A 64,110-nucleotide genomic window follows, 5' to 3' on the forward strand; every position below is an offset into this window, starting at 1 on the left:
ACAACAAACATAGTGGACCTACAACCAACATACTGGACGTACAACCAACATACTGGACATGCAACCAGTATACTGGACTTACAACCAACATACTGGTCCTACAACCAACATACTGGACATGCAACCAGCATACTGGACTTACAACCAACATACTGGACCTACAACCTGCATACTGTACTTACAACCAACATACTGGACCTACAACCAACATACTGGACTTACAACCAACATACTGGACTTACAACAAATGTACTGGACATTCAACCAACATACTGGACCTACAACAAACATACTGGACTTACAACCACACTGGACTTACAACCAACATACTGGACATACAACCAACATACTGGACCTACAACCAACATACGGGACCTACAACCAACATACTGGACATACAACCAACATACTGAACCTACAACCAACATACTGGACCTACAACCAACATACTGGATCTACAGCCAACATACTGGACCTACAACCAACATACTGGACATACAACCAACATACTGGACCTACAACCAACATACTGGACCTACAACCAACATACTGGTCCTACAACCAACATACTGGACTTACAACCAACATACTGGACCTACAAGCAACATAATGGACCTACAACCATCTTACTGGACCTAATATGCTGCGACATCAAAAAGTGAATCTCTAAGATTGTGGTCTCCAAGATTCACCCATAGCCATCAGTGCACGTGCAAATCAACAACAATATCTATTTACAGTGTATGTGACGTGGATTCCGTGCTTGACAAACACTACTTCGCATCGCAGTAAAAAAAACCAAGATCTTCAATATAATTTTTATTTCAGTTTACAATCATAATTCTTCACATCCGTTCAACAATAGCAAGTAAATAAAATTTGATTGAGTGCTGTGCGAAGATCAAAAGGAATGGTGCGGACACTGTGGTTTATTATTGCTTTCTGAAGCTTTACATTGCAAGAGGCAGGAGATAATTGTGAGAGTAAGTGGTAAATTGAGGACTTTCCTTTTTTTTAGCCAGCTATTCACTAGTTTATGACAATATTTATTGGGACGCATAGCTTTTCTATTCTTCGATCTGATCAATATTCAGTCATTCGAAATACCTTTCACGGCCCGTGGATGGTCAGGCGTGACTGCCCTAAACCCTGGGAACAAAAGCTGATCGATAATAATCAGTAAACGTGGATTTTGCTCCCAGCTTGAACACTCGAGTCAAAGTTTTATTGACATTATGATAAATCTACAAAATACAATTACCGATCAAATGCGTGTGGGGAAGGTAATTTATAAGCATGTAGGACAAGAGAAATGACGTCGGCCTTTTGTTTACGGAGGACTCAAAAATATGCCATCCAGTCTGCTTATATTTCTTTGCAATTTTTCACATCAAGTAACTTCTGAACATAAAGGAGTTCATAACACAATTTCAGTATAGATCACATATTCTATGCACATCAAGGTAAATTAAATTGTATTGCTTGCTTTGCAAAATTTGTTTAATTAATTACCAGATCTAAATTGCGCCATTCGTTTAATCGTATTTAGTCAACCTAAGATTTGAAGTTTTGATTCACAATAAGGTTTTCGTTTCTTAAGCAGCAAAATTTTAAATAGTTTTATAATATTAAAAATGTAGTAAAAATAGGACAATTCTTAGAATAGAAGAGCTGTCAGTATCAGAAAACAGCGTTTACAAATACTGATTTACAAATCTAGTTGTATTTTAATTCGTACTTTTAATCAAGAGTATCAAAACTTTGATCGATACACAACCGAATCTAAAATATTTTCAATACTCATTATCCATTTGCTACATAATTACCATTGAAATATAGTTGACATAAAACATGGTCCATTATCATTGACAGCTTTCCTTTACCCGTGATTCCCTGACCGAGCTATAGATTTGCCTATTACTAAATGAATAAAGGAAACATCCATAAAAGCTAACTGATACCTATATATCCGACTTTGTACTGGGTACAAAAGAAGGCATAAGATTAAACCATTCATAAAGGGTTTCCAACTGTGAAATATAAAAGTTAAGTAGAACTAGAACGTACCTGTTTAAAAGACAAATTGACGTGGGATTTTAAGACTACGGCAAATACCCAAGGGAGTGACCACATGGAAAGAACAGTGAAACTGAATAGTTTTGCAACAAATCTCTACCACTGTATATCATCCGCCTTTGAAACTGGAGCACAGCTACAAATATTTTGAAATGAATATTTACAAAAGATTGTTTGAAAAACGTGCGTTTAATACGAATTGCGAATTAGTGCACTTCAAACAGTTAAACACAACCATCGAACCACCGCTCAGGTGGCCTAGCTGTTAGAGCGTCCACCTAGGATGCGGGAAGTCGTGGGTTCGATCCCCTGCCGAGTCATACCAAAGACTTTAAAAAATGGTACTAACAGCTGCCTCGCTTGGCGCTCAGCATTAAGAGGTTAGTGTTAGGACTAGTCGGCCTGGTGTCAGGATAATGTGACTGGGTGGGACATCATGCTACATGTCTGCGGCATGATGCCCCCAGTGCTAGACATCACTATAAACTATCACACTGAAGACATCGTAGCGATATGACTGAAAAATTGTTAAAGCTACGTTAAAAATCCAAATCGCACACAAATCACGCGCGCGCAACCATCGACCTATTCATTCCATGTATCCTTTCAATGCGTGGAGAGGTGCATTTCCGATTTGAGGTCATGCACCCTGATCACCACGCAAATACTTTCCCATTCACATTCTGTAACTCAAACAATAAGTATCAGCAATATCAACGTTATATTTACACAGTCTGTACGAAACATAGGTGTCGCTCTTTACAGTGCACTCTCATTACAACAACATGTAATGAACCTATGCAAGGCTGCATAACTGGAGTTGAGACGCATCAGCTCCATTCGCAGTTTTCTTTCAGCTGATGCCACTGAAACACTTGTGTGTTCCTTAGTACTTTCAAGATTGGGATATTGTAATTCATTTCTGTCTGGTTCGTCTTAGTATATACTACAGAAACTTCCAAAAGTTCAAAACACAGCTGCTCGGATCATGAGTACACCTTTTCACTGCTCTTCCCTGGCTTCCCGATTGGTTCAGAATCAAACACAAAATCTGTTCCCTATGCTATATTTCGTTGACTAGCTCCAGTTCAATATACCTTTTTGACCTTACACAGGTATATACCCTTTTCAAAACATGCACTCCTCTTCCGACACTCGTATTCTCCTTGTTCCCACTGTTAAAACTTGGTCATACGGATAGCGTTCTTTTGTTTTCCAAGGACCAGTTACGTGGAACGAATTGCCCATTGATCTTAGACACAAGGACACTGTGATCTCGTTGAAGACACAATGACACTGATCTCCTTCAAGACACAATGACACTGTGATCTCATTCAAGACACAAGGACACTGGGACCTCATTCAAGAATGCTCTTAAAACTCGCCTATTTCGTTTACAAAAACAGACTTAAAGGTTTAATAACGTTTAGTTCCTTAATTATTGTCAAAATATTTATTTTTGTAATTTCATAGCGTTTTGTTTTATACTCTTGTCATTGTATATGTTTCTATGTGTCATCTAATATTGTAAAGCGTTTAAAGCTTCTAATGATTAGGCGCTGAATATGCCCAATTAATAATAATAATAATAATAATAATAACTATTATTATTATTTGCCTGTTTGAACAAAGAATGTGTTGATGACGTAATAAACAATTAACATACGACTACTGAAAATGATGAAAATGATGACGTCACGAAAATCAGCGCAATTAAACATTAGAACTGAAAAAAATTGCCGATTCACAGACAATGATTAAAAGCAATGGTCTTGAAATTGATCCAGCGATGAACATGCTCACCACAATAAGACTGATACAAATGAAAATATGGAACACACACACACACACACACACACACACACACACACACACTATAACATTCTCTCACGTATCGTATTAATAACAATAAACTGAATCATAGAATGTGTCGAAATGTTTGCTGAGAAGTTAAACGATAACTCAAGTAATGCAAATGATAAACTCGCCTCTTCTCTCCCGTCAGATGACACGCCATAAGTATGTATCGTCTAAAATGTTCAGAAATTTAGAACATTATACAGTCCATGAAAGCAGATACGGGGCAAATGACAGGTTTGTTCATTATAAAAAGACAGAAGCATAAACAAAAAAAGACATAAAAGAAAGCAATTCTATATAGGATTTTAAGAAGTCTTGTCTCAAGCCAGATGCAATCTGACATCCATACCTTACCTTTCGGGTCATTCTTGACCCGTTCCCAAATGAGGGGTACTAAATTTTCCGTAGCGTTCGGTGCTGAAAGAACCGACAATACAATGGTCAGGTCAAATCCTTCACACAGAAATAGTCCCTCAAACGACAACAGGACCCAGAACACAATTTTACTATATATTCTCTAAATTTGTCTCTTAGTGTTGAAATTACCACTGCGTGACAATCAATCCCAATCATATGATACTATAAAATACCCTCAAAGATGACTTCACGGTGAAGTTCTTGTCATATGTTCACCGGCATTCTTTTGGGAGGCGGGATGGTAAACAAACCAACGTGCAATGGAACACAGATTTCACTTCCGGACCATCACCAAGACCCTATTACTCACTGTGTAATGTCACCGAAACACACACAAACAACTACACCATAAGCTATATTCTAAAGAATAAACAATTACCTTTAAATCTATAGCTAGAATGTCTAAATCTAACTCTCGCATCACCACGAAAAGGAAACAGGAATAAATGCTTTAAACTAAACTGGGACTACATTCGTACTGAACCGGAACTAATAAATGTGGTCAGATTCCAACAGCCTGAAACCGTGTGCTATTTACAGACTCCGCCATTACTAAGGTGTTAGCAGGATTCACTTGCGATCCAACGTAGACAATGAAGCACTTTGGGTAACAATGGATCATTCGATCCAAAGTAGACATTGCAACACTTTGGGGAGCAATGGATGGTGCGTTCCAACGTAGACATTTCAAAACTTTGGGGATCAATGTATGATGCGATCCATCGTAGACATTGCAACACTTTGGGAAGTAATGTATGCTGCGATCCATCGTAGGCATTACAACACTTTGGGGATCAATGGATGAATCTTTGGATTGTTATCCCACGATACTATTTAGAAAATTAAGGTCCCAATCTTTTTCTGATATTATAACATTATATACAGCTGTCCCAGATAAAGATGTCCATGAATGTAGCTTGCAGAAAGGCCTAAGCCTAACTGATAATTGGTGTGAAATGAAAGAATAGAGATCCATAGTAAAAACGGATGCACTACAATTAATTATACAAACTACCTTGCATTAAAAGGCATGCTTGGTTACTGATTAGCGACGTAACAATTGCGAATGAGGCAAAGCTAAAACTCTTTGACGTTTATTTACAGCAATAAAAAGTTAGAGTGGATACTTCGCATCGATCACCTATGTTTCTCTATTTCTGCAACATTAGATCTCTTTGGTAAACTCTTCGAGTATATTTATTTGGAATGTCAAAATGTTTGGTTATTAACTATGTTTACCGCTTCGGAATTACGGATCTGCCATGTGAGTGAAAACTAGTAAAAGCTGAATACATTATAAAAGGCAGCAAGAATAATACATTTTCAATATTCTCTCAGGAAATAAGTTTAGAGAACTAAGCTTGCAAAACGCAGTTAACGAGATGAGTTTTTTATCAATCTTCTTTGAAAAACCCAAAAGAGGAAAAGGCCTAAGCCTCTAAACCAAATACGATCCAGTCAGAGTTACTAATGACACATTCCGAAATTATAATTTTAAAATAACTTCTGGACAAATATCTATGAAGCATTAAATCGCACTTGCAAATTCATGACAGATAACGTTTCATATTTCTAACCGATTGTGTTACACTTTTCAGGGCTTTATGAGAATGCGACAAGATTAATACATATTTTTTTTCAAACACAAGGTCACACGTTCTAACATTGGCTCGATGCTTCACCTTTATCTCAATTGTGGAGTTACGGTTGCATTTGTTGTTTCCTTCTTTACAATGGATGCCAGAGTTGCTAGCTTGCACGTGCTACAGTAAAAAAAAATTTTAAAAAATTTGTACATTTAATTACGTTTCTCCTCAGTTGAGTGTCGGACGCCTCTCTGTCGGTTGATTTTTCTATTCATCCCATGTATAATGAGTTGGTGGGTTCTCTCAATGCGACACGACCAGGTAAATCAACAATTTTAATATGTTTCTAAATCTTTTATGAAAATGTTATCTATAAACAATGCTTCACCCGATGAACTGCGATAATGTTTTACCTGGAACAGAATAGACCGCCGTGTATTCAGGAAAGTGCGCAGCACTAGTGTTCTTCGTTTTAAAACATCGTTAGATTGTTAGGTCGTGGACCATTTACTTTTATCCTTCATTTAAACGCCTTGGTATGTCATTATGTCGTGAATCATCCATTCGTATCTTTCATCAGAAAACATCGTTAGATTGTTAGGTCGTGGACCATTTACTTTTATCCTTCATTTAAACGCCTTGGTATGTCATTATGTCGTGAATCATCCATTCGTATCTTTCATCAGAAAACATCGTTAGATTGTTAGGTCGTGGACCATTTACTTTTATCCTTCATTTAAACGCCTTGGTATGTCATTATGTCGTGAATCATCCATTCGTATCTTTCATCAGAAAACATTGGTAGAGCGTTAGGTCGTGGATCATTTACTTTTATCCTTCATTTAAACACCTTGGTAGGTCATTATGACGTGAATCATCCATTCGTATCTTTCATCGTTGTTAGAGCACAATGTTGTGGATCATTCATAAATCTTTTTTTTAAATTCATTTTAGGCATATTTTACAGCAATAAGTATACATTAGCTAACTAAACTTAGATTCACACGTCACTTCCCCCTCAGACTTGATCTCGTTTCTCATTTTTACCTGAAGATACAAGTCACTTCTGTAATTAGCTTTCCTCCCTTTGCCTGAGTCTTGGCGTTTGTTTTCCGTATTATTTGCAGATTTTGTTTGACAATATGAGCTTCGCTCTCTTTTCCTCTCACCTTGGATCATATATATATATATATATATATATATATATATATATATATATATATATATATATATATATATATATATATATTGTACTCCTTTTAAGACAATGGAAGCTTTCTTTCATCCATGTATGCAGCCACCACCACCACCCACCCACCTCTCTCTCTCTCTCCCTCTCTCTCTCTCTCTCACACACACACACACACACACACACACACACACACAGAGTTTTGTTTTCGTTTTCATTTGTAATTCCATGATTAGCATCTCATTTCTGAGATATATGGGTGGCACTGTGAGATTTTTCACAATGTTTGTATCTCAGTAGTCCAATGGTTCTAACTAAATCATGCATTATCTGTCATGAACTTTAACTACCTCAATCCTTTGTCTTGTCAGATTCCAACTGCACCTGGTAAGATCGGATTTGATGCTGTTCTTTTTATGGTTTGTTCCGGACGGTTTGTTTATGTTTGCAGGTCTTTTCCTCTGTGGAGTTTACAAAGAGGTATAAAGAATCGCGTCGAATTATGTCAGTTACCATGGTTTCGCTGATCTCTAAGCTCATCCTAATACCACCACGTAAAATTAGAACGGAAATGAATGCAAACATGAGGCTTTATTGGCATTATGTAGTGGGTATTGGCGGTATTTTGTAACGTTTTCATGGACGAATGGATATAACATATTTTATTTACTACAAATGAGACCAAGAGAATTTGTTCTCCAAGGCTTTAGGGGACGGATTTAAGTTTAAAAAAAATTCCCAGCTCTTATCCCAACCGAATATGAAATGGTCAGTTCCTAGCCGTTCTGTAAATGAACTTATCCCAACTGAATATGAAATGGTCAGCTCCTAACCGCTCTGTAAATGAACTTACCTATATCACTGGAAGTATTTAATCTAGTTTATAGTGAAAAGTAATAACTAAATGACCTAACCACACTATACGTATTTAATCTAGTATACAATGAAAAGTAACAACTAAATGACCTAACCACACTACACGTATTTAATCTAGTATATAGTGAAAAGTAACAACTAAATGACCTAATCACACTATACGTATTTAATCTAGTATATAGTGAAAAGTAACAACTAAATGACCTAATCACACTATACGTATTTACTAATGCAGGATTATGTAGTACACAGTTGAGAATGCACTTACCTCTCACGCTGTTAGTGTATATCGACGTGACATAGCGTTTATCGAAGTGACATAGTGTTTATGAATGTGACATTATGTAGCGCAGAGTCAACAAGAAACATGCCGAACCACTCTGTAAGTGTTTATCGATTCCTCATTATGTAGGGCACAGTCGACACGGAAAATATATCAGTGTGGCATTATGTAGCAAACATTCGACAACTAACTAAATTGTAATTAGGTGTGTTTTGCCCATCTCATCTTATTTATTCACCCACATTAAAATTTCAATACCAGCTATAATGGCTATGATGTTAAAGTTCCCATCGATTGAAATCAACATAGGTATCCTTCTGTTGAAAATACCTTATGCCAAGTTTAGAACTAAAGAATTTTGTTTCTGACAGAGTTACAATGTCTCAATTACGTTCATAGAATAAAGCCAACCTTGATATTGTTCTATACAAACAAAACTGAAATTTCCACCCATAGATTATGTAAGAGGGTGACATTGGGGAGACTGCGTCTATTTGCCTAAACATTCTTAGAATAGATGTTGGTCTGTCAAAATAGGTGCTGGTCAGTCAGAGTGCGTCTTTGTCAGTCAAGATAGGCATTGGTTAGCCATAGTATGTTTAGGTCAGTCGGAATATGCGTTGGCCAGCAATAAAGTGCTTCCAAAATAAGTATTGTCAATCACAACAGAAATTTATAAATCAGAATAATTATTGGTAAGTCATATTAAGCATTAGTAAGTCAGAATACGTATTTGTCAGACACACTACATATTGATAGGTCAAAAGTGGTGTTGGCCAATCGTAATAAGAATTAATCAGTTAGAATACGTATCAATAAGTAAATAATAAGTGTTGGCCAGTCGCAGTAGGTGTTGATCATTCAGAATAGGTTTTGATGAAGCATGACAGGTATTGGTCAAAACAATAAGTTGTATTCAATCAGTATGGGTCATTTTCTTTTCTTATGGTACCTGATTCGCTCTGTTAAAGTTTAATAAACAACAGATTGTCGTGTCATTTTAAATTCTCATAAGACCCATAATGTCACAGAGACTGTTAAACGATCCATAAGCCACAAAGTATTCTACATTTTAAACTCCTATAACCCTCTAAGTATCATTAAATTCCTACAACGCTAAAAAAAACTGGTAATGTTAAATTCACATTGGTGACTATTGGCCTCCAATATTAATTCCCCGCAGATAGCGATAATGTCTTATATCTTCGTTTGATTCCCATTGATGACCATAGTGCCCCATCCCCGTACTTAATTCCCTTCGATGACCATAGTGTCCCATACCCGTGCTAATTCGGATTGATAACAATAGTGAAACATCCCCGTGCTAAATTCCCATTGACGACAATATTGTCCCATCCCCGTGCTAAATTCCCATTGATGACCATAGAGTCCCATCCCCGTGCTAAGTTCCCATTTATGACCATAGTGTCCCATCCCCGTGCTAAATTCCCATTGATGACAATATTGTCCCATCCCCATGCTAAATTCCCATTGATGACCATAGAGTCCCATCCTCGTGCTAAGTTCCCATTGATGACCATAGTGTCCCATCCCCGTTCTAAATTCCTATTGACAACCATAGTGTCACATTCCCGTGCTAAATTACCACTGATGAAAATAGAGTCCCATCCCCATGCTAAATTCCCGTTGATGACCATAGCGTCCCATCCCCGTGCTAAATTTCCAGAGATGGCTATAGTGACCTGTCCTCATATTAAATTTTCGAAGATATGATAGTGTCGCATCACCATGATAAATTACCATAGATGACTTTAATGGTCCATCGCAATGTTAAATTCATATAGTAGTAAGTATAGCAGTATATAATGGTTAATTTCCTACAGCCATAGTACCCCATCTCCACGCTAAATTCACATATATAGCTATAGCGTCCTTTTACTATGATAAATTTTATTGATGGCCTTAGTGCCCCTTCCTCATCCTAACTTGCCTTATACGGTCTTAGTATTTTATCTCCATGCCACATTTCATAGATAGCCATAACGCATAGTGCCAAATCCGCATCCTATCGTGCTATATTGATGGACACATTATCCCATCTTCACGTTAAATTACCATGTATGAACATAGTGTCTTATCACCATGCTAACATACCATAAATGGGCATAGGATCTCATTTCCTAGTTAAATTCACATAGGTTCCCGTAAAGCATCGACTCACTTTTATATGGATCTCTCATATTGATAGATGGGTACAGTACTCCATCCACATGTGTGTGTGTGTGTGTGTGTGTGTGTGTGTGTGTGTGTGCATTTTATCGACCCTTTGAACATGGAGTTCCCCCAGAGTTGCATACAACCCACCCAATCTGCCAGTCAGTGAGTGAGATAGATGGCTGTAATGTCCCATCCTCATGCTAAATTTCCATACATGGACACAGTGTCCCATCCTCATGTTGAACTCCCGTAGACGTAAATCGTGTCCCACCCTCATGTTAAATTCCCATAGAAGTACAACTTGCCCCATCCTCATGTTAAATTCCCATAGACGTACGTCGTATCCCATACTCATGTTAAATTCCCATAGACGTACACGGTGTCCCATACTCATGTTAAATTCCCATAGACGTACTTGAATGCTACGTATCATAACCTTACAGCGAGTCTATTCTGTTGCAGCCGTATGTAAAATCACACCACGTCATACAGTACGAACACTATAATCTACTATAATTATAAATAGCTCAGAGGCTTTCAGCACAATCGATCAATACAACTGTATTTAGTATTTGTCTTCTTACCATGAGCACGCATGTACATACTTTTACCTATCAAATGATTCTCTCTCTCTCTCTCTCTCTCTCTCTCTCTCTCTCTCATAATTATTCACTGTCATGTTAAATATATTGAAGTACTTGTAATATGTAGGGAGAGGGCTACTTTAAGTTGCTAGAATTAGTGCCCACTCCCATTGCATCCTATTATGACAATAAAATATGTTTAAACAAATTGACTTATTGATTTATTGATTAATTTTGGTATTTGTATACTAATATTCAGTGAAAGAATATATTGGTTGATTGGTTGCTTGGTCGAAATTTCCTTAAAACTAATCTAAAGAAACTGGTTATCTACCTGACAGGGTACTTTGTTCACTCGCATAATTGAGTGATTGATTGGTGGATCTATAGGTCGGTCGGACGGTCGGTCGGTTGATTGGTTAAGTTCTTTATTTATAGATCAAACATTACTAGATATCTCCCTGTAGCGCAGCTGGTAGAGTGTTAGATAATGACCACTGGTGCTGTACCCACCTCCACCCCCATCCTCATACCCGGGTCGGCTGCTTGTGTATTTGGAAAAAAACAGATTCCATTTTTTCAACATGATTTAGCCAGTAATGAGTTCCGTTAAATCTAATCGAACCAAACTAGCTATAAACCTGACTGGGTAGATTGGCTGCTAGTAAGACAAGTGAATCGCTAGATCAGTTAAATCCTAGGAACTAATTAGTAAATTATAAATCGATTGACGATTGTTTATCAGTTACGTAATGTACAATATAGCTAGATGATAAATAACTTAAGAGCCGACAGCAAAATTAGGATAATACAACGCGATATAGGGGATAAATCGTTACACAGATGCATTAATGGAATACATGAACCACTGTTAGAGGTCTACAGGGGATTGTACAAATCATAATTGTAATATAGGAACAACTGTTAGAGGCCTGTATAATATTATGCAAAGCATGAATGGAATTTAACAACAACTGTTAAGGGTCTATATGGGATTATACAGAGGCGCTGTATTACAGGAAAAACTAAATAAGGGAGGTTTTACCTCTGAAAGAGAGGGTAAGAGAACCGAGTTGTAATCCCCCGCCCCCAAGTAGCAATGAAAGAATGCAGATTTCACTCACTTGTTATTCTTAAAAAACACAAGCTTATATTATCTTCTTGCGAAGTAATCTATATGTCCATGTATCGATATTACCTATGTACCTTCCAACCTATATAAATAAATAAATAAATAATCAAATAAATAAATAAATAAATATTTTTAAAAGAATAAATAAATAAATCAGCTAATCTTAATATAATATATTCATAAAACTTAATATAAAGTATTTCATCGTACTGAGAATATAGATCGAAATAGTTTTAAAAGACTAGAATTTCATAAGACTAGTTTTGGTCTGTGAGCTGTTATGCACCGATTAAAAATGAATACAATGTATCAAACAAACGAGGATTATAATCATAAAATATATTACAAAAACAAATTGTTATTTGCATGGATAAATAATAGTGGAAAATTCATTATATAATAATATTCAAGAACGATCAGAATGACATTTCTAACGCAATATACTTGATGAATATATTTCAAATTGTAATCAGCCCTCTGTACTGATATCGTATTACTGATGGACATAAAAAAAATACCTGTCACATCATATTTCAAGTATCAGTGGTAACAGTAAAATTAAACATAAGAACGATTGATTTACATTCGCAGCAAAGGTTGTGAGGCTTGTCTTTCATATAAACGAATTATTCTTTGACCCCTCCTTGTTATCAGAGAGCTTGGTGTATCGCGAACCGTTTTAGGAGCTTAAATAGATTAACGTAAGTGATAACTCATGCGTACTCTTGGCTCGACAATCGAAAGGCGTCATTGACAACGGGCCTAGCGACCACGAGCCTAACTCGTGCTTTATAACAGAAGATGGCGACGGATGGTGAGTGTTGAGAAACAAAAAGGAATTCCCTTCTGGTGTAAATTCTCGAATTTTGCGGGATATTGGTGATTAAGAGCTGATTTTGTATTATTTTTTTTTTCAGTTGTGAGTACTTCGAGCTCGACCCAGATTAGCAGACTCGAACAGTTAGCTAAGCCTAAACCTATCCCACCTGGATTTCTGGAAGACAGGTAATAAAATAATGTTTGGCTTATCACGCTAAAGTACGCGTATCAGTTGTCGCTATGAAAGGGGTATGGGTTGGGTGCACAATTCGTTGTATGTATATGAATTTGTTTGTTTGCTTTTCATTGTTTATAATGAAAAATATAAAGAATCAAGTATTTAACTGTAGAATAGGATCCAAACACTTTGACTATATCGGTCGATTGTACTGATTTCATAAGAATACTGTCAAAAAATAGCCTTCAGAGCAAACTTCTTTAACTCCTTTGCTTTATGTCATGTTTATTGTCCTTCTAATTAGTATTCCGTGTGATTCTCATAAAATTAAATGCAATGTAAATTCAAATCTGTATCGGTCAAACAGACGGTTATTATTTAATTTTATTTTGAGCATGCATTTTCATCAATCATTAACATCATCAACTTCTTCCTTTCTTTTAATTCCTCCTTTCTTTTCTTGAAAATACATAGACAAATGTGGTATATTTCTATCAGTTTACACAGACAAATGTAGTCTATTTCTATCAGTTTACATAGACAGATGTGGTATATTTCTATCAGTTTACACAGACAAATGTAGTCTATTTCTATCAGTTTACATAGACAGATGTGGTATATTTCTATCAGTTTACATAGACAAATGTAGTATGTTTCTATCAGTTTACACAGACAAATGTAGTATATTTCTATCAGTTTACACAGACAAATGTAGTATATTTCTATCAGTTTATCAATCTACATGTATATCGTATTTCCCTCATTACAATACTCCCTCAGAAAATGAATCAAAGTCATTTCTGTTTTCTTGCATTAAAAAAAAAATGAGGAAAAGAAAACGATTAAAAGCAACTGTGTAGTTCCCATTTTCCTTTACCTAGGAGCCTGGACTCACATTTGGTCTTGATAATTAGACTTTCGCCATTACCTTTAGTGTTAAAAATTCAGCTTATTACAGTCATAAATTTCTTTATATGGTTAGGGTTCAAGATTCGATCCCCTCCCTTCCAATTTCGAATATCAAGATCAAAGTCATACCTGCCAATTATTATTACTCTCTTTAATAGATGTATCAATATATCAAGCGGAAATAAAAATCAAAATTGTATTCCAATGTCACCCTGAATATAAATACATTTGTCTTAGTGACATGGGTCATGGGTCAAAGTCGCATGGTCAGTTGGTATTCTTTGTATACTAGACTGATTTGTTTACAGTCGAAGTTAGCATATCTTGTAGGCCAGTCAACTTGTATGTAAACTTATAGTGTGATTTAGATCCATAAGAATCTGGTGACAGTGGCCTACTGTGTTAAACAGGTCATTCTGAATTTTCCTGTATTACATGCGTCTTTCAAATGGGCATTACCACAGCAATATTTCCCTAACACCCCATCCCCCTCACCTGGAATTGGAAGAAGGGATGGATGGAAGGTGGGGAAGATACCAGAATTGATCCATGTATCTTGGAAAGTCGTATCGACAGATTCTCACCCAAAACTATATGCCATGTGCCTTCTTTAAAATAAAATATTTAATAATATATAAATATTTCGGGGTTTTCCCCCGCTTTTCGTCATTTTGACTATATACTGGAAAAAATCGAAACAAGTTCACAGCTTTTATGTGTACATATCAAAATACCACATTGAATGCTAACCTATTTCAAAGTTAACACATTCCTACACAGTCTAGCATGCCGATATACATCGCCAGTCATATTTCAATATATGTAATTCAAGCATTTTCGGGCAGGGTATTATTCCACAGTATTCAGTCTTGACTGACTTTAAATGTTGCTTTTGAATGAGCATGGTACAAAAAGTATAGAAGTCTAGCAACAATAAAAGGCATGTTACAAAGGTAGTCCTTGATATTGTTTTAAAGGTATATTGTTAGAGTCAATACATCACACAACTTGTCCCTGATTGAGGGTTAGATCGAGAGATCGGTGTAGTGTCGTAAAATACTGCGTTTTGTGATAGTGGTAGCGACGCTTCTAAGATATTTTACTTCATCGGCATCTTCGCTATGGCTTCATTCAGGTATGCAAAAGTAGATGGTATAATTTGCTGTTTTATATATCAAAAAAAAGTGTATTACCATATGCCTACGTTTGATAATATGCTAGTGTGGTATACAAAACTCTAAAATAAAATACGACTGTTATTCAACCGACGTTTATAGCTAATCTTACTGAGTTCAATTGACATATATTTAAAGTTGCTATATTTCTGGTATTCTTTTGATTTATATGATGAATTTATCACTAGAATATTTACTTTGTATGGAATATGAGCCAATTTTCTGTCTCACTGTCTGCCTTACTTGCACCCCACACCTACCCGTTACGGCTTCAGGGATGTCGAACATATTTGATAAAATGTCCTGCAAGTTGTTAGAGGCCATCAGTGGATGCTGAAGCCGTCGCGGCAAACAGACAAACAGTCAAGCTTTCAATTTATTCACCAGAAACATAATTATTCTTTTTATCCTATCTCAATACGTCGTCAGTGGATGCAGGTACGACAAATACTTTTGTCACTTGTAATATACTGAAGGCCATTGTCGCAGTTTTATAAAATTCATCCTTTACTAAATCATACACATCTGACCAGGACTTCACCATTTGTTTGCAGGATGTTATCTTTGCTATTTAGTAACATTGAAACATCAGCTAAGCCGTGGCTGAAAAATGCACCGAATAATATGGAGTTTTCGCTAAACAACATTTAATTATTTTAAATTAGCCATACTTGCAACCTGATGTAAAATTAAACCTCGAAAATAAGAGAGAAAGATGGAACAAATTGCGAAAGAAAATGATTAAACCATTAAAGTAGGTGATAAACAAGTGGATCATCACAAAATATTGTTGTGATTTTATTATGAGCCACAATTTACCGAATGCTCTCATTATATATATATATATATATATATATATATATATATATATATATATATATATATATATATATATATATATATATATATATATATATATATATATGTATGTATGTATGTATGTATATATGTATGTGTGTGTGTGCGTGTGTGTTACATGGCTTAGTCTTTAATCACGACAATTAGCACACGCTATTATTAATTTCAGGAATAAATTTATTCAGATTTTAGGGAAAATTCAACCTCCAAGATTATTTCTAATTCTTGTCTAACCATAAATATCTATCGACTATTAGGCAAATATCCGTGTGCCTTCCCATAACTGAGAAATGTACTGGGATATAATGAAACAAAAGAATCGATCGAAGTGAAAAATATTGCTTTCTCTTTCACAACCATGATAGTAAAATTTTCTTTGAGCATGTATACTAGCTTGCGTGTAAACCTAATTGAATAATACTTCTGGAATAAACAATCCATGCTAAATTTGTTATTGAAGCGTTTACCATAAGAGATAGATTATTATTTCAAGAGTCATATTTTTACAAAGGTTTGGAATATTTTTTCATCCTCTCCTTTCCAGCTCTCGACGATTACCGTTTTAAGCTTCTGTTAAAGATGACATTTAATATTTAACGAGCACGCCATATTTCAATATGTATTCTATAAGCATGTAAATACATATGATAATAAACTAGTGAATTAAATACAAATCAATCGTCCAACTTCCGCTGATAATTCCGGGACAACGATTGTCGGTACATAGTCCGCATCAGCAATAAACCTTACACTTTTCCCAATAGAGATCTGACATTATGAATTACATGTATCCAGTTTTCAAACGTATGCTGTTAATTAATTGGTAGGCTACACTCGTGGCTGTTAACACTGGGACCCATGTCAGACAACCTCGTGTCATATAAATAGTATGAAAACACATTTATAATCAATACAAGACGTTTGAAATTATTTTTGTTATCGTCCGAAATATATAATCTACATATAGACGATCGATTCTTCAGTTGGTATCACATTATGACTATTTTACACAGGTTTGTTCGTCTTTTGCGTGAAGAAAAGGACTCAGAAGCTTATAAATTGTCCTTTGTGGTGGTGATATATACAATAATTTTACACGTCGGTGCTAAAAATGAACATAAGCAAAACATTTTTTAAAAGAAACATTTTTAAAGGAAATAATATGTCAGTTGTAGTCAACCGTACTTAGTAGAAATAGACACATCCTTCAAACAATTTTGTCAAACATAAAACAAGTGTTATTGGTGCTATCATTGACCATTATGCATATAGAACGCAGTTTCCCAAGTGACCTTTCATGCTCGCGCGCTTAATGGTTTGTTAACAAAAAGTCTTTGGGCTGTTTCCTCTGAGGTCGCATTTTGGAGGTAATCCAAAATCCTTATTGCCCCGTCGGTGCTCCAGCCCCTCCGACTCCTTGGACCAGCCAGAAGTTTTCCTAGGATAAGTTTTCTTCATTGTTAGAGAGCTGAAACTATACTCATTTAACGCTTAAAATGCAGGAGCTTCCGAGGTCTTTTCTCCCTGTACCCTCATTGACAGTTTGGACTCCTAGCAACCACCATCCCCTCCCCAAACGATATTTCTGAATTCGTCACTGTATCACCTGGTCCACTGCATGAATGTGCGACAAATTTTGCGGTGCACGCCAGACGTCAACATATCATGCAGGCTTCCCGATTGACTGGCGGTTTATAGGATGATATCGCCTATTCATTAAAACCCTCAAAATCTGCAGACACCATTGTCACACACATCTGTGTATATTTTATACACTTACCGGTATTTTTCGCATCAGTTGAGCTACCCTCGGCTGAAAGGTTCTTTCCGCGATATGTACATACTATTTCTGGATCTATATCATGTGGTTAGTTAGAATTTCGCTCAAGATATTGCTGTTACCAAAATACCTGTAAGTGTCTAAACTATACGAAGGTATGTTCCGAGAACGATTTTCATCCAGAACAATTGCACATTTTAACGAACAGGTGACACCAGACTCTCATATCGTCCATCAGTATCAAAACATATTGAGGGTGAGCGTGATTAATTGGACTAGGTCTAACTATCGGATATAGGGCATTCTCTAGATAAATAAGGTAATAACGCAATTTTGGATGGTTATATTCTCGTGAATTTTAAATATCTTTGAACGCTGGCCGAGGACTTTGAAGAGTTGACACAATTGGAAGGGTTATCTCCTGACGCACATTCGTTCGGTAGATTAACAGATACAAGTGGCAGATAGTAAAATATCGTTTGGGAAGGTTGTTGGTGGTGGTTGTTAAGGGTCTAAACTATCAGTGGGGGCATACGTTATAATTGTGAACGTGGTCCGATATTCGCATTTTCAAATGGGCTCATCAGAGAATGTAGCCTGATATGTTGAGCATGAACGTTTTTCTCGCGTGTATATTAAATAGGTACAGCAGGGTACATGGTCGCAAACCACGGGAGATAATGAAGTAAGCCCTTTTATCGCCCGTGGTTGCCAGTGCGGAGAATTTCCCCGTTTTTCACGAATTCGCATAAAACAATATTGTTCGTTGGAACCACCGTGTTTGAAAGAGTAATTTTGATTGGTTCATTCGAACAACATGAAATGTCATGTTGGATCACAATGGCGAGAGGATTTTATTCACGTTCATAGTGACTGATTATGCAGGTTTTTGAATCAATCGCAACATTGAGGTCAGATCTACCGATCATACCGATGTGCCATTCGGACCACCTCTGCTATTTCCGAAACAAGGATTAACAGAGAAGTTGCAAATGCATGGAACTACTTTTAATTCGTGACTTATCGATCAATCATACAGTAACACCAGTCGTAACAATAGTCACGATGGTCCGAATAGGTTATGCTTTATTTTGGCAGAGACATTTCCGGCGAGTAAAATCTATGAGTTTTTGTAAATTACTATGTAGACATATATTTGAGGCATACTTTTGTCTCACAGAAACATCCGATGTGGTCTGAATGGTTTATGCATTTTTTCCCTCTATGTGAAACGATGAAATCTCCGCACAGTAAGCCACTGATGATAAAGAATCGTCATGGATTGTTTCCCGTGGCTTGCGACGATGCGGACTATTTTAAATCTGCAAATAAATCAAACGGGTACAGCGGGAAGGTGGTATTTTGTTTTCATTTAAGTGGGTACATAAGGAAAGGTCGTTTAATATTTTGTTCTCGCATGTAATGAAATGTGTACAGCAGGGAATATGGTCTTGTAATTTGCTCTAAATTTAAATGGATACAAAAGAGAAAGTGGTCTGATATTTTGCAGTTTTACCCAAGGGTTTCATTTACGTTCAGGATATTTTTTATTGCAAAGAAAGCTTGGTATGTCCCATTTTCAGTTGGTATGCAACCTGTCATGGTATGTGGTAAAGGTCATTGTGACTATTTTTACGACTAGGTTACATGTTAAATTGATTAGGTGCTATCGAATGTATTGATCTTGTCCCGGTTGGCGCCACCGTGTTTACACAATGCAGATTCAACTATTAATTCATTACACACTGAAGACATACATCCACGGGTTGGATTGGTTTAACAGCTAAACAATAATACATTGCCCTGTATATCAAACTGACCAGAGAAGAATCAGTATTTTCCACTGAAATAAAAAATATAGTTACTACAGCTTACCCGTCTGTTACAGATTTAACCACATTCCAAACCTTCAGAATGTACTTTACTTTTTGATTCTCGGTTTTATAAGTTTGCTTTGAGTGGAGCAAGAGACAGAATTGAAAGAAAAGTCATTGTTAAAGATTATGATGTGAATTTCCATCAAATATATTCGTGGATTCCACTGAGATAAAAAGGATCCGAAGAGTTATTGCTCTTAGCCACACACAAACACACACACGCACATGCACACGCACACTGTGGTTACTCTTTGCCCCAACATAGAAAAGTGTTTATTGTTTGGAATAGATTTCCATTAAGAAGTATACCATGCCATGAATAAGTTATGAAGAGACGTCTTTGCAGCATATATAACAATGTATTTTAAATTTACTGTTTAAAATGAAGAAGAATTCCCTTAGACACAAATATAGATGAATCCTAAAATTGTTGTTGAAAATTCTAGTGCAATGTACAAAAGCAATGGATTGAAAAAGGAGTTATAGCTATTAAAATCTTTATAAATGAAGATGTTTCATCTGTCCATATTCATCGTTTTAGCAATACAATTTGGTTCCATACAAATGTCTTTTGAATTTAATGGCTTTTAATGCCATATAAATCTGCAGAAGCAGATTCTGCGTCATTATCAGTTATAATGTACAAATTACATCTCTGTTGCTATAATAATGTACAAATTGCCACGTATAGACCCATCTCTGTTGCTATAATAATGTACAAATTGCCATGTATAGACCCATTACTGTTACAATAATAATGTACAAATTGCCATATATAGAATCATCTATGTTGCTACAATATTGTACAAATTGCCATGTATAGGCCCATCATTGTTACTATAATAAAGTACAAACTGTCATGTTTAGACACAACTATGTTGCTATAATAATGTACAAATTGCCATGTATAGACCCATCTCTGTTGCTATAATAATGTACAAATTGCCATGTATAGACCCATCTATGTTGCTACAAAAATGTACAAATTGCCATGTATAGATCCATCTCTGATGTTATAATAATGTACGAATTGCAATGTGTAGACCCATCTATGTTGCTATAAAAATGTACGAATTGCCATGTGTTTACCCATCTGTGTTGCAATAATAATGTACGAATTGCCATGTGTTTACCCATCTGTGTTGCTATAATAATGTACGAATTGCCATGTGTTTACCCATCTGTGTTGCAATAATAATGTACAAATTGACATGTATAGACCCGTCTCTGTTGCTATAAAAATGTACAAATTACCATGTGTGGACCCATCTCTGTTGCTATAATAATGTACAAATTGCCATGTATAGGCCCATCATTGTTACTATAATAATGTACAAATTGCCATGTATAGACCCGTCTCTGTTGCTATAAAAATGTACGAATTGCCATGTGTTTACCCATCTGTGTTGCAATAATCATGTACGAATTGCCATGTGTTTACCCATCTGTGTTGCAATAATCATGTACGAATTGCCATGTGTTTACCCATCTGTGTTGCTATAATAATGTACGAATTGCCATGTGTTTACCCATCTGTGTTGCTATAATAATGTACGAATTGCCACGTGTTTACCCATCTGTGTTGCTATAATAATTTACAGTTGCTACGTATCTTTGTATTTTGGTGACGTGTTCATGGTCAAGATGGTATAGTGTTTTGTGCTTACGGGCAAGTCCATGAAGTACCTGTGGACCCGGATTCGAATCTCTGTAGAGTACGATTTAAAAAGTTATTGATGTATAAACAATATCAATTTCAACATTTTTTAAACTGGACACTTCACGGTTATTTGCTCGTCATTTGGCCAAATGAGTGGGATCTATTATCTCATTACCAATTTTATATATTACATCATTACCAATTTTACAAGCAAATTGTTAGGCTTGGCTGCTAAATGCCCAGGCGGTCATACCACACAGCTATCTAGATGATTTAGATCTTTGCATATCCTTGGGCTGTTTAATTACACAATATATTTGGAAAGTATTTGTTCGTATACCTGTCGATTGGAATGAAACTTGTCTTCAGACGGCTTGCAAATGATACACTTGTTATTGAAAAGCATGCTGACACGAACGTAGATATGTATATTGATGTTTCTTTCTTTGTTGTAGCACGTGCTTATTCCTCACTTATTGATTAGTCTCCATTTACAAAAAATGTGTCTGATTTCCAGACTAATACGTCATTCACAAGGAGCACACGTGGCTTGGGTTAAGAATTAAAATCTTCCTGAAAATTCAAGGAATGACACATACATAAATAAGGAGAGTAAGATGTGTATCTATAATTTAAAACATTTATCTTTTACAACATTAGAAAAATTCATACCGTATGTACATGCTTACAATACGGGTCCAACTACTTAGACACTGATCATTCGTCGCATAATACAGTTTATAATGAGTATTCAGTAAAACAGAGACCTTGATCTGTCGACGCATAATACAGTTTGTAATGAGTATTCAGTAAAACAGAGACCTTGATTTGTCGACGCATTATGCGACGAATGACCAAGATCGGTTTTGTTTGTAGTTGGACTCAACTTGAACGCGAGTATATACGGTATACATTTAAAAATAATGCTAAATCTTGGTTTAATTTTATAATAGGTTTTTTATTTTCTACGCTGACGTGCAAGGAGTTTCTGTACAGCTTGCTTAATAGGCAAAGTTAATATTAGTTTGGTTTAAAGTTCATACACTAATATGCTACGAGGTCCTGTCTTGAATTTCTGATCTAATTTGGCATTGCAGTTTTGTGTGGGAAAGTTTCGGAGACTTAGATATTGGAGTTAAACTGACAAGCATACGGACAGTGGTAGCGCAAGGGAGGACAACTTGGCATCGTCAAAAGCTGTTTTTCTTTTTTCTTTTTTGTGTCATCTTTTTTATTAATCGGAAATTGTCACATTATTTCACCTTAGGATAATGGGGACAGTTCTACAAGATACATTTATAAAGCGGGAGGAGGGAGCGTGACATTTGACACACACAAAACTGTTTTCTGTAGCAAAGTAGGGGCTCAACCAATAATCATTGCCCCAGGACGCCTTGTTTGGGGTACCACAAAAGAATATTTGCAGTTGAGACAGGTAAGACAATGGGTCTCTTGGAACACTTTTCTGGAAAACAGTTCCAAGCATGACTGTCATCTCAGGTTACTATATGATTAGCGGTGGTTATACATGGGTGACCTCTAAAAATGTTTTGGCCTACAACAGTAAAACGTCATAGCTGACAATTGCATGTCCCCCCCCTCCCCATTACTTATGCGTGCGCCCCTGATGGCATAAAATATTTAGTGCAAAACGCCACTTTTTGCACTGTCTGTTTGATTTCCGGGTCATCTCCGTTTCGAGTTGCAATGTCAATCATTTTGTTCTTGAATATTTACAATAAGCAAAGACTAGTTAATAACAGTAGTACCTATATATATATATATATATATATATATATATATATATATATATATATATATATATATATATATATATATATATATATTACGAAAGATTTGCATCGTAAATTCTAAGTCACTCTGTTTCCAAACATCGAGAGAGAGAGAGAGAGAGAGAGAGAGAGAGAGAGAGAGAGAGAGAGAGAGAGAGAGAGAAGAAGGGAAGTTCAATCCTCTGGAAAGAGGTGTCACTTGATGATGTTGTAAATACAGCTACATGTTAGGAAAGCTTGGCATGCGAGAGTACACGGGTCGAGCTGCGAAGAAAAAGCCTGTTTGAGCTTCTGGCCAGCAAAACTTTATTGAAATACTCAACATATAAACTTACATTTCAATATCAAACTACAACTTGCTCAATTTTCGGATATAAGAAATACATATAAAACTACGATATTCTTTCACTTACCAACATCATACTTGTATAATATCTGCCGTTTAGAATGTAATAGAGATAATTAAATATCAAATAAATTCACGATAGCAAAAGAATCTAAAATTCAATATTTCAGGCTAATACCGTAATTGAAATATATTTTACTGAATTAATTCTAAAATGTCCACATATTAAACTCTATTATTTAAAGAGTATTTTATTTCTAAATTAACTATTACTGAGTATGAAGTTGGTAGCGAACGTTGCTTTTACCATAATCAATAATATAATTATAAGTAAATATAAGTTCTTCAAACAGTTAAACTTTCTAATACATTATGTTAAATAATAGTAAAGAAATATTAAAATGATCTAATGTTTAAACATACTGATGTTAGGTTAACATCTTGACACTAAAAATTCTTATAACTCTAAAAAGTCTTATACTATGAAAAACTGTACATAGATCATAATCTTACCTGCAAAGACAAAGCCTTTTTGAGCTTCTGGCCAACAAAACTGATGTCAGCCCGTGGCTGGGGCTTATATACCCGTTTCTTAAGACAACGCCAAATATGGCGCGCTCCTAGCTCTTGCGTTGGCCAGAATCTCAAAGTGAGGCTTCGTAGTCTCTTACAGATTATTGTCTAGGTCTATGTACATTATTACGTAGGTACTCCTGCAAGATCAGCACATTTGCCCTCTATAGGAATCTTTGGAATCTGTCTAGTTCACTATTTACGTAACCTAATGAATGTACTCTTTTTGTGCTGAGAATGAGATACAAGCAATGTGTGTATAAGACGGTTCGTACTTGATCATAATAGCGTAATCATTGTTGAATAGTAGTATATAATTGCAACACGAATAAATGGATTCAATCTCAATATATTTTAGTAGAAAATTGCTTCCAATATGATTTATCAGTTTACTTCTAATACAATTTAATCAAAACTTACTCTTAATACAATTTAGAGGAATTTTTCAATCTTGTTACTTGTACTAAAAAATTCTGTCCTAATATATATGACTCTTTTGAGAATTTCTTTAAAGCTAACATGAAAACAAGAACGGTCATTTCTAAAGAACAGTCCAGTTTTCACTTTTTGCTGACATGAATACTGGAAAGAAATAGCAGCGACACCTTGGGGGCAGTTTATATTGTTTTGTAATACAAAATTGTTTATCTGAACTCCCTTATATCCAAACATTTGTCACTATCGGCAGCGTCTGGGGGAAAAATAAATCCTTTCTAATGACACCTATTGTATAAATGGAAGATAATTTATTAATTAGAATTATTTTTCATAAAATTTCAGGAGATCTGTGTACTGGGTTGACTACGTCCCACCTCGACCTGGAGAATCTGGTACAACAGAAATCAGTAAGTACCAAATATTTAACTGTAATTATGCAAACTCTAGTACATTTATATGTTAACCTGATCCTCACTCCAATTATATTAAAAATCAAATATTACAAGCGATAGCCATTTCCACAAGTAACAATCTCTGCGGATTTATTTTTTTACAATCAAGAACCTTTGAGAAGCTCCACACGTTTACACTGAGCTTATTTCTTCTTTAAAAAATTTATGCTTCTGCTTGAGATTCTGAGCTGAGCACTATTTACGTGAAGAATCTATTACGAGTGATCATTTGGGATGAAAGGTCAAAGCCGAACTTAATGGTCGCTTGGCACAAATAACTAAATTATATTTTAATCGTTTGCTTCATAATATTTAAAATATGCCACTCCACCCTAACCCTCATGAGATTGCGGTTTTAATTTGAGCTCAAACACAGAAAGTAGTGCTATTTTGATGTTCCGTTTTTTAATGGCATTTTCCAGAGTACGAAGTGGTACTTACTTCTTGGCGATTCCTAACTCGTGCAAACATTTCTTAAATACCAGATACGGCATGTATTGGTTTAGCTTCTGTGGTCAATCAGGCGAATAGTCCTACAGTGAGGACGCGTCCTCTTTAAACACGACCTTACTTTGTGGAACGAGTTGAATAATTTTTAAGAAATTATTTTAATGTCCAAAATTTCAAAATTGAGAATTGGTTACAGATTTTTTTATATTAACGGACGAAAAATATTTATTTGTGGCGGATCAGATAATTTCGTTTAGGGTGGTTGTAAAAAAAAAAATAGGCGAGGAATTTGTGGGAGGGAACCTTTTAGCGGCGTAGACCGAGGGCGGGGGGGGGGTAAAGTCCACAAAAGCTCGTTCATCGTAAGTGTCTCCAAGGCAGAGTTTAACCAACTCACTGCAAAGAAAACGTGTGTTATTCATCACAAAACTTACATTTACATTAAAACTTTAGGTGGCAACAGATATAAAAACTGTTATCTAGTGCAAAGTAGGGGCGCCAATGAAAAACGTTTTCCCTTGCACCGCCACAGGATCAGAAAAAACGAAAAACAACAATGAATTTGACCATATGATGGATTACTTCAGATTGAATTACTACTTTGTTTAGTGCATATTAATACATTTTCAATAAGTAAATATGAAATAGTAAACAATGCTTGAAATTTGAAATTAATAATAAATGGCTGGTTGTACATGGTTAGGAAAACTGAACAGAATGAATTTTATAATTATGAAACCAATTACAAGTTTGGCCTGTTTAAACTTTGATTTGTGTTCTTTGGTTCGAGTGTGTCATTGTTGTCGCTAATTTGTTCCCTTGAGTACTTCATCGCAGCACCACAGTCCATGCAGCCGCCAATTTGGCTGGTTGCTGCCGAGTTGGTTAGAATTCATGAAACTCATAAATCCCAAAAACCAAGATTGAATAAAGTTTGATTGCTACAAAGGGTTTAGTGGAATATTTTCCTAAATTTAATACAATTTTTATTGAAGTCTATGATGTCGGTTTCCTTTAAGTATCTTTGAATTTTGAGATCCATCGCGTACAAAGTGCAATATTATTGAGAATTAGAGAATCCATAATACTGATAGATAACAAATCAAATTTTACAGGTAAAAATATAATATCACCATATTACAAAGGAAAACATTCAACCTACGCTTATACTTTCAAGCTTATTCAAGAGGAATAAAAATATAGATACATTCATTCTTGGTAAGACTTAATAGATTTACTATAACCACCGCTTGACATGTACGTATGGAAAGTAAAGTACATTTAATGATTGTAGTTAAGGTTCCACTTTATGTATAATTGATTTTCAGATTGGTTCCACAATAGGTATTTAATCCCTGGATAGCGATAATTGCCTATGGTATTAATCAATAAACCACCTCGAAGTCTTCCTTCATAAATATGTTGGATCGTTTCTTTCAGTCAATAGGACTATTGATGCCATAGAAACATGCTTTGCATTGATCTTGGCAAGCCGTGAAGTGCTTTTTTAATATTTCTTTTATATAGATGAAAATAATTACACCATTTACAACCTGTGCAAATGTTAACAATTGCATGTACATCTTATCAAATTATCTTGAAGTTTTTCATTTAAAAGTTGTGGTCTTGTATACAACTGTTAAACATATACAGTAATATATTCTGTTCCTGCCACATCTAAAAACAAACTACAGTTGTTCTTGTTTCGAATGTTACACAATACTTTAATTCTGATACGGGTAAAATACCTCTGATAAAAAAGTATGGCAGTAAACTTTACATGCATATTACTAAAATTAAGTAAGTTTGATAACCAATTAATTAACCAAAACTCATTAGAGGATGCTTGTGGTAAATATGGTAATGGTATGCGTAATTAATCAAGAAATTCGATGATTGAGACTCTCTCTCTCTCTCCTGATCAGATATGTATTATAAATAATTCGAGTTTCTTAAATTATTCTATAAGCCTTAATGCATACAAGATTTGTCGACAGAAGTAAACATTATATTAACTCTTCTTTTTAACATGCACTAGTATAAGGCGGTCCCTTTCATAACGCGAGTATGGTTTGGTCCTTTAATTTCATTATTTATTAGTAACGAATTTAGCAATATTATATAGTCATTTCATAGTAATTTATATATCAATATTATGTATAAAATACCTAGACATAAGGCGACCTCAGCTAAAAGGTGGTTTACTTAGATTGCTTGCATGACGGGGGTTATAGTGATAGTTTAAGATATTATCCTGTGCTTTTACTACATAGCTCTATCTGTTGTGCATTACGTTTGTTTTAGTACACAGTTGTATCTGTTATGCATTATGCTTATTATATGGATGCTGTTATTACCCACTTACGTTTATTTTAGTACACAGGATGTCCGTTTAAATAAATTTCTTCCCCAACGATATCTTCTACATACATACATACATACATACATACATACATACATACATACATACACAGACACACACACATACATGCATACATACATACATACATAAACACATATATACATAGATACATGCTACATACATACATACATACACGCACGCACGCACGCACACACACACACATACATACATACATAGACCGACAGAAAGACAAACAGACAAACACATAGATAAAATTCATCTGTGCATGCCGTTTTGTTTGTAATTTTACATACCCATTTTTGTACACCATCAATGCATATATTTAATATGCATACATTAATTGCTATGTACAGAACACGTATTAGTTAAAAGTCTGTAAATTTCTTAAACTCAAACACGAGCTGAAATTTATTGTTTAAATATTTTTAAAAAATTAACATTGTATGACAAATTACGCATACTATGATGTTTACATATATTTATGCATATTAGAAAACAATAACAATATATCTTAATAGCTTTTTCCATGTGAATATTTTTTTAATTCATAATCTTAAAAAAACTACAATAAATTAGTTGTGAATATGACACATTTATTCATATATGGGTCTTTTAAAGACTAGACGACACAATACCTTCGTACTTACATACATATATACACAAATAACTATACAAAATCGCCTGTGATTGACTCGAGGGCAGTTTATTAATCTACACTGTTTAATCTGGGTCATTTATGAATTGCATCTACAGATGCCATAGTCAGTATTCATTACAAAAATGTCTAACACACAGATAACATTTCCACCCTATCCATGGTATCTCTATAGCTACCGTGTGATATACCTGTGATTTAATAACGTAATATAAACCCAGGAGACTAACCACGCCGGGTAAGCATATTGTTTCGAGCAGAGATCTTAGTTTCAGTGCTCCGCTATTCTATCAAGGGTTGGGACGTGAGAAGGTAATGTTGCTAGGTAAGTTGTATTTGTTAAATGGCAATAACAAGTAATTGTAACTCTAATTTGTCATTTAAATCTGTTGGCAAGAGTATCTTTTTACCAAACTAGCACATTCCAGGATCTGATGGATTGCTATGTATATATACACACATATCATGTTGAGATTAGGAACCGACCGTATACATTTCGGGGTTGAGTGGGTGGATGGTTTTGTTCATTCCGATCGTTGTTTTTTTTATATTAAAAATAATAAATGATATTAATATTTCCATAATGCTCGATAATAATTTATCCTACAAACTGTCGTTCTTTATAATATGAGTTTGAATATATTTCCCTGAAACAAACATAACTATGTAGTTTTTGAAAGTAACACATGTATGAACAGTTTCCGGAAACTAATACATGTATGTACAGTAGTAGTTAAGTGGGATACTATACGTACAATGGGAATTAGCATTACGGAGACCCCTGGGACAATATACGTACAATGGAAATTTAACATGGAGAAAAACGCTGGGCCACTTTAGGGACAATGGGAATTTAACATAGAGTTTGGGTCTGTCTAGGGACAAGGGAAATTAACATGGGGAATAGAGTTTGGGCTTTTGGGATTTTTTTTTTTTTTTTTTTTTTAAAAAGTTTTTTTTAAATTTAAATTTAAATTTAAATTTAAAAAAAGGGGTATGCAATGGAAAGGCTATCTCTTTTCGAGAAATATGGCTGGCCCTGAAAAGGGCCTTTGGGTTTTCTTCTGCTTCTAGTTTCTTCTTTTTCTCCACCAAGTTCTTATTTTATCTCCAACACTCTCTTCTTTTCTTTCTTTTTTTTCTCCTGCTCTTCTTTCTTCTTCTCTTCCTCCTCTTCTTTCTTCCTCTTCTCATTTTCTTCTTCTTTTTCAATCTTTTCGTTCCATTTGCTTATCCTTATTCTTTCCTCTTCATCCTCCTTCTCCTCCTTTATCTCTTTCATGACACCACTAATCTTGTCCTTTACCTTTTTTAAGTTATTAATTTCCATCTTTACACGATGGGGACTATAGGAATAATGGTCTTCAACCAGTCTTATCAACATCTGCTCCATCATTCCTAAGTTGTCTAAAACGTCTTGTAATGTTTGTATTTTGTCCATTTGGTTAGAAGCCATCTTCTTTTTTTATTCTTTGCAGAATGGTTTGAACGACGAATACTGTGGGTTCTTATACTTAAAGCGCGTACGTGAAGGAAAACATCCCCTACTTTTTCATTTCATATAATAAAACCCAAACTATACTCTCCACATACGCTAAGAAACAATAAACAAATCCATAATCTACTATCCACACAATCGTACGTGAGCGGGTACAAACACAAACACACAAACACAAACACACAAACACATACGCTAAGAAACAATAAACAAAATCCATAATCTACTATCCTCACAATCGTACGTGAGCGCTTACAAAACCCAAACTATACTCTTCACATACGCTAAGAAACAATAAACAAATCCATAATCTACTATCCACACAATCGTACGTGAGCGGGTACAAACACAAACACACAAACACAAACACACAAACACATACGCTAAGAAACAATAAACAAATCCATAATCTACTATCCACACAATCGTACGTGAGCGGTTACAAAACCCAAACTATACTCTCCGCATACGCTAAGAAACAATAAACAAAATCCATAATCTACTATCCACACAATCGTACGTGAGCGGTTACAAAACCCAAACTATACTCTCCACATACGCTAAGAAACAATAAAGAAACCCATAATCTACTATTCACACAAACATACCTTAGCTCTTACAAGCACCAACACACAAACACATACCCTCACACTATCTTAGAAAAGAGTTAGTGTTTATATTCACACTACTCTACCTACACATTGGCAAATTGATGGTTATTTCTTTTCTAGAGTATTGGGTAGCCCTGAAAAGGGCTGTTTTTTTGGAACTTCATGGACACCTGGTTAATGGTGACACCTTCCAGGCCTGGCGCCACATGCACATCTTATCCCCCAGTTACTTTTTACTTTTTTGGGGGAGAGAGCAGAGGCAGGATATGTCGCTTCAGAATCCCAATTTTCGCTCTCTGGGATTCTGAAATTTATTCTTCTTCTCTTCTTTTCCTTCTCCTCCTCCTCTTCTTTGTTTCTTCTCTCCTCCTCTTTGTATCTTTTTTCCTCTTCTTCTTCAGCTTTATATCTTCTCTCCTCCTCTTCTTTTTTTCTTCTTTCCTCCTCCTCTCTTATCCTTCCCTCCTCCACAATGGCTTCCGTGGCCAGTTCATTCAACAGGCGCCTGGCATATTCCAGATGCACATGAAGTTCCAACAGTTTAGACAGTCTCGTGTTCATTTTTGGTGTTGATCAATCAACAAGGGTAGCTAGACTGCCCAGCGAGTTTCAATTTATAGTGAAAGCGCGGACGTGAAGGAAAACATCCCCCTAAAAAACATAAAATTGATGTTACCTACATCATGACCAAAAACAACAACGCGCGGACCTAAAAGAAACACTCACTCACTTTTTTATGCTACCCATCACTATTTTAAAATTTTTTATAAATCACTTCATTAGACTATCCACATACGCTAAGCAATCCAATCTAACTCCAAATATACACCTCAAACACCAAAAAAAACATGATTTTAATCTACTATTCATACCAACTTACTTAAGCACTTACTAACACACAAACACATACCCTCACATTTTTTAAAAAAGAGTTAGTGTTTATTTTCACACTACTCTACCTACACACACTGGCAAATCGATCGTTATTTCTTTTCTAGAGTATTGGGGTAGCCCTGAAAAGGGCTGTTTTTTTTTGTTTGCTATGGCATTCTTTTTTTAAGTTTCTAAGAATGCGATGTCCTCTGAGGATAGACTTTCTGGCGATAGGTCTGCTTCTTCGAAAAGAAAAGAAGAACTCTTTGGTGTCGATACGGCAATCTACAAAGCCTCTGTCAGCTTCAGGTTGCTGCTGCTGCTGCTCTTGTTGTTGTTGTTGCTGCTGTCTCTGAAGTCTGTACTTCTCTGTCCATTCTTCTTTTTCCCTGTTCATTTCTTCTCTGAAGAGCTCTTCTATCAGGTCTTCAGTGATTTTTAACATTCTCACATTCTCTATTTCTTCTGGCTTCGGTATCAGACTGTGTCTGACCCTATGCAAATTCACGTAGGCTTCGTTGAGTTTAGCTAGTTTGGAGCACATCTTCTTAGGAGGATGAGTCGACAATGGATGGTTAGACTGGAAACAACCCGGTTCTTAAAGTTAAAGCGCGGACGTGAAGGAAAACATCCTCCACACGGTTTTTGAGTCGCAACGTTTAGTGAGTGTCATGAGAGGGATAGTAAGAAATGAAAGAGCATCAATCCAACATTCTTATAGCTAAACAAAAGACAAAGGCATTTTTTTTCAAAACACAACATTTTTTATTCAAAAATCACTTAACACTAAACAACAACTCTAACATTTTTAACAATAATCCAACAATATAACATCAAACAATTTTTTTCAAAACACAACATTTTTTATTCAAAAATCACTTAACACTAAACAACAAGAACTCTAACATTTTTTAACAATAATCCAACACTAAAAGTTTCTCCACTAGGTAAAGAGGGATAACAGTCTTCCATGGTTTCTAGTAATCTAGGATGACTTCTCTCAAACTGTTGATTTCTATGGTATTATCGAATTCTGTATACAGGATGACGTTCACCGTTTCATCAGGGTCTCGGTCTTTAAACTGAATTTCCACACGAATCTGGCCGGATTTTATAGGGTGGAAATGTCCCTCGTCGCTGCCTTGGTCTGGAGTGAAATCGAAAGCCCACAAAGCGTAGCCTCCTGCATAATCCTCGTACGTAATACCGTGACTGGTATTGGTTCCTAACTGTCCGGTGGCTTCGTACAGGGACAAGTACGATCTCAAGTAATTCTTCTTGGTAAAGTCAGGTTCGAAAGGTCGGGTACACAAGGTCTTGCCATCGCGACTGACTTCGATTTTGGACACGCCAAAGTGTTGAAATTAGAAAGGATTTTTTTCGGCAGCTCCGTTGAAGGCTGTATTCTCGACGATACCAACGATCAAACGTTTGGGTAACTGTCCTTGGAACAGATGATCTTCGATCATGGATCGCTGTCCCTTGGGAATGGTGAAGGTTTTCACTTCCACGCGTCGTATGGGATACTTAGCGGTCGTTCTACTCAACGTCTGACTGATGTCGTTTCCCACTTTAGGTAACACTTCCACACGGCGTACGTAGAGTCTGGCTTCTAGGATTTTGGTTTTGTAACCGTCACTATCAGCCATCAAATGGAAAGCGGCACTGCTACGATTCAGTCTCAGGCGGACATCCACCCCGTTCAGCAAATACTTTTCTTGCAACCACATGTCCAAATGCAAACGATCCATCAGTTCTAAACTTGTGTCGGCTCCCGTGATTCTCTTTCTTCGTTCTACAGATCCATCATTGTTGTCTTTCTTTTCATCAGTTTCCAATATTTCAAACTTGGTAGGTTCGTCAGCTTCCCATACCACACAGGCATTGAGATGAGTGTTCTTGGCATCTATTCCGTACGTCAAGAGATTTTCCAGGTAGGCACGATAAGGGTAAGTATCCATGCTGCTACTGACCAGTTTGTTATTCAAGTACAAGTCCACTCCACTGAACAAGGAATGCATGAAATTGTTGACGGGAGCTACTGCTTCATCGTCTATAGCACCTCCAGTCTTATCTAGAATTTTGACTTTCAGGTACAAGTAACTGCTATTCAGATCGATGTAATCTTCGGGCTGTCCTTTGATTTCAAACTCGATGGGAGCGGAATCGGTCAGTGAGGAGACGGGGTGAAATTCCACCCACTGGGATTCTTGCATGGTCATCATGGTAGGGGGCATGGCAAACAGATCCAGTTCCGTCTTGGAACAAGCGCAAGATTCTCGGTGCATCATTTTTTTGTCTCTTTTCTCAATATGCGAAAACGTCTAAGTCTCGAACGGTTCTTCTTTTCTTGGCCTTTCTCGCTTGAAGTCTGGTGAAAGGGTGTTTTCTTCGTCGTCTCTTTCTGCCTTGTCCTTGCTGAATGCCTGACTCGGTAGCGTGCAGGGCATTTATAGGTGTTTCTCGTTGACCTAAAATGTCTTTGCCCGTTTGCAGCAAGACATTTTTGCCTGCCCTCATGAAGGCTTCTTTAGGGTTTTGTTTGTCGATGATGACATTTTGGAGAAATTCTTTGCCTTGCGTCAGTGCCGCATCTTTCAAGGCGTGCAATCCGCGTGTCACCATCGGTTTCAACACCGGGGCCACCGAACGAAAGGCCGATTTTAACATGTCTCCTAAACCGTGTCCTCGCTGTCGAGCAACCCCTCGGTACACTGGATACATGACTTACTTACGAGTCGTGAGAGAACCGTTTTCGAAAATGGAGTTTCACCGTGACTTTTCCTTTGGTGAATGGAATATTTTGTCCCAGATCTCCTTTTATAGCAATGTTGACCGTGTCCAAATACGACTTACTGACAGGCAAATAGTGAGGATGGACAAATTCGCGGTGGACGTGGTAAGTGTTTCCACCTTCCTCGTCAGCGTTCGTGGCAGAATCCACTTTGAAAGGAATGACACGCAGTAACGGTACGGAGGTGTGTCCCACCACGTTGTACTCCACCACATCGGAATACACGAACTTCAAATTCAGTCCTTGGTTCAGTTCTACCGGAGCACGAAATAACTTGCTAAAAGACTCGTTGTCGTAAACGATGGGTAATTCGTTTTTCTTGAGCATGGCCTTTCTCATGTCCATGTCTCCGCCCAACATGTCAAACAATTCAGGACAAAATAAAATGGACACGATTTTACTTCGTTCAAATTTCATCAAGAAGCGACGAGCTGCTTTGTGGTACTCCATGGTGACATTTTTGTTGACATGCTCCAAAGCTTTCAGAAACACGACATTAAACCTGGAGGTTATGGTGCTGACCAAATGTTGACCACTAAAATAATAGCCTGGGGGAATGAACAAGTGATAGGTGGTGTACTTTTGTGTACGGGTTTTCTTGTCATATTTGACAATGCTATCCATCCACTGTTGCATTTGCTCGTCATGAACTTCCACATCAAAAAAATTTTGATTGGGAATGACATTGAGGACTTGGGTCGGGTGAATCATTTCTACTAAAGCCACTTCCCAATGGGCTTCGTGATCTAACTGGATGGCCTGAGGTAATTTGGCCGTGTAACAGCACAACGTGTTCTTGGGAAACACCTCCATGGAACTGTCACTGGGTAAAGTTAAGTAAAATTGGTTTTGGTGACTCATAATTCCAGAGTTCTGTGGCTGTCCGAGGGGTTACTGGACGTCAGAGGCGTGTCTCCGTCTAAAATGGGGTTCTGGTTGTGATTGAAGTGGTGACTGGCACTGGCACTGGACACAAGGTTCCCGGGGTTCCCGTTCGAGGTGAATTTCAGGGAGGGATTAGGAAGCAGGTAGCCGATGCAACTGCTCAATAAAATGGTCCACAATTGTTTGTCTCCTTGTTGCAAACTCAAATTGGCGATGGCTGCCCCGATGACACAATACACCACGAAGATTTGGCAGAAAAAGACGATTTGCGTTTTAGGCACACGTTCTCCACACCACACCCACAAGGGTTGTTTTTGTAAATCTTGCACAGAAGAACTAGGGGAAGGAGGAGTGGTCGACGTAGCTGCGTCTGCTGTGTGAAAAGGCATGATGGTCACTTCTTTTTATAGTCGATGACTTGCGAAGCGTCGATCCAAGAATCAAAACTGGGCGGATATCCTTTCCAACGTACTTTGACTTCTTTGACACGTCGTTTGCCCACTTTACGGGTTCTGCGTTCGAGAATGCTTTCGATGTCGTACACGTCGTCTTCTTTTTTGGTGACACGTTGTAACTCGGGCAAATAAAACGTTCCTTTGAGCACTTCTCCGTTCATGTCTTCCAATTTATAGACGGCAGGATGACGGCCATGCACTCGTCCAGTGACGCGAAACAATTCGGTCGTCCAGTTAGGTAAGTAACCTTTGTCGAAAGTGCGTTTGGTTTTGCCAATGCGCACCCAATCTCCTACGGCCAACTCTCCACATTTCTTGGGGACAGCCCTCGTCGGGGACGTACCAAACAGGCGCTCAAACACCAACACTTCGTTCTCGGGAGTCACGTCTTGCGGGGCACGTCCGATGCTTCGATGGTAAGATTGGTTCTACGCTTGCACCAGGTGCGGTAAGATGTCGATGTACTTCAGAGTGTGGTGATGCGTAAAATATTTCCACATGCGTTCTTTCAAAGTGCGTTGAAAACGTTCCACGATGCTGGCTTTGGTTTCGGGATTCTCGGTGGTAAAAAAATGAATGTCACGTTTCTTTAATTCTTTTTGGAAAGCTTGGTTCAGAAATTCGGTACCTTTGTCCGTTTGCCATCGAAGAGGGGGACGACCGCTTTGTTTCAACACTCCTTGCAGGGCTCGCACTAACTCGCTGCTCGATTTGGAAGTCAAGGGAACGACCCAGGCAAATTTGGAAAAGACGTCGATGACACAAAACAAATATTTGTAGCCACGATTGTAGCTGGCCAAATGAGAGACATCGGCTAAATCGGCTTGCCATTGATGATCGATGCCTTCCACTCGGGTGCGACTTCTGGCAAACTTGCGTCGAATGGGTTTGTGTAAAGTGTAGGTAGCTTGTTCTTGTTACCATCGTTGCACTTGAGGTAAACGGAGACTTTTCAGTCGAGTTTTGGCAGCACGATACAATTTTTGAACTCCTGCGTAACCTGCAGGATGCGAGGGATCGTAGTAAATGCTGGCTAAGACTTTTTCCATTTTTTTGTGTTGGTTGGTGTGTTAATAAGACACCCACTCTTGGAGGATGCTACTCTTTTTCTCTTGGGGTATTTTCTTGGATTGCAATGCTTTGCGTGTGCGGCCAGCAATAGGCGTCGAAGAGGAGAAGGATGTCTGAGCGGGGGATATCGGTTCTTGTTTCACTTCTGTCTTCACTTCTGTCTTCACTTTCTTTTTCTCTTGTGAGGAAGAAGGGGTGGCCATCATCTTTTTAATCCATCCAATTCTGGAGGTAGGTGGTGTTGTTAACTTGCGAACTTTTTCTGGTGGAGTTTGAAACCCTTCCTCTTCTTCTCCTTTTTCTGTCTTGGTCACGGGTACTGGTGGTACTGGTACTGGTACTGGTGATGGTGCTGGACTTTTCATCAAGGTCTTAAAATCTTTCAGAGTGGGTAGAGCTGTTTCGTCTAAAGCTTTCTGGTGAAAGAGTTGCAGTCGTTGCAAGAGTTGACCGTACTTTTGCGATTTTTCTGTTTCGGACAAATCTTGGCGATCCATCAAGGACTGCAATTCGTGTTGTAACTGGGACATCTCGCTCAAATGGGGATTGGGAGGTAAATGCGGGGTGCGTTGTTCTTGCCACCGATGGTATTCCATCCATCGTTTGTAAGGCACTAAAGCTAGTTTTCGTCCTTCCATGGGGTTGTCAGGGGTCGATTCTGAGATCTTGGGACTTCCGAAGGCCTTTTTATCTTGCTCCCAGCAGTCCTCCCAGCATGGTTCCCAAGATTCCTTTCAGTATGGGGCCTAACAAGAGAGGTAAAATACCTCCACGTTGCACTAACATCTTCTTTTCTTGACGAATGGGAATTTTCTTTCGAACCATTTGGCGAAGAACGTGACGATGTTTGCTTAAGCATTGTTTCTGGTGCTTGGACAAAGGGATCGTGCCTTTCAAAACGTTCAAACAACATTCGCACACGGTATCGATGACCTCTTTGGAGGCCGTTTGAATGAGTTTTTTTCGTAGGGGTGGAGAAGCTTTGGACAGGACAGATAACATGTCCCCATGTTTGGCTAAACGTGGTGGCAGTCCTTTCCTTTTCTTTCCTTGGGGTTTTCTGGAGGGTGACATCTTTGAGTCTTCAGGAGCACCGAAAAAACACTGATACCCGACTTGGTCACAGGCCTTTTTTATACTGGAAGGCGTCGTATCAGTTTGAGGACAGGCATGACACGTCGTGCAGGGGTACGCAACGGACTAAATCGAGCCAGTTCTTGCTTGGACAAATCCAGTAAACTTTGTAACATGCCCGATCTTTCTTGAACTTTGATTTTGGGAGAAGGTACTTTGTGAGCAGCAGCCACTGCCACTAAATTGGAAGGTCCTGCCACTGGGGAAGTTCTTTTGGGGGTCATCAACGGAGAAGTTCTTGGTGTGATCAACGTCTCCAAGTACTCTTCAGTTCTGGGTGTCATTAACGGAGAAGTGGACAAACGTGAAGCTGCCGGAGACGCAGTCACCGCTGTGGCAGGTCGTGGTTTGCGAGTGTAAGGTTGCGTCCTGGCCGAAGTGCCTCTCTTGCGACTAGTTTTCTGTGGACTTTTCTTTTTCTGGGGGCTTCTTTTCTTTTTCCGGGGTGGTGTCTGGTAAGAGGAGGGTCCTGCCACTGGAGAAGTTCTCCTTGGGGACCTGGTCTTTTTCTTCTTGGGGCTTCGTTGGACTTTTGTCTTGGGTATAACTTTGGGGGTATTAGGATCCCATCTTAAGAGTGAGCGAATGATGACCCCTCCTAGAGTACCGCTCCATCCAGGTTTCAAAATGATTTGTTTTTTGGTTTGAGTGTCGATGCGGGGATCGGCCAGTTGGACCAAAGCGACTTTGTTTCGATCGAAAAAGCGTTTGGTTTGATGAGGAATCTGAATGATTCCTTGGAGTAATTGACGTGCCGTCACCGTGAACCATCGTAAGACTTCTTTGAGACTAGCTTCTAAGACACGAGCTCGTGTTTGTGGATCTTTTTCTCGACTGATGCCATACAAGGCACGAATCAATTTGACGGGAAGATGCGACTGAAGGGACGTCATGTTCGCACTGAGAGTGAGACAGACGAAAAAGGGTCTGAGGTTTTTATAGATTTTTTTATGGGGAGTGAAATGAAGTCGAGGACGGAGACGTGTACAGGACAGGTCCTCCATCTTGGCACCAGTGGTGAAACAAGTGGGTACGAAATCGCAAATCCTCGGGAGTCGTAGGTTTCAAATCGACGAGTAAATAGGCGTGTGGAGTTTGAGTGGCATCGTCGTACGCCTGAGTCAGCCAAGGCGTTCCTAACTGTTTGGCTAAGACTTGCACTTGCGAGTTATCTCGAGGACTTTTAAACAAGACCACGTAATGCGCATTGAGACTGATGGTGCGATGGGCTTTACTTTGTTGAAACAAATTTTGGGTGATGTAAACGACACTGGCATTACGGTGATGCCCTTTGCGCGTGAACCACAGTTTAATTTCTTCTTCGTCTTCTCCTAACATGTCGTCGAAAATGACCAAATGGGTTTGAAGGGAGTTTATATACTTTTTCGGTACGCATGTTGTCGGGGTCGTAATAGTGAGCCTCAGGCAAATGGGGTAGAACAGCATGTTGATTGGCTTCCGTATTGAAAAAGTGTGGAAAGTACCCTTTAGCCATTTCTGTCATTCCAAACGTTTTAGGCATTCGACTCAAAGGCATGGCCAAGTAACTCATCGAATCTTTAAACTGTACTTGTCCCACTTGCATGAAAATGATTTTGGCTCCGTTCAAAATCACTTTAGGACGTTCGGTGCCATGTTCCGTATAGTACCTCAAAAGAAACTGTCCATCGTATCCGGAGAAATTGTGAGCCATCACCGTGGCATGACGATGACAATCTCCGTAACGTTCGATGTCCTCTTGGCTCCACGTCTTGTCGATGGGGTCTAAGACCCATTGGGCAAAATCGGCTAACGTGTTTGGTCCCCGAAAGATTTTTTCACGTCCTCCAGGAATCTTGCTGCAGTGAGGGCAATGACTGAAGATAGGTTCTTGAATGCACTTCTCGCACGCTCGATGAGCCACGCAGAAATTAGGGATGTGAATGCCAGTCTCTTGCATGCATTCGAAATCGAAAAAGATGAAATTGCCTTTCTTCTTGTGACCGTCCTCTTTCTCTGGTGGGGGTTGGTATTTTTGCACGTAACATTCGTGTTCCAAGTCCACGATGTGGTGACAAATGTGACATTTTTTCTTTCCTCGACATACGTGTGCCTTGGCATTGTTGGTAAGTATGCCTTGTCCACACGTAGGGCACAATCTCAGGAGTTGACAAGCACATTTCTTCTGTGAACCTTGTGTTTTCAAATGTTGCTGGTAACAGGCAGGGCTGACAAACGTGCGCAGACAAGTCGAACAAGGCACTGGTTCTTCGCTCAGACAGGGTGGAGAGGCCAAACATCCTGGGCATTTCAATCCACAATGCTTGTGCTGCTCTCGATTGTTATAACCGTAATCACATTTCTCACAATAATAACCGTATCCCAGGAATCCGGTGATACTGGTAATGGTATCGAAATGGTCATCGTGATGATAAACATGAATGTATTTTCCGTCCTTAAAATCCTGGCCTCGAAACAACAGAGACCCGCGCATTTCTTGAGGGTGCACTTTCAAGGTGTAGCGTGGAGCTAGGGCATCTTGCAATTTTTGCATCTCAGGAATGCCACAGGGTGTGTCTTTGGACAGGCCAGCTTGTTGCAACAGGAGTTCTGCTTCGTTTCGTTGTTTGGCTCGATCGGATCGTTGAATAGTGTTCCAGGTTCTTTTCCATTCTGTCGTGTCGTTCTTGTTGGCATAGGTTCGTCCCACCACGATGGCACGGGCTAAACACATCTGGTCATGAGGATTGTGAATTTGGACAAGACTACGCTTAATGCTGCGAAGCTCGTTCACCAATAACATCTTTTTGCGTCCTGTCCCTTGAGGAAGAGAGACGTGGGCCATTTTCAGTGTGGCTTTACCATCGGTGATGTCAAACTGGTCATTAGATTGTTGTACGTGCTGAATCTTGTCCATGATTTTGGAAGGGGTTAGTTCTGCAGGTCTGCTAAACTCGATCCAAACAGGGGATTTCAAACCGTCGTGATCTATGGATAGTGTCAAGCGATCGTCTTCTTTGGGTTGACATTGTCGCTTGAGTCGGTGAGCAAAGAATCCCACATCTCGGTGATGAACCCTTCTGCTTTCTCCAAGGGTACGTCGGCCTTGAAATCTTTAAACTTCACCGTGTAGGTGTAAGCCGTGGTTCTAAATTTTCTAGAGGAGCGCTTTTCCGTCTCTCGAATGGAATAGTATTTTTCAGGGTTGACTAAGGGTGACGAACTTGGTTTAGAGGTTTCAAATTCTGGTTCACTCATGTCCTCTTCAAAATCACTGGCATGAATCTGTGCCAAGATTTCAGCCCTGGTACGAGGCGATAGATCACGTTTCTGCCTCTTACTTTCTTCTTCTTCTTTCTTCTCGAATGAATGGGATCGTTTCATCTTATTGCAAAACGTCAAATGACTCAAGTTTAAACACCATAGACTAATTTATAGTCTTGGCAAACCAGCGTATATAAAAAGGGTGTGTGTCTTGTCCTTTCACTATTCATTTCACTCTCAAGCTGAGTACAACGATGGAAGAGACTACCCAGATGGAACGTTTCGTCAGAGCTTTGCGAGGGGTCATTAGAAAATTCTCGTCAGACAGCCGACAGACTACTCTCCTTCCTTTCGAGATAAAAGTCAAGATACTTGCTATATCTGTCAGAAGAAAGGGCATTGGTCTTCAGAGTGTCCAGACCGTCAAAATAGAACAAAAACATGGGCTAAAAAAGACAAAAGTCAAGATACCTGTTATTATTGTAAAGAAAAAGGACATTGGTCTCCAGATTGCCCAAAAAAGAAACAAGAGGAGTCAGAAGAAAAGAAGGATTCTTCAAAAGAAGAGAGGGATTCTTCGGAAGAAGAGAGGGATTCTTCAGAGGAAGAAGAGGAAGAAAGAAGACAATTCTATTTAAAAGAGGCAAAGAAACAGGAGAAGAAAAGAAGAAGGGAAGAAAATGAGGAAAAAACGGTGAAGAAATTCAAAAAACAGAGAGACTAAATAATGAAAAAGAAGAAGTGTACGAACTTTTTAAAGTGTTCTGTGGTGAATTGTGAATTGGATTGTAAAAAAATGGATAAAAGAATGCATGAATGATATAAGGTAAGTGTCTTTGAGTTTTGATTTTAAAATAAGAAGCTACACTCACGCACTCATACACAGACACGTACTATAAGGGTAAAATGGGTGGGTTTATTTTTGAGTTATTGGCAAATTGAAATTGTATTTCTTTTCGAGAAATGTGGGTGGTCCCCTGAAAAGGGCCTTTTTTCTTTATGGTGTAGGAGTGAGTTTAACCAATCAACTTTAACTGCCTTAAGCCTTTGCCACGGCCAAGGCCTACTTCTGATGATTGGGTTGAAATCACTAAGGGTGGTACGACAGGCTTAGTCACAGGGTTGGCGTGTTTATCTCGGGAAGGTCGTATTCTCTTCGGTCGTGATAAAGAAGTCTGATACATTTGTTTCAGACTTCTTAACTCCACTAAAATGTCCAACAGTACCGTAGCCGTTTGATTTTCACCCTCTTGTTTCTTTGCTGCTACTTCTTCTTGCTGTTGTTGCTGTTGTTTTTTTCTTATCTCTTCTTGTTGCTGTTGCTGTTGCTGTAGGAGAAAAGCTTGTTCCGCTTCCTTTTGTCGTTGCATAAATTTCTCCAATTCTTCTTTCTGTCTCTGTCTAAAATTCTCCACTTGCGGTAATGAAGAAGGTAACGAAGGTTCCGGAACAAATTCTTGCGAGGTAAGAAAATCCACAAAATCCCAATGTACCTCTTCTGAAAGTAAGTCCGGGTTCCCTTGGGCAGTCTTCCCTGCTGGTGCACCCCAATGGATCGTTTTCTGAGTTTCCGTCATGTTGAATCACTGTCGCATAGATTGACTGCACACAAGCGCTAGCGAATCTATATAGACCAACTGACGTCACAGACTACTCTCTTCGGATTGGATGCGGGCTGACTGAATTTTGTAACGCGTGTTTGGATTGGTGAATGAACTCAATCCGTTTCAATCCTGCCTCTACCTATAAATAAGCGCAGTTCAGTGCATTGATTCACCTGTTCTCGTCGCTTCAAGATGTGGACCGATGTGCAATCTTCTACGCTTGTGTCTTCCATGATGTTCCGGACGGACATACCCATGTATGTCCGATCCAAGTGGGTCGTTGTCCACAGGACAAACACCAGCCTGTGGATACGTAGGATCTACGTAGAAAGACAAGGATGCCTGAAAAGAGTGCTGATTTACGGACCAACAGTGAGACGTAGCCTAAGGACAAGAAGAAGACCAATGCGGTACCATTTATGTTAATGAATACATTAACATAAACCCAAAGGCCCTTTTCAGGGCCAGCCATATTTCTCGAAAAGAGATAGCCTTTCCATTGCCTACCCCGTTTTTTAAATTTAAATTTAAATTTAAATTTAAATTTAAAAAAAAACTTTAAAAAAATAAAAAAAAAAATCCCAAAAGCCCAAACTCTATTCCCCATGTTAATTTCCCTTGTCCCTAGACAGACCCAAACTCTATGTTAAATTCCCATTGTCCCTAAAGTGGCCCAGCGTTTTTCTCCATGTTAAATTTCCATTGTACGTATATTGTCCCACGATTTTTCTCCATGTTAAATCCCCTTGTACGTATTTTGACCCACGATTTTTCGCCATGTTAAATTTCCATTGTACGTATATTGTCCCAGGGGTCTCCGTAATGCTAATTCCCATTGTACGTATAGTATCCCACTTAACTACTTACAGTTTTTTGAAGCAAAATATCTGTGTACAGTTTTTTCTGACAACTAACACACGTGTACAGTTCTTGGAGGCTAACACTCATATATACAGTTTCTGGAAACTAACATACCTTTGTCCTGTCTTAGAAACTAACACATCTATATAACCCACTCATGTACAGTTTCTGGGGCACTAACAGGCCTAAGTACAGTTTGTGGAAACTAACATGCACATGTTGTTTCTAGAAACTGACATACCTCTGTACAGTATATGGAAACTAACGCACCTATGCACATATTCTGGAAGCTAACACTCATATGCACAGTGTCTTGAACTAAAATACATTTTTAATCAGGATAACTTCTGAAAACTTCCGTTTCAAAAGAAAAGCGATCGCAGTCACCCAGATCTTTATTCCAAAAATGTAATTTGTAAAAAGTTGAAAATATAGGCATAATATTATTGCTTAATTTACAGATGCAAAATATATCAAAGAAATGTGTCTTATTCACATTTAAATGAAAAAGTGCTTCCAGCAGCTCAAACAAGCACATAAAATGTTGGCATGTTCTTTGCCCAAATAAAATCTTGTTAAGCTCATGGGGCAGAAATTATGTTGAATGCGGTATGTTAAGTTCATGGGGTAGATATTATGTTGAATGTGGTACGTTAAGTTCATAGTGTAGATATTATGTTGAATGCGGTACGTTAAGTTCATGGGGTAGATATTATGTTGAATGCGGTATGTTAAGTTCATGGGGTAGATATTATGTTGAATGCGGTATGTTATATTCATGGTGTAGATATTATGTTGAATGCGGTATGTTAAGTTCATGGTGTAGATATTATGTTGAATGCGGTACGTATAGTTAGATTGAATTATAATGCAGTGCATTCAGTGCAGATTAATTCACCAGTATGCCGAAAGACTTGGTTTTAATCTCAGGGCGCTATGGTATAGATACAAAAAGACTTGGTTTTAATCTCGGTGGGGAGGGGTATGGTACTGATACAAAAAGACTTGGTTTTAATTTCGGTGGGGAGGGGTATGGTACTGATACAAAAAGACTTGGTTTTAATTTCGGTGGGGAGGTGTATGGTATAGATACAAAAAGACTTGGTTTTAATCTCGGTGGGGTGGTGGTGTATAGATACAAAAGACTTGGTTTTAATCTCGGTGGGGGGTATGGTATATATACAAAAATACTTGTACATTTGTTTAACTCTCAGTAATTCTTGCTCTTGAGATATTCCCAAGGTCAAAATTGATATTCCATTATTTTCTATAGACATTGCTACCTACTATGTACACTTATGCCTGGAATTAACCTGACTCTGAACGTATTATTATTTTAACATTTATGGTAGGACATGATGTTAAAACTTCTATCCATATTGAGAAGTTTTTTATTAGACAAATATTAATTGTATAGGATGAACCTTCTAAACCAAGGTAATGCAAACAAATATATGTACCGACATACACACTCGTACAGATGAATGTGTAATACAGTAAATAGATCTCACAAGTCATTTAAATATATGTACCGACATACACACTCGTACAGATGAATGTCTAATGCAGTAAATAGATTTCACAAGTCATTTAAATATATGTACCGACATACACACTCGTACAGATGAATGTCTAATGCAGTAAATAGATTTCACAAGTCTATTTAAAATATATGTACATACATACACACTCGTACAGATGAATGTGTAATGCAGTAAATAGATTTCACAAGTCATTTAAAATATATGTACAGACATACACACTCGTACAGATGAATGTGTAATGCAGTAAATACATTTCACAAGTCATTTAAAATATATGTACCGACATACACACTCGTACAGATGAATGTGTAATACAATAAATAGATTTTACAAGTCATTTATCAACCAATGGAATATATAATCATAGTAAAAGTTCCAGCTTGTCATAAGCAACGATAGGTAAAAAAAAAGTTTTCAAATATTAATTGATGTAGAAAATTTAATACAATTGAAAGTATTTTGTTCTATTAAAAAGAAACATTATTTGTGTACCTGATAATTCCTCGGGAAATAAAGTCAAAATGTTTAGACTGCATCGACAAAATAAGAATATTTTAATTTGGAAAATGATAATTATTACTTATTCAACATTTAACTCATGGAGGTGTCAAAAGCTAAGTGGTTTAATTGACCGTAATCCATTATGCTTAAATCAGTGGTTTTTCAGGCATGACAAGTGTATATATATATATATATATATATATATATATATATATATATATATATATATATATATATATATATATACACACATCGTACACTCCAAGCAACCTATACCACTCCCAACAGTAGGATCAAATATATCATGAAAATCTCTCTCCACTCTGTTGGGCCACAATACTTTGCAATTGATTTCTGAACAATCTTGAATAAGTGGGGATTTACATAGGTGTATTCAATTCTCATATTGCTGAGGTGTTTGCAAAGTCTGTTTTTGAATCACACATAATTCTCCTCCTACACGATTCGTGTCACAGTCATACTAGTTTGTTCAATTAACAGCTGCTATACATGTAAAGGGACAATTTAAGTAAATTAGTCTTCACACTGTTATCGCAAAACTGATAGATAATGTATAACAAAACAAAAGTTGTAATAATAATGAGATGTTATTAATATAGGCTCCAGGTAAGACTAACTGAATCAGGCACGCTAATGAATCAGGTACAAGTGCTGGCGAGGAAAGCTACTAGGTAAATATAAAATTGGCAGAATGGAATAAAACAATCAATTTACATGTACAAATGTATTTGCACAGCTTAAGGATTTAAGGCACGAGTGTTTTAAAGCAAGACTCCCCCCCCCAAAAAAAAGAAACATACAACTTAGGTCTCTCCATATACCTGTGTAACACTAATATTTCAACGACCTTAAGATGAACGCATGCAGGGTAAATGTTACAGGAGGTCACCCTGATGATACGTATATATATATATATATATATATATATATATATATATATATATATATATATATATATATATATATATACACACACATACACATAGTACTTGGAAAGGAGACAGGTGAGTGTTTCATCTTCAAGGTCAATGAGTCATCAAGGGCACACGCAAAAAATACACATGCAAATAATACAAACATTGCGACAACCGTTTGGAGTTCATTACGTTGATAATTTAATCATCCACTGGGAAATGAGACTGAAGTTATTGCTTCAGTGGAAGGTCCAATTATTTACAGTATATTTGATTTGTGAAAATGACTGCTTTTTCTACATATTTGGTATAAAATCGCACACATACTTAGATATCTCTCAGATATATATATATATATATATATATATATATATATATATATATATATATATATATATATATATATATATATATATATATATGATTTTGTTTAAACTTTCAGCTGCCTCTGCTCGAGTTCAGGAACTTTCCAGACACAGACCCCCTCCTAGTGCCTGGAAAGGAGACAGGTGAGTGTTTCATCTTCAAGGCCAATGAGTCATCAAGGGCACTCGCAAAAAATACACATGCAAATAATACAAACATTGCGACCACCGTTTGGAGTTCATTACGTTGATAATTTAATCATCCACTGGGAAATGAGACTGAAGTTATTGCTTCAGTGGAAGGTCCAATCATTTACAGTATATTTGATTTGTGAAAATGACTGTTTTTTCTACAATCTGCTGCCCTTCATTATTCATACAACACCACCAAAAAGCATTTTAGATCCAGTGTATCAGGATTTTATCAAGTGAATTTTGAGTTCTTATTTAGATTTTGTAAATATTGTTACATAAGAATCAGAAAAAAATTGATAATTTTTCTTGTACATTCCACCCTCTCCAGACAAGTGTACATAAATGTCAAAGGGCAGAAACAACAATCCCTCGTTATTAATCCCTCAGAATAAAATTTCCTCTTCTAATGCGGACATGGTCATTGATCTCATAAAATTATTGTTTTGTCGCCGATTCCTTATTTATTTATTTATTTATTTATTTATTTATTGTTCTTTGCTCATGAATAGCAGTTGCCTCTAATTTCACATCAATAAATAACCTATTTGTGTTCTGTTTTGATGGTACAGTAGGATTCCTTTGCTATAACATACCTCAGTATAGGGTTCTTATCTGTAGAGCATACCGACTATTGCTCCCATGAACTGTATTCTAACTGTATAACGAAGGAGCCTTGTGTTAATGAGAGGCAGGTCTTTGGGGTGTATATGCATGTGACTTCATCACATATCTGAGAGGTAACTAAGTATGTGGCTTCATCACCGATCCTTGAGGTGTCTAAGCGTGTGGCTTTATCATAGATCTGTGACGTGTCTACAAATGTAATGTGGCTTTATCATAGATCTGAGAGGTGTCTAAGCACCTGGCATTACCATTCTGATCATCGAACAAGGTTGGAATGTATATTTAATTGCATATTTATGGCTATAGTCTGTTTGGAAAAAATGACTGAAAATCTAAAACTGTTTACATCTTATTCTTCTTGTTTGCTTGGTACTAGCAACTGACATTAAGGTCAAACCACCCGTGACATGGGAGGAAGTTGAATGCTATGGATTGTGGATGATCATTCGCCAACAGAAGGGAAAGAGTGCCACCAACCACTTCATAATTCTTATTTATTATAATTTGGTTGTCAGCCATTTATATGCAAAACCTTGTGGGTAGTTGTGGCTGTATAACATACAATATGTTCTATACGATCGACCTTGTATTTTCATCCAGTATCCATTACTTTCTTCACCATATGCTGCTACATATAGTCTTGTGCGATTCCGTGACTTTTTTCGTCATAAAAGAAAATCTTTTGAAGAAGCACTTAAGGACATCATTCATCATTTACCCTAGAGATCAGTTCTTTGATACTAAAAAATTCTTTCTTCTAGAATCACCCCAATATGGCCAGTCTCAGATGGTGCCAAGAATGCCACAGCTACTGAAAGAATAATCACACTTTGTGAGCAAAAGAAGATACTTGCCCTTCTTGACCGATCACCATACACAGAGGTTTCCCTAGGGGCAAGATCCGCTACGGCATCCAGTCGTTTAGAAATGCTGGCAATACCAAAGATAAAGGAAGACAGGTTTGGAATTAAGGAAACACAATGGGGGCAATATATTCCCGTGCCCGATAGTGCAATGAAAGCTCGCGCAACCGAAAGAATTGAGTCCTTAGCACAGTATAAACCATATCACAAAGATTTTAAGGATGAGCGTCCGGTTCTGTGGCCTGTCTCACAGTCAGCTCTCAAAGTGCTTCCTACCATGCGACTACAGCAGCTATCACGTCCAAGAAGTCGAACTATGATAAAAGATGATTATGATCCCTATAAAGTAACATTTGCTGCGAGAAAAGCAAGGGCCACGCCAAGATTGGAGGAATTATGTGTACCCTTGCCAAGGAAAGTGCGAGCAAAGAAAGTTGTATAGAAATGTATATACCGTTTGATGTGTCCTTGAATATTTTCTTTTGAAACTTAATTCATATATTCTGTCAAAGAACATTCCTATTTTTTTTTCTTTCTGGATTTAAAAAGAAAAGTGATATTGTCACACAGCTGAAGTCTGGTATAGTAGTGTGTATCCATGGTTACCATAGCTCCTCTGATTAGGAAATATTTTTATGAAAAGTTCTTTCACACAATTTTTGGGGCAAAATCTTTATTAATTTTGTTGTTCTTTTCCAGTAATAAGATGACAACAAACTTTCTAGACATTACAATGCTGAATTCCTCCATTTCTGATAAGGGACACCCTGTAATAACAACGGCCTGTTTTCTGATACGATAAATACTGCAGTAAAATTAGCCTGTTTTCTGATAGACGATGATCTGTAATAACAATAGCTTGGCATCTGATAGAGGACGTTCTGTAAAAAGCAATAAACTGTTTCCTGATAAGGGAAGCTATCTGATTACAATCGTTTGGTTCAGAATAGATGAAATAATGTAATGACAATAACCTTTTTTCTGTTACTATAACTGACAGTAGCTTTAAGCACAATAACATTATTTTAAGAACATGTATTATTTAACACACCAGCATTGGTCAAACATAACTTTTGGGCAGTGATAATCAAGATAAGCTGTCTGATATTTAGACGCCATTTTGCGACCTTTTCGAGTAATGTGGTGGTATGTAGAATAACACATTTCGGAACATTTTGAACAACTTTTCAATACTGTCTCTCCAGCATAACTTAAGTTGTCTCAGTAAAAACACAGTGACTATCCTCGTATCATCAAACCCATGCCTTTTTCACACCATTCAATTAAGCCCCAAATATAATAGTCAAATTAGTGACCACTGTTGGAATAAATGATTAACTTTGTTAAGAAAAGGAAATAATCTTGTATATGCATTTATATATGTTGAAGTTTAGTAAGTGAAACCTCCTATACAGAAGTTTCCCATTGTACAATTTGTTGTTTAAAAGTTTGAAAGATGGCCACATTTGATGCATCATATTTTCAGTACAAAGAGAATTTGAAGGAAATACTTTTGTAGAATGACAGATGTCTGTGCAGCCACTCAAATTGATTTGATACAGACTGTGTTAATAGCAGACTGCTAGAGTAAATTTGTAGATCATCTGTGTATGGATTGCGCTGCAAACTGATTGCAAACAAACACAGTTATTAAACTTTAAACAACACAGTTATTAAACTTCGATTTAAAATAATAGGACCAGTATTGTTAAACACACATATAATGGTTTCTGACAGTGCAGTGTTGTGGTACGTGCAGACATATAACATTTGCAGTCTTTAAAATGTCGTGTATTAAACATATTAGCACAGTTTAATCTGAAGGCACCACAAAGCATTCTTTCAATCTTAATTCAGTTTGTATATGTACCATATTTACCCAATGACAAACTCCTGCTTGATTTAAAGCTCATCCCAAATTTGTTACATATACCATAAACGGAATTTATAATCATAGAATGCAATTGTTTTGATAAATCAGTACGGTCTTATTTTTGATTAATAATAACACCTTATGACACAATTTAATGAAAAAATGTGAGGCATTCCAAATATACATTAAAATCATTTCGGTACTTTATTCTTTAGTTTAGTCAAATCTGCATTTTGTCAGTATGTGACAATTAACATCTTACCTTGGTGATAATTACATTTATTTGACTCATGGAATCATTCCAGATCTTTTATTTTTAGGTGATCTCACAAGAGATAAAGTAATACGTATAGTTTCGATCATGAGAGAGCACCTATAAATAGAAGATCTTGACTATAATTTCACTTGTTTTCTTAAATTAAAATTTGGATCAATCACTCATGTATGGCCCTCTATATACCCTTTAATGGAAACCATGTTTGGCCTTCTCACTTTCAGCTGAATAGAATATTGTTTACAGCATATAACTGAGAACAGACTAAACCCAGATCTATCGTCGCATAATATTCCTGTCAATCAGGTTCAGTGTTGCTTTACTTATGATTTCACTGGATTATATGACAATGTATCATTGCTCATTGCAGTTCACATTTGGATACATGACTGAGACAGGAGAAAAGGTACATGTTTGGTTCTTACAGTTCAAATTATTCAGTGCTTACACGTGCAATATCTAAATGTTTTACCATTTCCAGTATTTATATTTTTGTTTATTTTCTTGCTCAATTAAATATGGATGTTATTAAGGATTACACTACCTACACAGTATTAACTGTGAATATATTTTGCCTAATTTGCTTTCAATATATTGTTGCTGTGGTTTTCCATATTATTATTATGGTACTATTATAATATAGTCAAATATTTTGTGACACTGTTTTCGTTTGTAAGTTTGCATTTCATATTTTATCAGTGCATTTATTTGGTTACTCCTCTGTAATTTATGAGAGAGAGAGAGAGAGAGAGAGAGAGAGAGAGAGAATCATGCTAATATGATTTTGAAGCAGACTGTGATTGCCATACTCTGTTAAGGTTTTGCTCTATTACTAATCTTTTTTAAAGAATACATGTTTTACTGAATGTTTGACTCTCTAAACCTGACCAGTATGAACTGTTTGGCGTCTTTAATATAATAAAAAGCTTTTGCTGAAAATATTTGTTTCTTTCTGGCATGCTTTTAGTTACAGAATTTAAAGTATCTGTGAAAACATTACAGTTGGGAAATATGGACACCTGCTGATATTAGAGATTATTAAGAAAGGTGGTTGTTATGATGTTTGGACTGTTGGATTACCTGAAATGGATATGAAATGCTGGATCGAAATGCATATTATGCACAAATGTTATGTTGTGGCCTTAACACCATTTTTCAGCCCATGATATGCTATATATACATGGTGGACTTTTTAATTGGTGGAGGAAGAACTTAGGAAAACTTTGGTAAGAACCACTGATCTATGAAAAACTACTGGCAAGGTCTCTCATATACCAACACTGGCTGAGCCCAAGTCTTGAATCCATGTGGACATAGGTGAGATGGCAGTGATCGGTAAAGGTGAGAGGTTTAGACCAACTGGTTCCATGCCCCTCCTCCAACCAGTATGAATATCATACGATAAAACAGACATAGTATATACTCCATCACTATAATGCTTTCTAGGGGAGTCATAAAACTGTACTGCGATATATGCATGGGTATATTACCTGGAAAAATTGACCTCAATTAATCCAGTGGTATTTATGACTAAAGCCATGTTTTTGTCAGACATCGTGTTATATCAAGGACCATGTTATATTGGAGACCATGCTATAACAGGGATTATGCTATATCAGGGAATTTGTTATATTAGAAACTATGATATATGAGGGATCATGTTATATCAGGAAACATGTTATACTGGAGATCATACTACATCAGGGATTGTGTTATAAAAGGATATGTTATATCAGTGATCATGCTGTATGAAGGACCATATTCTAATGAGGTGCTTATTACTGATGTCCACAGTAATGGCAGTGTAAACTATTAGACATTTGTCCACCGTAACGGCAGTGTAAACTATTAGACATTTGTCCACCGTAACGGCAGTGTAAACTATTAGACATTTGTCCACCGTAATGACAGTGTAAACTATTAGATATTTGTCCACCGTAATGGCAGTATAAACTATTAGACATTTGTCCACCGTAATGGCAGTGTAAACTATTAGACATTTGTCCACAGTAAATGCAGTGTAAACTATTAGAAATTTGTCCACAGTAATGGGAGTGTAAACTATTAGACATTTGTCCACCGTAATAGCAGTGTAAACTATCTGACATTTGTCCACAGTAATGGCAGTGTAAACTATTAGACATTTGTCCACCGTAATGGCAGTGTAAACTATTAGACATTTGTCAACCGTAATGGCTTGTCCACAGTAATGGCAGTGTAAACTATTAGACATTTGTCAACCGTAATGGCAGTGTAAACTATTAGACATTTGTCCACAGTACTGGCAATGTAAACTATTAGACATTTGTCCACAGTAATGGCAGTGTAAACTGTAAGACATTTGTCCACAGTAATGGCCGTGTAAACTATTAGACATTTGTCCACAGTAATGGCCGTGTAAACTATTAGACATTTGTCCACAGTAATGGGAGTGTAAACTATCAGACATTTGTCCACAGTAATGGCAGTGTAAACTGTAAGACATTTGTCCACAGTAATGGCCGTGTAAACTATTAGACATATGTCCACAGTAATGGCCGTGTAAACTATTAGACATTTGTCCACAGTAATGGCCGTGTAAACTAATAGACATTTGTCCACAGTTTCATGTTTTCCTTAAATTATATATATAAAAAACAGTTTTCTTATTCATGGTTTGCATCAATTGATTTTGCATTTAAGATTAAACAGGAAGCTGTGATGCCTCAGCTACTAGATGATCCGAATGACAATATAAGGATTTGGGTTTGATACCTGCCCATAACAGACTGAGTCAGTTGCTGCAGCGAGTCCTTGAGAAAGGCACTTAGCTTCCATTCCTTATATATCATATTGACTATAATGTATTGAAAGTAACATTAAAACCAAGAAAGAAATTTAACAATAAGCAGGAATTAATAATTATAAATTCAGTTTTAATATCTTGAATTACTCTGAAGTGGGCTTTTTTAATTAATCTCAGAGGAACATTAAGGTTTCACTCAAATTTTAAAGATTCAATTATTTTTACTCCAAGAATAAGAAGATTCATCATCATTTTTATTGAGTTATTTTTATCCTTTAACTATCTCTCCCTCTGAGAAAAACCAAAGTATTGGCTGCAGTATCACTAACAAGATAATGTAATAACTCAAATCTAGAGGAAATTTGAGAAATTATTTTGAACTGGGACATAACCCAAATTTCACCAAAAATCGAATTTTTAAAATTCCATTAATGCCAAGGATGCTTATGACATAGAGATTATTCAGCAGAGGAAATAATGGAAACGTTGTCTACAACTTTCTAACCGTGATTTATTTTCTAAAGTGTATTTTATTTTTGTAAAGAGTTGAAGAATTCAAGTTTGTAGTAGTCTTTAAAGATTTAATCAGAGAAGAAAAAGTGTCATATTAGGTGAAAAGTTTGAGAAATCCAGTGAAAGGGGTGAAACTGTATCAAGTAGAATTACAGAGTTGGATGATTAGAACCTTCACGTTTAATTATCACCTGTCTGCATTATTTGGAACACCTGGATATTCTGCAATGACTGGAAACAGCTAAGAGATGTAGAGATATGTGCAAACTTGTGTCAAATACAGCTGCTTGTAAAGCTTCTATATGCAGCAGTGTCATGCAAATACTAATGAAGAACACACCAAATATTTCATCAGAGCACTGTTATGTAAATGATAATAAAAGAACACAACAAATAGTTCATCATAAAACTTCACAATACATTATAGTTTATGTTAATTATCTATAATGATATGGACAATGTTAAAGCAGAAAACATAGCAATATTAGAAAACCAATAATATCATAACATCATATCATATTAGAAAGCCAATAATATCATAACATCATATATTAGAAAGCCAATAATATCATAACATCATATCATATTAGAAAGCCAATAATATCATAACATCATATCATATTAGAAAACCAATAATATCATAACATCATATCATATTAGAAAGCCAATAATATCATAACATCATATCATATTAGAAAGCCAATAATATCATAACATCATATATTAGAAAGCCAATAATATCATAACATCATATCATATTAGAAAGCCAATAATATCATAACATCATATCATATTAGAAAACCAATAATATCATAACATCATATCATATTAGAAAGCCAATAATATCATAACATCATATATTAGAAAGCCAATAATATCATAACATCATATCATATTAGAAAGCCAATAATATCATAACATCATATATTAGAAAGCCAATAATATCATAACATCATATCATATTAGAAAACCAATAATATCATAACATCATATATTAGAAAACCAATAATATCATAACATCATATCATATTAGAAAGCCAATAATATCATAACATCATATATTAGAAAGCCAATAATATCATAACATCATATCATAGTAAAAAGCCAATAATATCATAACATCATATCATATTAGAAAACCAATAATATCATAACATCATATCATATTAGAAAGCCAATAATATCATAACATCATATATTAGAAAGCCAATAATATCATAACATCATATAATATTAGAAAGCCAATAATATCATAACATCATGACAATGCAAATATCTTTGTGATTTTTTGCTGGAGCATTACAGAATGGTTCATCCATCATTTCCAAATAGCACATTTCTTTGTTATAAGCTCTGATAACCAGACTTTATTCACAGGAAGTTAACGGTGCCGCCCTGTTATCGAATTAAGAAAATAGCAGTGAACTATGTAGGGAGGCAAGTAGTTTTGACAAGCACATCCAAGGTGTTATTCTGTTCTCAAAAATTCCTGAATTGTTCTTAATGCAGTCAGTGTCAAGGGAATCTCATCTGGGAATAGACAAAATGTTCAGCCTAGATTGTCACTCAGATGTTTTGGTGATTTTGGTTTAACTAAATTCTAAACATGAATCAATTTAATGATATCCAAGTTTACCAACACACCTGAAAAATAAATTAAACATGAATCAAATTTCATGTTCCAACATTGGTCATTCCTGTAATTTTAACAAGGCATAACAAGTCATTAAGAGGCATGTTTGATTTCATAACACACATAACCCTAGAGAAACACAAACTGCCAATGAGTTACTTATGAAATACTTATCAAAGTTACTGTTAACATTAATGCTTAATCCTAATTGGATTCTGTGATAGATACCATGGTTTCTTTTAGATCTAATTATAAAGAAATCACGGTAATGTTTTGCCAGAAGATAAATTAAAATATTTTACATATTATTCATACATGATCACATTTTGATGTAGGAGGTACATGACTAGTTGGTATCTCAAAGAAATGAATGAATTTTCTACTTGGTGCTCCTATAACAATATAAATAGTGGACAAAGGGAAGTAACTCATTATAAATGGAATGCTATGCACTTTATGTTTAGAGTTGAACCTAGCAACCATTTTCTTTACATTTTAAATCTTAAGGTTTAAATCACAATATAAAGTGAATGTTTTAAGCAAGCAGAGGAACTGAATTTCTCGATAATTCGAAAGACAGACCTATACAGACAATGATTTTACTGTTAGTTTTTAAAAAATGTGTTGCAAAAAGAATTTTCACAAAGAGAATGACAAATTTCAAACAGCACTTTTAATTCAGAACACATACAGTGATGGCAATGTATGTGGAACCTATTTTTGATACAAAGTTATGCAAAAGATCCCTATTTGTGTATAATAAAATATTGGTGTATTTTTTGTTTCATTACTTCTGTATGAATGAGGTTGTTATTCATATTTGGTGTGGGAAGACTAGTATCTCTGATGCCAGCAACATTGATTACCAAAGTGGCTGTTGAACTTAGCAGCCATTGTCTACACTATTTGCCCTGCTAGAAAGAACTGTGTTAACCATTATATGCCAGCAAGTTAAGTAACAATATTGTTAACCATGATCTGTCAGGACACTATGGGACAACACTGATGACTGTGATATTGCATTATATTATGGGACAATACTGATGACCGTGATATTGCATTATATTATGGGACAACATTGCTGATTGTGATATTGCATCATATTATGGGACAACATTGCTGACCGTGATATTGCAGCATATTATGGGACAACATTGTTGATCGTGATATAGCATCATATTATGAGACAACACTGCTTACTTTGATATGACATCATATTATGGGACAAAATTGCTGAGTGATATGACATCATATTATTGGACAACATTGTTGACCGTGATATTGCAGCATATTATGGGACAACATTGTTGACCATGATATAGCATCATATTATGAGACAACATTGCTGACTTTGATATGACATCATATTATGTGACAACATTGCTGACTGATATAGCATCATATTATGAGACAACACTGTTGACCGTGATATTGCAGCATATTATGGGACAACATTGTTGACCGTGATATAGCAGCGTATTATGAGACAAAATTGCTGACTGTGATATTGCAGCATATTATTGGACAACATTGCTGACTTTGATATGACATCATATCATGAGACAAAATTGCTGACTGATACGACATCATATTATGGGACAACATTGCTGACCGTGATATTGCATTATATTATGGGACAACATTGCTGACTGTGATATTGCAGCATATTATGGGACAATATTTCTGACTTTGATATGACATCATATTATGGGACAACATTGCTGACTTTGATATGACATCATATTATGGGACAACACTGCTGTGATATTGCAGCATATTATTGAACAATATTGCTGATTGTGATACAACATCATATTATGGGACAACATTTCTGACCATCATCTGTCAGGACACACATTATGAGGCAACAGATCTTGACCTATATTGTTTGCAGTGAATGCATGCTTTATAGTTAACTACAGTAAATACTGTAACTGGACCCAATTCACAAACCTAGAAAGGTGATAACATAACATTGGGCTGGGACTAATCGAGTCTGTGTTGGGGTTTGGACCGAGACAAGGAAATCCCAGTCAAGGGGTTACATGTGCCTCATGGGGAACAAATAATGTAACCCTGTGACTGAGATTTCCTCGTCTAAATTGAAATCACACTGCAGCCTTTAAATTTAATTAGCAGTTTTCAAACACAGTATTCATCAGGTATTATCATTGATTTTCACTCTATATCAAGGTCATCAGATTTGTACTCATTTATGAAAATCTGAATAATTATCTAAGTGGAATATAGCTATATATATGCCGCTCATAGAAAATAAAATAAAATAAAGAAACAAGTTATAATTGTTATATGTTGGAAGTATTACACAATTAACATCTTGAGCCATGTGCTTTTCTTTACTCTTCACGTTAAGATTTATATGATAATGATGACAATGGGGTCACCTGTTGACCCGGAGTACATTAGTTCTATGCTTGAGAAAATAGAAACATAGAATCAGTTGATATTATTACTGTATTATCACATTTAATCAATGGATTTAATATGAAATTGAGCATCAACAATTAATATATTCAGTACGGTTTTAACTTTCATCAGTTCTAATTTTGAAAACGTTTTATATTAGGCAATGGCACAATACTGTACATTACAATATGCCTACTGAGTACAGTTCTAAAGAAGTGTGTAATAACATCAGAAAATTTCTAATTCATGACTTTCTTGGAAATTAATATTTTCTGTCCTAAAAATATGGCAAGTCTTGCTATCATTTGTGCAGTAATAAGCTAAATGGAAATCTTCTTGTGTAATAAATGTGGACTGATGAATTAACCACTCTGGTTGGTAAGTGTAGGAGGTTTAATTTGCAACAGCATTATTATATTTGATTCAACTGGGGAATTTGATAGAGTTAGACAAAGTCAGGAGAAACCAGTTTTACATAACACATTTCTGGATTTTGCTTGTTTTGCAGTAGCACTTGAGGAGTTCGGTTTTGTGTGGCCAGAGATGTGTATTGCCTGTCTGTTTGGAGATCTATCAAATTGTTTTGACGTGTGTGTGTGTGAAAATGTTTGGTATGGTGTTATCAAAGTTGGAGTGACTTTATGTTGCTATATGAGTGAATTTCGTTTTGTTATATATCTGTTGTTGTTGCTGTATTTTATGACAACTCCATCAGGCATAGCAGAAGACATCAAGGGTTTCATTTTAAAAGTAGTTCTTAATGGACACCATGACTGAGATGACAGGTCTTAGATAACGAAATTGAGGAAATGTAACGTAGCAAAATAGGTAGATTTCTCATCACACGGGTGAGAACTTGTGATATTTGCCTCAATGACCTTGAAAGCTGAGAACTGAATTATGAGCATGAATATTGTGGTATTTGTCTCCCTGGCCTAGAGAGGTGACAGCAGAACGATGAACAGAAACATTGTGGTATTTTTCTCACTGGCCTAGAGAGATGAGAGCAGAACAATTAACAGAAACATTTTGGTATTTCTCTCATTGGCCTAGAAAGGTGACAGCAGAACAATTAACAGAAACATTGCGGTATTTGTCTCACTGGCTTAGACAGGAAACAGCAGAACGAACAATGAACAGAAACATTGTGGTATTTGTCTCACTGGCCTAGAGAGGTGAGAGCAGAACAATGAACAGAAACATTGTGGTATTTGTTTCACTGGCCTAGATAGGTGACAGCATAAGAACGAACAGAAACATTGTGTTATTTGTCTCACTGACCTAGAGAGGAGACAGAAGAACAATGAACAGAAACATTGTGGTATTCGTCTCACTGGCCTAGAGAGGTGAGAGCAGAACAATGAACATAAACATTGTGGTATTTGTCTCCCTGGCCTAGAGAGGAGACAGAAGAACAATGAACAGAAACATTGTGGTATTTGTCTCAATGGCCTAGAGAGATGAGAGCAGAACGATGAACATAAACATTGTGGTATTTGTCAAACTGGCCCAAATAGGTGACAGCAGAACGATGAACAGAAACATTGTGGTATTTGTCTCACTGGCCTAGAGAGATGACAGCAGAACAATGAACAGAAACATTGTTGTATTTGTCTCACTGGCCTAGAGAGGTGAGAGCAGAACGATGAACAGAGACATTGTGGTATTTGTCTCACTGGCCTAGAGTGGTGAGAGCAGAACAATAAACACAATCATTGCGGTATTTGTATCACTGGCCTAGAGAAGTGAGATCAGAATGATGTGTTGGAATATTGCGGTATTCATCTTCACACATCTTTTATCAAAAAACTTCCCCTCCTGTTTGAATTTTTTGCATCACCATCTTTCTCAAATGGTTTTAAAATGTGTCAAGGACAAATTATGAGTATATCATCAAAGGTAGTGGTCAAGGTCACAGATGAAATTAATTGTGAGCTGGTATATTCTTTGGTTGTAAAAAATAATGAAATTTGGTATTTTCAGATGCACAATCAGTTGTTCTGTTGTATTGTTTTTTTTATTGCTTTTATCTTTTGTCCCTAACTGGAATTTTAAAAGATACATCTTTGCCATGTAGTCTATATTTTGCCTTCTCTCTGCTAGTGTACATGTATCAGGAAACCATGAGTTCTTTACAGTTCTACCTTAGACAATTAGAAATTTTTATATCACTAAAAGTCAGAGCAGTTAACATAGAGAAAATAGATGGGAACCAAAACAGAGGCCTAAATAAGTTCGTCAAAGGTTTGCCATTTAGTTAATAAATTAAATGGGAATGAATGTGAATCCCAAAACTGCTTATGATACACTGGATTGGCTAAAAAATGTATGCGCTCTCTCTCTCTCTTTCGTTTGCTAACTCCATGAAAAAATATGGATAATATTGATGAGTTAACTCACCCTGCGATACGTTTGCAATGACCAGTTGCTACCGTACTATCAGCTATGTGTAACTCGTGTGGCTTTTCGGACTGGGCTTGGGATCTGATTACGCTGGCATTGATGAGTTACCTGTATGCATCCATCCACTATTAAATTAATTATATGCAAGAAAGAGATTTGTAAGTCTTCATGTTTTCAAGAGTATATAGTCTTGAAGAGTCATCTAAATTCACGTAGATTTGTACAAATTGTAATTCTGGTCACATACGAAAATCGTCCACCCACCCCTTTCCTTTCAGAAATAGATCATACAACTTTGTAAGTCCTATTCAGAACCGCGGACAGAGTAGGATAAATTCCTCGGAACCACAACGGTCGAGGGAAGGTTGGGTGGGGTGGGGTGGGGTGGGTGGGTTGGTGGTCCACCGTTGTTTTAATTTGTGATTCAGTGGGGCCTGTTGGTTAATTTTTCCTACGGCCCACAAATCCTGTCCGCTGCCCTGGTCCTCTCTGATGCTTTTTGTGCTCATATTTACTTTTCTGTTTTTGGCAGGTTACTGAATTATTTACTCATGATTTTCAAACACACTATTTCTCTGAATGTCAAAGCTTTACAAATTTGTTTGAAACATTGCCCTACGTTGATTGCGCATGCGTTAAATATTGGAGTGGAAAAACTCACATTCGGCTTCCTGAAAAAGGCCTATACCTCAAAGATTACAACACACCTCTACTTGAGGTCACGGAGATAGAGGTCAAAGATAAAAAGGCAGCAGTCTCAAATTCACCGCCTATTACAAGAGAGGTAGAAGCCAAAACAATATATATATATATATATATATATATATATATATATATATATATATATATATATATATATATATATATATATATATATATATTATCTCAGGGATTCTCTTAGAAATAAAAAGAAATACATAGCGATGTAATTGCGGGTAACAATAGAGAAGAAACTGTCACATGGCAGAGAATGGCAGCGGTATGGGCTACAAATCTGTAAAAACAGGAGTCAGGATAATAACAAATGCCGAAGAAGACGCTAGTAAAATACCCACCTTTTTCTATGTACCAGACTTTCTACTCAAATCATGGTATAAACAGTGCGAACAAGAACGCGCACGCCCCAGATGCAAAACGAAAGGGCACACGTCAAAAGACTGCAAACAAAAAAAAAATAATCCAGCAGCACCCCACACCTATGCGGAGGCAGTGGCTGCAGAGAAATTGGATGGAAATGAAGAGGTGGTTGAGATAATAATAGACCACCCACTAGAAACGGGAAAAATACATGAGAAATAAAAGGTAGAAGAATCCCTACCCCAGCTATAGTTTCTAATGCAGAAAGAAACATTGACAATACAAGAATCTATAACACACATATTCCCAGTATTGATCTGACAGGAATCCTGGGTAGCAAAGACTTAGAGTGAGAAGACTTTGTGACACCACAGAAAACGGAGAAAGCAAACCCAGGCAATTAGGATGAAGATATTCTGGCAACTAACCAGTATTACCTCCTTCAAACTCTAATGGGGGAATAGGAAGGCTCCTCTGAAAATGAGGATGGAAACTTCCAAAAAGATGAGGGACCGGTAGATTTAATTGGGCTGCAGCACTAACATCGATACCGGTACAAAAGAAAAGGAAACTATACCACCACCGACCACAACTAGCTCCTCCCAGGGATGGGAAACAAGCCCCATGAGGTACAGGAGACAGTGAATAAAACAACCGAAACCGTAATTCCCCCGGTAACGGCAACAATTATTACTTAGAAGACAAAAAAGGGAAACAAATCCACCAAAGATCCTAATATGCAATATAAAGAAAGCGACAAGGATGAAGACAATGAAACCGTAAGTGACAATGACAGGGAAAGTGACAAGGATAGAGAAAATGAAACGGACGATGACAATGACACTGAAATAGAAAGTGAAATAAAGACAGAAATTGACGAAACAGACTTGGAGAAGAAAAAAAAATAATAAAACTAGATAACTGACAATGAACGTTCAAAAATGCAGGAGACTCTGGCAGAAAGCCAGAGCCCCACAATGTAATATACTATATAAATAAATAAATTTAAACCAAATCATATAATAGTAACTAACACAGTTTAGAATGTAACACTACCATATAATTTTCGAGCAACATAATACGACCTGATGTAGACAGAAAACATGCACAAGTGGAAATCAGACGTCAGTAAAGTAGGAGAAGACAACCGTTAGCAGGAAAAGAGTTTCTTGGGAAGAGTAACTAGGCCATATCCAAACTAAATCAATGTGATCTAATTTTCATGTTTCAGTGACTTCTTTTCTGATGTTTATACATTACAGCTTCAAAGTATTGGAGTCTGTTTCACCTATACCCATTAAAAATTACGTAAATATAGATGTAGGAACGTAATCCAAACATACATAAATTAGGTCATTCTGGCTTAAGTGGCATGCATGAGTAAGCTCTGTATTTTAGCTATATGTTCATTACACTATGGATGTTTAAGACCCTCTTGCACGTACACTCATGAAAATTAGCATCTAAATACATGTCAATAAATGTAACCTAATTTAATCCAAATTAGAACATGTTTATCCAATTTTCATGCTTCAGTTAAGTTTGTATTTTCACTTACACAAGATGTTCGGTAGGTAGATACATCTTGACGAAAGTAACAAAACTATACCAACACAAGTCACAGTGAACTAATTTGTGTGCCTCGGTGACTTTTGTATTCTCAGATATTCGTTCACTACAACCACAGTATAGTGTAACCTCTGTAACCTACTTTCGTGAACTATGACTAAAAGTATTCGAATCATAAAAAACTAGGTTAATATTTCCCAATTTCCAAACTGAACTGACGTTTTGTATATTCAGCCTTTAGGCGTTTTTCACTATCAATATCTTGCACCCGATTTCCCCAACATGCATACAACTTGCACGTGTTTGAATCTCGAAAAGAAAATAACGTTTCATATTAAAACTAGGTTCAGTGAGACCAGAATTTCAAACATGCGTGTATTTTGTCAGCTACTCCAATTGAGCTATAATTGTTTCTATATTGGGTAGAACATTTTTATTGTAATTTGTTTGGACGGATGGAAGGAGGAGGTGAAGGAAGATTGGCTAATTTATATAAAAAAATCCCAGTCCCCAATCAATTTTACAACAATACTGTTACACGCACACGGGTATTTACTTGACCGAGCGGTTGTCAAACCCTGGCGCGATTCTCGCTAGAAGTCAAAAGTTTCCCCGACTTTCCAAAGACTTCGATACAACCTCAGTTGTAAATCAGAAAGCCCGACGTGTCCATTCTATACCTAAATTTTCCTCTAATTAATGCAAGACCACAGATAAACCAAACTGCCAACTATCTATCAACCGTATATCTGCGTGTTTTGGCTTCATTATGTTTCCGTACCACCAACCATTCACGCCTTAGAACATATATGAGTACTCCCTAACAATGGGAACTATTTTAACTCCGCCACCTTAGGCCAGTCAATGTATGCTTTCCAGGCACATTTCGCCGATATAACTGCGCCATATTCGCCCGCATGGCGACATAAACGGTCTCTGCCAAGTCCCTTTTTATTTATGCCCTTGTGTAATT

At 36.8% G+C, this 64,110-nt stretch overlaps 1 protein-coding gene across 2 annotated transcripts; it reads left to right on the top strand.

Annotated features, from left to right (window-relative positions):
* Positions 1 to 6,056: 6,056 nt before the first annotated feature.
* Positions 6,057 to 51,669, top strand: LOC149783263 (sperm microtubule associated protein 2-like). Of its 2 annotated transcripts, none has more exons than XM_089931492.1 (5): positions 6,057 to 6,260; positions 13,099 to 13,186; positions 24,930 to 24,994; positions 46,979 to 47,045; positions 48,482 to 51,669. In XM_089931492.1, exons 1-5 carry the CDS (start codon positions 6,218 to 6,220, stop codon positions 49,023 to 49,025), a joined length of 807 nt encoding a protein of 268 aa, XP_089787618.1. In that variant the 5' UTR covers positions 6,057 to 6,217; the 3' UTR covers positions 49,026 to 51,669. The 2 variants fall into 2 exon arrangements, with proteins under 2 accessions (XP_089787618.1, XP_089787619.1); XM_089931493.1 differs by lacking the exon at positions 6,057 to 6,260 and adding an exon at positions 12,913 to 12,995.
* Positions 51,670 to 64,110: the final 12,441 nt, after the last annotated feature.

This window comes from Sinohyriopsis cumingii, chromosome 14 (genome assembly GCF_028554795.1).
Source record: "Sinohyriopsis cumingii isolate HCF-2022 chromosome 14, ASM2855479v2, whole genome shotgun sequence".
NCBI lineage: Eukaryota > Metazoa > Mollusca > Bivalvia > Unionida > Unionidae > Sinohyriopsis > Sinohyriopsis cumingii.

Bases quoted from the DNA above. Each gene is read 5' to 3' on its own strand.
- LOC149783263 (XM_089931492.1), top strand. From the start codon at position 6,218: ATGTATAATGAGTTGGTGGGTTCTCTCAATGCGACACGACCAG. The intron at 24,995-46,978 runs GTAAGTACCAAA...TTAAACTTTCAG, and splicing joins ATCTGGTACAACAGAAATCA to CTGCCTCTGCTCGAGTTCAG. The intron at 47,046-48,481 runs GTGAGTGTTTCA...TCTTTCTTCTAG, and splicing joins AGTGCCTGGAAAGGAGACAG to AATCACCCCAATATGGCCAG.